We start from the raw sequence: 71,551 nt of genomic DNA, 5'->3' as shown, positions 1-71,551 counted from the left end.
AAGTTCACACTATGTTTTGAAACTTCCTGACTTTTAAGTGTTTTGAATGCTCATTTAACACTGTTTTGAACCCATTTTTATTTAGTTTGCCGTCACAGGTGTTTTGTTTTTTTCAATTTGAAAAGAAAAATTTTAAAGCCAGTTAGCTGTGAAGTCCCTCCCACAGGCAGCTTTAATTACCTGACAAATGTTTCCCATACTTATCATACCCTTCTACTGCTTAGAGAACAAGGTCCCCTTGAGAGCGGGAAGTACACTTCTGTGAGCGTGTGTGTTTGTGTGTGTGTTTAAGTCAAGGGAAAACCACTTCCGTGGTGTAGACAACCAACTTAATGTACACAACAAGAAATCTGTTTAGTTTGGTCAGATACTAAATTATAAATTACTATTATTGGTGTTTTCAGCACTTCGTATTTTAAAGAACCTAATTCAAATGTTCATTTTTTTCAGGATGTTTTCGTATGCTAAAATTCTCTCTGGTAACCAGATGTCATATTCCATTCTTTTAAAAATCTCATTAGGTGGCCTTGTTCTCATCTCCACTGCGCTGTCTTCCTTGGATATTTAGGAGAGGGCCAGGTGCTCAGAGAAGATCCAAAGGATGAGGTAATGAGACTTGTTCCTTACAAAACAGTACTGGACAGTTAGCTTACTAAAAATGTGGTTTAAAAAATTATACAGTGATCACACAAAGCACATTCAGAAGAAAAATAAAGAAATACACACACACACACTAAACTAGAATAGATATCAAAATGCTAAGATTGGGAATATGAAAGATGACTTTTTTTCTATCTTTCATCTTTCCTTTTATTTTCTTTAATGAATATGCATTTTCTTTAAATGGAAAGTGAAATTCTGAAAAGATTGTTTCTTTCCATCATAAAGAAAACTGCTATGTATTTATGGCCAGGTCACTTTTTTGACAAACAATTGCCACAAGTGCCTCCATGGACACCCTTTGGTTTTACTGACAGGTAGTAGTGATTTTTAGTTTCAAGTCTCTTCAAAGATTCAGAGCTTATTTATTCCAAGACTATAATTCCTTGCCCACAGCAATTTGGAGCCTATAAATTCATTCTATCAATAGAGATAAAATTAACCATTTCCGTCATCAACAACACATTTTCATAGGGAGCCTCCAAGGTAGAGATTAGTAATCTGTCCCTCCTTTGCATTTCTATGGAACTTATTGTCTGTAAAGCTTATTTGGCATTTAGCATTATTACTGACATATTTTATTATTTTTTCATGTACACATTTAATCTACCAATTAAGTAATACACTCCTTGAGAGAGCAGTGATTTTTCTTGCCCAAAGCTTCACAACATGGTGCCTTTGAAATGAGATTCACTCAGTGCTGGAGATGATGTATCAGCCTTATGCACGTACCTAGACCAATCGATGGAGCAGGGGATGGAATGAGCATGATAGATTAGAAGCGCTCATGAGTCACCCCCTTGTAGCTGAGAAAGGGGTCGCTTTTCCTGAGCATATGGGAAAGGGAACACAAAACAAAACAGGGGATTCACCAGCGAGGGGCTGAGCTTGTCAGGGATAGCTGTACCTGCAGCAGCAGCTGCTGATGATGATAGAATAACGGTGTTGACGACTTCAACAGTGATAGGATTAATTGATCAAACACTGGGATCTAAAACATGGAGAAAAAATGGGTAGCTTTGACTGGGAAGATAGTATAACTTCTAGTGCTATATGTAGATAACACAGTGTATATAAACACATACTGGTATGTACAATAAACAGCCACAATATAGGAAATATAGAAAGTCAAGTATGTGCCCTGAATGGTTTAATAATGCTGTGCTATTAAAAAATCCCTATGCCAGAAACTTATTTGTTTTGGACAATTCTTTTATTTTTCATGTGTGGAAGACCTAAGCAACAGAATAAGGAAGACTCCTGCTGTAAGTTTGACAATTATGATTTGATAAACCCAAGAATATAAACTGATTCATAATAGATTCCATTGATGTGTTTCGGTACATTCTAGTCTGTTAAAAAAATATGGATTGTTTGTTTTTGGTCTTGTGTATATTTGCATCTTCCTTGGGGCCTTCACAGGCCCTTGCACATGATAAATACTAAATAAATATCTGATGAATGAATAAATTAACAATTTGTAGAAAGCACAGAACATAACTCTCCTGCTATCGTAGCATTAGCATTATGCTCCTGATGACACAATATTATTTTGCCATCGTTTCAACCTATGAAAAATACACCAAGATTCAGGGAAGATGTGAGTGAGACTGCACAATCTAAAGTCAAGTCAGAGTATTTCCTTCCTTTTCCAAAAAAAGGCAGAGTAATTGAAAAGCATGTACTTCAGAAAACTATTTTTGAATGTAGAAAACTTTTTCTAACTGGCTTTAAGTAGTCTAAAAAGAGATCATTTTCACTTATTGTGTTGGATAAACAAAACAGTGGCATAATAACGACATCCAGGTTGACTAATCAGTGAACAGTTCATTCACAGAAAACACACACACACAAAAAGTAAATATATTTCAGATAAACATTTATGTTATGCTTCTGTACATTGCCAGGACAAGGGAGTGGATAGGAAAAGGGATTAAGGGAATTTCAGCAGAGCAGGTGCACACAAAAATAATACTCTCAAGTAATTTTACTGAAAAATACGGTCACTCAGGAGAGAAAGACCTGGCACCTCGAGAACTCTACAGGACCATTCTATAAGAAAGAGAAAAGTAATTGAAAATGTACATGCTATGTGAACTCTCAAAAGAATAAGTGATGAAACGTTTTTCTCTGGGGACAACTAGGGAATAGCATGTTTCCCTGAAATTGACACTAAAGGGAAACAAGATTTCTGATAACAATGTGCAGATGAAAATGCTTTCATTCAGGAAGTAGCATTGTATTGCGGTGTTCTGTGCAATAGGGACCATGACAACAGAAACGACATGACTAGGAGGTAACAAGACTACCTCCCTTAAGCCACGTTTATAGATGCATCTTGAGACTTTATGGTTATAGCCCATCTAGTCAATTCTTAAGGAAATTCAAAATTGGGCTTTTGGACGGCAGCTGCAGAAGGGTGTGTCAGGAATGTTACCAATTAACCATGGAGGCCATTCGTTTAACAAACTGTTGGCAAACTTTCTCTAAGCATGAAATGGGAATGAAGAAATGTCTCAGTGGAAAAGATGGGAATAAATGACATAATATAAATGAAAGGCTTAAGCCTTTAAAAGAAATGAACAGTAGAAACAGAAGGCAGGAGAATGTTGTAATAAAGAAGCAGGATTCCAGAGGCAAATTGCCTGGGTTCAAATCGTATCTCTACCACTTACTACCTGGGCAAGTTCCTTGAACTCTGAGACTCAGTTTATTCGTCTCTAAAATGAGAGATCAAGTAAACACTTACTTCATGGAGTTGTGAGAATTAAATGAAAACACCGAACCCAGTGCGTGCACATAGTAGTACTCAATAAATGTTAGGTTCTTCTTTCTACTACTACATTCATGAATATAAAAATATTGTGGAGGGACTGCTCTCTTATGTGGATTATAAGTATATAGCACTTCTTCCCACATATTAAAATCAACCTCCTTCAGATGTGAATAAACTGATCCAAATTATTCCATATGTTTCAGCAGAATAAAGGAAATGGCTTTTTGTGAAGTAGCATTTCTATTGAATTTGGTAATTGCTCTACAACAAATTAATCTTTATGGCTTAGTGAGTTGTTTCATATGGAATTCCCTTTGAATCAGTGACAAAATATCAATATTCCCATTTAAAAATATTTTATTGGCCCATGTTCTTTAATCAAAAATCATAGACTGTGTGCTATAGCAACAGGAGCTGATTCTGACTATGAAGGTGACTAGAACAGAATTCACATAGACAAAGAGAATGGTATCAGCATCAGTAACATTTGTTCAGGTCCTTCATGTGACCCTAACAATAACATTGTTTAAGATAAGGGACAAAAAACAACAGGAAAACTAGATGTAAGGATATGAGGAAAAGGAGAAACAAGAAAGAGTAAAACTAAATTTCTTGCATGGGAATATTTGTCAAATACTGTTCATCCCCTACCCTGCAACATACAGGCGCAAGCACACACACACATGCACATGCACACACACACGTTTCTGTTTACCACCCATCTCCAAATTTATATAATAGACAAATCTTTTGTGAGATACAGATACCCCCACCCAATAGCCACTCATTTCATTTATGTCAAATCTGTGCCTGCAAGATAAAAAACAATCAATTGCTCCTGGAAATGAGAAAGGTTAGTTGGAAAAAATGTGCCATCTATTAGTTACCTCATTCCCATTGACATTTAGTGATCTTTTTTGTATATGACTTGAGTCAGAAAATCTTCAATAAGATAAAAATAGAACAAATGAAGAGATAATAAAGCACACTGGTTAATGTGGAGATAATAAAGCATGGTGGTTAAATTAGACGGATACAGCCACTGTTGTGCTGGTAAATGGTGGGAGGGGCAGGAGGTCTGATTTATATCATTTGCCAATTTCCATGGTGTAAATACAACTACCATGCAAATTTCAAATTCCCGAAATATATCAACCATCTCCCAAAATTCTTGAAAATTTAACAATTGGCTCTCGCAAGCTAGTACAAGCTGGCCCCAGCACACCACTGATTGTACTTATATGACTATATGGCAAGTCACTTAATCTCCCCAGCTTCACTTTTCTGTAAATCCAAATCACCATAATTATTAGTATAGTATATTTATCATGATCGTGATCATCATCATCACCATCATCACTATTATTTCTATTATTTCAATCCCACCTACCGCCATAGCTTCTAATTCTCATGCCAACAGCATCCTAAATCACATACCAAAGTCTCTAAGAAATGCTATGGCTTTCCACCGCATGATTAGCAAAGATAGCATGGTCCAGTGTCAAAATCCAATATCAAAATCCAATCCACTACAAGTGCCTATTGCAGAGCATCTCCCGAAATGCCCCTCATTAATATAGTTTATCACTAACTAGAGAAAAGGGAGGAATATGGAAGTAAGAAGGAAAATGGACACATAGATCAATGGAACAGAATAGAGAGCCCAGAAATGAACCCACACTTATATGGGCAATTAATCTACAACAAAGGAGGCAAGAACATACAATGGGGAAAAGATAGCCTCTTCAATAAATGGTGTTGGAAAAACTGTACAGTTACATGCAAATGAGTCAGACTGGACTAATTCCTCACACCATATACAAAAATAAACTCAAAATGGACTTAAATGTAAGACTTGAAACCATAAAACTTTTAGAAGAAAACATGGGCGTACGCTTTTTGACATCAGTTTTAGCAATATTTTTTTGGATCTGTCTCCTCAGGCAAGGGAAACAAAAGCAAAAATAAACAAATGGGTCTACATCAAACTAAAAAACTTAGTGAAAGAAACCACCAATAAAATGAAAAGCCGACCTACTGAATGGGGTAAGATATTTGTAAACAATATACGTGATTAAGGGTTAATATCCAAAATACACAAAGAACTGAAACAACTCAACATCAAACAAACAACCCAACTGAAAAATGGGCAGTGGACCTGAGCAGATATTTCTCCAAAGAAGACATACAGATGGACAACAGGCATATAAAAAGATGCTCAATATCACTAATAATCAGGGAAATGCAAATCAAAACCATCATCTCACACCTGTTAGAATGGGCATCATCAGAAAAACTACAAATAACAAATGTTGGCAAGGACGTGGAGCAAAGGGAACTCTCGTGCACTGTTGGCAGGATTGTAAATTGGTGCATCCACTATAGAAAATAATATGGAGGTTCCTCAAGAAATGAAAAATAGAACTGCCATATGATCCAGCAGTATCACTTCTGAGTATTTACCAGAAGAAAATAGAAACATTAATTCAAAAATGTATATAATCCCCAATGTTCATTGTAGCATTATTTGCAATAGCCAAGATATGGAAGCAACCTAAGTGTCTATCCACAAAGGAATGCATAAATAATATGTGGTATATATACAATGGAATATTACTTGGCCATAAAAAAATAAAATCTTGCCATTTCCAACAACATGGATGAATCTAGAGGGTATCATGTTAAGTGAAATAAGTCAGCCAGAGAAAGATAAATACCTCATGCTCTCACTTATATGTGGAATCTAAAAAACAAAACAAACAAAATGAAAACAGACTCATAGAGAGGGGGTAGGTGGGTGGGTAAAATAGGAGAATTGATTAAGAGGCACAAACCTTTCCAGTTATAATTAAATAAGTCCAGTTATAAATTAAATAAGTCATGGGGTTGTAATACACAGCATGAGGAATATGGTCAATAATATTGTATGGGAACAGGTGGTTACTAGACATGGTGGTAATTTCATAATGTATACAAATGTCATATCACTATGTAGTACACCTGAACCTAACATAATATAGTACGTCGACTATATTCGAATAAAAACAAAAAACAAGCCAAGAAAAGGAAGGACTTCAGAGTCAAACTGACATGGGTTCAAATCCTAGATTTGCTCTTTTCCAGTTGTGCTGCCTTCGAAAAATTATTTTAACTCGCTGTGCCTCGATCCTGCTGTCTACAAATGAGATATAGTACCTGTTATACAGTTGCTGTGAAAGTCAAATAAAATAATGCATGTTAAGTACGTAGCACGGTGTCTGGCAAGTAGTAATTGCTCAATAAATGGAAGTTAACTAAAGAAAACTACCACTGCAAGCCCTCTCCTTAACCCCATGCTAGTGAGTGGTCATGAGCCTAACCAAGTTCACCCCATGTCTTGTACTGGCATAACTGAAATCTAGTTGCTCTTTGGGTACCATTTATAAGCCTACCCAGCCACAGAGTACACAAGTGCTTGGTGATTAGGAGTATGGAGTAATTTTGTCACCAAAAGTTTGCTTCTCCCATTCTGCCAGCTTGTCAGGGTAGCAGCTCCAGCCATACACTACTCTGGCCATAACAACACTGCCAGACAGTTCAGACAACTCTAGTGCTGGGGGAGAGGTGGGAAAAGAAGTAATTGAAGACATTCCATTCTAGAACTTTTGGAAACAAATCTTTTACACTGTTACATTCACAATATACACAGTATTTTCAAAAGTACAATAAGAACCCATTTTCTATATATACATTTAGAGGGGAAAAACTGGAAATACTACACTGCAGGAATGTCACATACCAAAGTATTCAATCAAATCAATTTATTTTGTGATAGGACTATTCATCTATATTCTGAATTACAGTTAAGTACTTCAAAGGACAGAACTTGTTTGGAAAGTATGCACATCTTTACAGGATAAAATTAATGGAGCTGGCTTTGACCTATATATGCAGAAATTATAACTGTGCTGATAAAAAGTGCTGTTTTAGCTTCTGACTAAAAATCTAATATACGATTAAGGATAGGCTTTTAAATCACTCCATTAGAAGCATGAAGCTACCCAACAATGATAAACATAAACACAATACTGGGAATGAACTTCTTCTTCGATAGTGGTACCACCATGGTCTCAAATTTAACGCCTTCCCTTCCCCTATATTTTCTTACCTAGGTGCCTTCAAAAATGATTCCTATACAATTCCCTCTCCTTCATTTAATTCTCTCCTCCCTCCCCAGCTTTGTCTATGTCTCTTCACGTCAGCTTGTCTTACTGAAACAGTCTTTTAATAGGTATTTCTTTCTTCTTAGCAGCTCTTTCTTCCCATCTATGATGTTTTTCAGGGCCAGGTTAACCTTCCAAAACACTCTGTTCCTGGTGTTATGCTACTTATTGAGCCATACATGCATTCATTCTTATAATCAACATTTATTGAACTCGTACTATACGCAGGTAGTGTGATAAACTCTAGAGACAGAGGGGTGAAAAGGCCAAATCTCCAATTCAACGCATTCACAAGATGGTTGGGGTAAAGACTGTGGCCAGAATCCCAACATCATGATAAAAGTTCTTGGTCCAAAAAAATCAACACGACTGAAGAATCTTCTAACCACCAACCACTATGTTTCTAAATAAATGAACTATAACTGAACTACAAGGAGTTAAAGAAGAGAAGTTCAAGAAAGATTACAGAGCTAGAGAATTTCCTCTGGTATATATTTAAGAACTATCTATGTCTAGGATCTGGCTTAAGCGTAAACATGTTTTGGATATTTCTCCATGAACGTCTGGGAGTAGGGGACGGGCTATGGGAATATTAAGAAGTCCCTTCCAGAATTTTATGATTCTGAAACTCCTTAAGCAAAGCAAAGACAAATCAAAGGCTGATTTGGAGAGCTATTCGTGATTCATTAAATAACCTTGAGGCTTTCTAGATTGCAGAATGGGGGACCAGGTTATATTTTTGAACCAACTATGAAAATATAAAGTAATCCATTTCTAAATAAAATATTCCCAAGCATAGTCACAAGGCATTAAGTAGTGTTACTCTTAAAGAAGCCAATATGGAAAAAAGTAATAAAACTAAATGACAAATATCCAAAGAATTACAGTGGTCATCTAGGTTCTTCAAGGTCAACATTTCCTTCCAAGGAAGTAATGGCCTGACCTGCTTTGTGTTGTAAGTATTAAATTTCACATTTATTTTATGGTTGCCTGCGTATGTGTTCTAAAAGACACATGATCAAATTCAAATCCTAACAGAAGCAGAGCTTATATCTTCCTGACACATCTCCAGAAAATCATTATATGGCTAGCTCAATTGGATATTCAAGCACTGCATAATTTGGATGGATGAAGGAAATGGGAATGGTTGATCTCTTGCAATGAAACTAGAATTTTGAGAGTGGGATGCGAAAACCCTTCAACACAGAACAGGCCAAGTGTGTGAGCTAGACCAGAATTTTGCTGCATCAAATATTTCTGGAAATAAGTGGATTCATCACTGACTGGGACTTAGATATTTTTTATAATATTATTATATAAAGAATTTTGTTGGAAAAGCATTTTTTGCAATGGGATTTAATGCCAAGACTAAAATTGATACATGCTTAATCAAATACTTAAAACTGACATATTTCTCACTATATTTGTTACCTGAGTCTTTCAATAAGATAATATAAGAACATCCTTGGTTCCATATGCCTGAGCTATGTTAGAATTTTGCAGCTTTAAGAACACCGCAAATATATAGCAGCTGCCCAAACTTAATTACTGTGGTGTTTCTCAAACCCAGTGAGGAATTCTATACAGCCTGTTTTCCACGGTTAAAATTTAGATATATATTCTGAAACTTTTCATGTAAAATCTAAGCTTGGAGAGATTTTTGCATATATGTGAGTATTAAATTTCTTTTAAATTACTACCTACAATTTTAAGACTACAGAGCCCTAAAAGTTAAAATTCTTTTTTTAACTACTCCAATTTATGGCAGGATGGGGAGAGGGAGAATTTACGTTGATATGAAATAGTACGACATATTGATAGTCTTGCATTTAGTAAATTTTTCATCAATATTTGTTGATTTGATTTTTACTCCTTATTACAATATAATATAAACTTAGAAAACTTTGCCAAGCAGAAATTTTTTTTTTTAATTTTATTTATTTATTTATTTATGGCTGTGTTGGGTCTTCGTTTCTGCGCGAGGGCTTTCTCCAGTTGCGGCGAGCGGGGGCCACCCTTCATCGTGGTGCGCGGGCCTCTCACTGTTGCGGCCTCTCTTGTTGCGGAGTACAGGCTCCAGACGCGCAGGCTCAGTAATTGTGGCACACGGGCTTAGTTGCTCCGCAGCATGTGGGATCTTCCCAGACCAGGGCTCGAACCCGTGTCCCCTGCATTGGCAGGCAGATTCTCAACCACTGCGCCACCAGGGAAGCTCAGCAATTTTAATCATTAGAAAAACTTGAAACATGAAATTGGATTTTTTAAAACTTATGTCTTAAAATTACAGATCCGTATATACAATTTTTTTAGGGACGATAAAGAACAATGTGTTGTTATTAGAGTGTGCCTCCTGCTGTAAGCATCAGTCACCCAGAGCACAACCCAAAGTGCTTCCCAAAGAAACACAATAAACAAGTAGGTCACTGGTTCTGACTTTGTAACTTAGGATTTTCTCATAAGTCAATTCTGAGGTTTCTTTTTCTTTTCTAATAACCACTTATAACAATGAGATTAAAGTTGGCTGCCTAGTTCCAGACATAAAGGAGAACTTGCACAGGTTGATGGCTCCTTCTCCTGAGCCCAACCCTGGAAATGATCCAGAAGTGTGTCTGTGTTGAGGGGAAGGAGGTTGTAGATCCCAGAATCCAAAGTGAAAATTGTGACGAATTCCTAGGGACAGAGAAAGTGGTTGGATCCCACTGTCAAGGGTAGAGGGGATGGGGGTTCAGTCTAGAGCCACCTGTCACAGAGAGCTGAACATAACTTTCCAAAATGTTGGTAGGCTTTCCAGGCTCACCAACATTTTGCTGGGAAGATCTTTTCTGATCCTGGCATCACTGCAGAATAGGAAACAATAAGAACAGCACCAGTCAGAGGACGCAGGGTAACATCTGGGTAGCGCTCAAGCACAGCTGTCATCATGAGCAGATAACCATAGCCTTAGGAAGAGGCATTCCATTCCACTTCAACCTCGTGGGCTAATTATTCAAAACCCAGGGGAGAGTACATGGGGAGGGGGAATGTTAAGCTGGGACAAAGTGAGAGAGTGGCATGGACATATATACACTACCAAATGTAAAATAGCTAGTGGGAAGCAGCCGCATAGCACAGGGAGATCAGCTCGGTGCTTTGTGACCACCTAGAGGGATGGGATAGGGAGGGTGGGAGGGAGACGCAAGAGGGAGGGGATATGGGGACATACGTATATGTATAGCTGATTCACTTTGTTATACAGCAGAAACTAACACACCATTGTAAAGCAATTATACTCCAATAAAGATGTTAAAAAAAAAAAAAAACGCGGGAAAGAGCAATTCCCAGGATAGAGATATAGAGAGGTTTCTTGAGGGTCAGGGTCACTTGAGAGGGGGAGGCACAGGAAACAGAGAGAAAGTTCAAATTTTAACCCAGAGGTTATTATTTATAAACTTGGAGGTCTCCCCCGCCCCCCCCGCCGCCAAGCACACAGGCACGCACACTCACACACACACTCACACACACACACACACACTGACACATTAATGGATAGTGGATGGTAGGAGTCAGGTGGTGAGGGAAGTTACAGATAAGCAAGAAAGAGTGGCTAAAATGACGCATGTAGTAATGGATTAGAGTTGGAGAAGTCACTGTAAACTCATGTTTACCTTAATAGAGATACTGATATTTATAGATATGTGGGTTAGTATACACAGATATATTTCCTGGTTCTATCAGCTGAGAGGGTCTAGAAGCAATGGCACTCCAATAGCAACGAGTATACCTAGACTCCAGATCTTGGTTTCTAGTATCATTTTCCAATAAAAGTAACCAGGACTCCTTGGAAAGCTGGTTCATTCTAGGGCTGGGGCAGGGAATATGCAAGATAAGCCTGGAGCATCTTGTAGTAACAAAAAGTAAGGAAGTGGTTAAAAAAAAAAAACAAACGCACAATCATTATGTCAAAGGGACACAGGAGCCAGCCGAAAGAGCTCCGAAAGGCCAAAGCTGGAACAATTTGAACAACAAAATCATGCACGAGTAAAAAATTTATTTAAAATGGTGAGTATTCCGATGGGTTTTAATGTAACAGAGTACATACATTTCATTAATATAATTTCAGACTCCACGATGCAACTTACCTTTAAGAAACTAACCCTTGTCAAGTTTTGGTATATTATCAAAGAAAAATATTCATCACTACCTAAAAAAGCTAAATAACCCTCCCTTTTCTACATCATTTCTGTGTGAGGCTGAATTATCTTCATATACCTTAACCAAACCATTTATTGCAACAGAGTGAATGTAGAGGCAGTTATGAGAATACAACTGTTTTGTATTAAGCCAAACAAAGAAATTTGCAAAAATATAAAACAATGCCACTTGTAGCACTAAATTATTTGCTTTGAGAAATTTGGTTATTTTTAATTTAAAAATGTTATTTTGTTGACATGTAATGGGCTTATAATTATTATATTTATCATGTATATTATAATTAATCAATACTTTAGAATTTTCTGTTTTAATTTCTAATACAATAAATATCAATTGATATAACCCACATGAACCAAAGCTCTCTTTTTCTTTTTCTTTATAAATTTATTTATTTATTTATTTTTGGCGTTGGGTCTTCATTGCTGCACGCGGGCTTTCTCTAGTTGCGGTGAGCAGGGCCTACTCTTCGTTGCGGTGCACGGGCTTCTCATTGCAGTGGCTTCTCTCGTTGCAGAGCATGGGCTCTAGGTGCACAGGCTTCAGTAGTTGTGGCATGCGGGCTCAGTAGTTGTGGCTCACGGGCTCTAGAGCGCAGGCTCAGTAGTTGTGGCACACGGGCTTAGTTGCTCCACAGGCATGTGGGATCTTCCCGGACCAGAGCTTGAACCCGTGTCCCCTGAATTGGCGGGTGGGTTCTTAACCACTGCACCACCAGGGAAACCCCAAAGCTCTCTTGAGTGTTTGATAATTTTTAAGAGTATAAAGTAGTACTACAACCAAAAAGTTTGAGAACTGTTGCATTGCACCAAGCTGCTTCCCATAACGAATGATGGATATTTAAAAAAAGAAGAAGAGGTTGGCTTAACCGTACCACTGCCACAGTTTCAAAGAAAAAAATTACTTTATATATGCCGTGCAGTTGGTGCAAGTCGAACTTATGGACAGAGGCACACCTGTGCTCTTGAGAGCATACCTTACTCTCCCCAGTCCTTTCCTTCCTATGTATCATTCCCCTCTGCCATTAAGAAAGATGTACCGTTCTCAGCATTTTTACTTTACATCACCCCACCCTTCTCTCTCCAAAATTTAAGTAGCTCTGCCTGATAGTTCTATTTCTTTTATACTCTCCCAGCCTGCCCACATTCTAGCTTCCAGCCCCAACATTATATGGAAGCTGCTCTTTCAAAGATTGGGTATCACTTTTTTACTGCCAAATCTTTAATCTTTCATCTATTCTACTTTCTATTGACCTCACCGCAGTGCTAGATTTGCTACTGGTGGCACTGGGGGACCACCTTATCCTTCTTGAAAGTCCCTTACCATATTATTCCAGATGATGCCTATCTCTAAATGATCCTCTTCTGCTTCATTCACTGTCTTCCTCCTCGCTCTTGCCCAATCCTTAGCTATCAGCTCTTCTCTATGTATGCTTATTTCCTAAGACAGATTGCTACTCCCCATTTTCATCTATACTTTAGCACCTTTTAAATATCTTAGGCACTCTTATCTCAAAGGTCCCACCTTGTATCAGATCAGATATATTAAAATACACCCACATTCTATATTACATACCATGTATGTATTATATGAGTTGAGTAATGCTCATTTTGTCAAATGCTTTCTCTGTGTCAATTGATATGATCATATGGGTTAGTCTATTAATATGGTGGAATACATAGATGATTTTCAAATACTGAACCAGCCTTGCATTCCCAAAGTAGACTCTACTTGGTTGTGTTATTTTTATCATACATTGCAGTATTCTATCTGATAATATTTTGTTGAGTATTTTGCCCCTATATTTATGAGAGATATTGGTCTATAATTTTCTTTGCTTGTACTGTCTTTTTTTGGATTTGGCTACAGAGGAATGCTGGCCTCATAAAATGAGTTTGGAAAGGTTTCCTCCTTGAGCCTGCCACTAGGTCCATCAGTACCATTTTTCTAGATTCCATATACATGCGTCAGCATACGGTATTTGTTTTTCTCTTTCTGACTTACTTCATTCTGTATGACAGTCTCTAGAGTGAAGTAAGTCAGAAAGAGAAAAACAAATATCGTATGCTAACGCATATATATGGAATCCAGAAAAATGGTACTGATGGACATAGTGGCAGGGTAGGAATAAAGATGCAGACGTACAGAACGGACTTGAGGACACAGCGGGGGAAGGGGAGGCTGGGACATAGTGAGAGAGTAGCATTGACATATATACACTACCAAATGTAAAATAGATAGCTGGTGGGAAGCAGCAGCATAGCACAGGGAGATCAGCTCGGTGCTTTGTGACCACCTAGAAGGGTGCGATAAGGAGGGTGGTAGGGAGACGCAAGAGGGAGGGGATATGGGGATATACATATGCATATAGCTGATTCACTTTGTTATACAGCAGAAACTAACACAACATTGTAAAGCAATTATACTCCAATAAAGATGTTTAAAAAAAAAGAAAGAAAAAGGCATAAGATTTTTAAGAAGAGAAATCTTAATCTGATGAGATGAATTTAAGCAAATCAACTTAACATCCTTTACTCAAATTACACCCCTCCCTTTAAATTCCCACAAATAATAAATATAGTACCTTTACAGGATATAGGTGATAGGCTGAACATTTGCACATTAAAAAAAAGACTTAGGTATACTAAGAATCTATTTTAGTATAAGTCCACAGTTTAAATATAAATGTAGCACCCACTTGGACTGCCTTAATAGATACTTAGTATTTCGAATGAAGGATCCAGATATGGGGTTATATGTATACGTATAGCTGATTCACTTTGTTATACAACAGAAACTAACACAACAATGTAAAGCAATTATCCTCCATTAAAGATGTTAAATAAATACATAAATAAAATTTTAAAAAAAGAAACGAAATTGAGTTATTTGTAGTGAGGTGGATGGACCTAGAGTCTGTCATACAGAGTGAAGTCAGTCAGAGAGAGAAAAACAAATACCGTATGCTAACACATATATATGGAATCTAAAAAAAAAAAAAAAAAACGTTCTGAAGAACCTAGGGGCAGGACAGGAATAAAGACGCAGATGTAGAGAATGGACTTGAGGACATGGGGAGGGGGAAGGGTAAGCTGGGACAAAGTGAGAGAGTGGCATGGACATATATACACGACCAAATGTCAAATAGATAGCTAGTGGGAAGCAGCCGCATAGCACAGGGAGATCAGCTCGATGCTTTGTGACCACCTAGAGGGGTGGGAGGGAGGCTATTTGGGGTCTTCTGTGTTTCCATACACATTTTATTTAATAATAAGATTATCAAGTTATCTATTTCTTCCTGAGTAAGTTTTGATATTTTGAAAATTTTAAAGAATCGATCCATTACATCTAAGTAATCAAATTTATGTGCATAGTCATTTGTAGTATTCCCTTATTATTCATTTAACGTTGGTGATATCTGTAGTGACATTTCCTCTTTTATTCGTAATATTTATGCCTTCTCATTCTTTTTCTTTGTAAGCCTAGTTAGAGATTTGCCAATGTTATTCATCTTTTCATGAAAAAAAATAGCTTTTGGTTTTACTGTGTTTATTGCTTTTCTGTTTTCAATTTCAGTGATTTCTGCTATTATTCCCTTCCTTCTACTTTGAGTTTCTTTTTCTCTTCCTTCCTTTTCTAGTTTCATAAATTGAAAGTTTAGATTATTGATTTGAGAACTTTTTTCTTTTCCAACATAATCACTTAAAGCAATAATTTTTCCTCTAACCATTGTTTTAGGAACACAGCACAAATTTTGATATGTTGTATTTTTATTTTCATTTAATTCAAATTATTTTCTCATTTCCCCTGACTGCCTCTTTATCACATGGATTATTAAGAAGCATATGATTTAGTTTCTAATCAATTGGTGATTTTCCAGTTATCTTTATGTTATTGATTTCTTGTTTAATTCCATTAAGGTCAGTCAACATACTTTTTATTATTTTAATTATTTTAAACCTGTTACAATTTGTTTTATGACCCAGGATTTGGTCTATTTTGGTAAATGTTGCATTTGCAGCAGAAAAGAATGTGTATTCTGCCGTCATTGGGTAGACTGTTCTATAAACTCCAGTTAGATACTGTTGTCTGATGGTGTTGTTCAGTTCTATAGCCTTGTTGATAATATGTGTACTTATTCTATCAATTACTGAGAAAGGATTGTTTAGGTCTGTAACTATAATTGGGGATTCACCCAATTCTCCTCCCAGTTCTATCATTTTTTGCTTTACGTATTTTGAAGTTCTGTTTTAGTTGCATGCACATTTGGGATTTTATGTCTTCTTGGTGGTTTGATTCTTTTTTCATTATGTAATGTTGTTCTTTATCCTTGGTAATTTTCCTTGCTCTGACGTCCATTTCGTCTGATATTACTATAGTCACTCCAGTTTATTTTGATTAGTGACTGCATGATATATATCTTTTCCCATTCTTTCCTTTTACCTTGCCTATTTCATTACATAAAAAAGGTTTTCTTGTAGAAAGCATACCACTGAATCTTTTTTTAAAAAATCTATGCTGATAATCTGTGTCTTTTAATTAATGTGGTTAGATCATTTACATATATTTATTGACATGTTTGGATTTAAGTCTACTATTTTATTACTTGTTTTCTCTTTGTTCTGTTTGTCTTTCCTCTGTTTCTCTTTCTTACCTTCTTTTAGATTTATTAATCCAAATATATTTCTTATATTATAAATTAATTATATTAACTATAATAATATTATTTAGTATTCCATTTTAATTTATCCATTGAGTTTTTTAGTAAATCTCTTTGCATGTCTGCTTAAGTGGTTACTCTAGGGATTACCATATGCATACTTAACTTAGCACTGTCTACTCAGAATCAATATTTTACTACTTCAAGTGAAATGTAGAAACTTTACCACTATATGACTTCCTTCAACCTCCTCACTTTATGTTGTACTTGTCTTACATATTTTATTTACATACATTGAAAATCGCATTAGGGACTTTCCTGGTGGTCCAGTGGCTAAGACTCCGCACTCCCAGTGCAGGGGGCCCAGGTTCGATCCCTGGTCAGGGAAATAGATCCCACATGCCGCAACTAAGAGTTCACACGCCACAGCTAAAAATCCCGCATTCTGCAACTAAGACCTGTGCAGCCAAATAAATAAATAAATATTAAAAAAAAAAGAAAATCGCATTAGTCAATGTTATAATTTTTACTTTCCACCTTCATAATATTTTAAAGAACATAAATGAGAAGAATCATTTATTATATTTACCCATACAATTACCATTTCTGTTGCTCTTCCTCCATTCCTGATATTCCAAGTTTTCCTTTGGTATCCTTTTCCTTCCATCTGAAGAATTTCCTTTAGCATTTCTTTTGGAGCAGGTATTCTGGTGATAAATTCTTTCAGTTTTCCTTCATCTGAGAATATCTTTGTATTACCCTCATTCCAGAAGAATATTTTCATTGGATACAAAATTATGCGTTAACAATTCATCTTTAGAGTCATTTTTTTAATGTTACGACATGTCTTTCTTGCCTCCATAGTTTATGATGAGAAATCCACTATCATTGTATCACTATATGTAATGTGGTGTTTTTCTGGCTGCTTTCGATATTTTTCTTCATATTTAGTTTTATGTAGTGTGATTATGATGTGTCTACATGTGAATTTCCTTGAGTTTATCCTGGGTAGTGTTCCCTGAGCTTCTTGAACATGCAAATTCATGTCCTTTGCTAAATTTGGAAAGTTCTCATCAGTTATTTCTTCAAGTATTCTTTCTGTACCTCACTCTTTTTCTCTCTTCTGGGACTCTGATGAAACAAATATTTAATTTATATGTTTATGTTTATATCGTTTTACAGATCCCTGAGTCTCTGTTCATTCTTTTTCAATCATTTTTCGCTATTTTGTTCATTTTTAGATAATTTTTATTTTTATTTATTTATTTATTTATTTGGCCACACCACGCAGCATGCAGGATCTTAGTTCTCCGACCAGGGATTGAACCCATGCCCCCTGCAGTGGAAGCGCAGAGTCCTAACCACTGGACTGTCAAGGAATTCCCAGATAGTTTTTACTGATCTATGTTCAAGTACACTGAACTTTTCCTCTTAAAACTCCTTTCTGTTATCGACCACATCCAATGAATTTTTATTTCAATTATCGTATTTTTCAGTTCCATCCTTATATTTTCTATTTCTTTGCGGAAACTTTTTACCTTTCCATTTGTTTCAAGAGTATTTAAGTTTCTCAGGCAAACAGGAATTGAGGGAATTCATCACCAGTAGCACATATGGCAAGAAATTATAAAAGAAGTTTTTCAGAGAAAAGGTAAGTTATATAGGTCAGAACTCAGATCTATATAAAGAAAGGAAGAGTGTTAAAGAAGGAATAAGTGAAGGTTAAAAAAATCTTTTATTTTTCTCATTCTTAATTGCTATAACAGTTTGTTAAAATAAGTGTAGCAACAAGGTATTTGGTGATTATAGCTTATAGATAAGTGAAATGAATGACAATAATGTTATAAGGGATGGGAGGGAGGAATTGGGAATACTCTTTTATAAGGTACCATCACTACCTGTGAAGTTGTATAGTGTTATTTGAAATTGATGTAGTTGTAAATGTACGTTGCAAACTCTAGGGCAACCACTTTAAAAAGTTTTTTAAAAAAGAAGTATAATTGATATGTTAAGAGAGAAGAAAAAAATGGAATCACATAAAATGCTTAATTAAAACCAGAGAAGGCAGAAAAAGAGAGGAAGACAAAGAGTATTTGCCCTTATTTATTGAACCATGGTTATAATAGATGCTTCAAAGTATTGTCATAATTCCAACATCTGTGTCATCTTGGAGCTGGAATCTGATGATCATTTTGTTTTTTCCCTTGCAAGTTGAGGTTCCTGATTTTTCATATGCTGAGTAATTTTGGATTGCATCCTGCACATTTTGAATATGAGACTCTGGGTCTTGTATGATTTCTAAGGAAAATGTTGTGGTTTTGTGTTTGTTTTCTGCTGTTTTATTTTTGCTTTAGAAGTTAATAGACCTGGTGAGGTTCGGGCTACAAGTTTCAACCCAACTTCTCTGGGCTGTGGTTCCAATGTCAGTTTAGTTTTCAGAGCATTTGCAGTGTTATTTGGATCTGTCTTGCATATACACCACTCAATGGCCACTCTGAGACTAGGCAGTGGTCTAATGGTCTCTGGTATACAACTCAGAGGTGTGCCCAGGCGTTCACACACCACTTTACAGGATCTCTCTCCCTGACAAGTTTCTGCCTCTCTGGGGCCCTCTTCACAGTCCTCTGGGCAGAAAGCTGGGGAGTTCTGATGCAACACTTCCCATTGTCTGCATATGGTATGTAAGGGAAGAAAAATCTTTTCCTCTACCCTCCTAAGTAATAGCCGGCGGTCCCTGTAACCAAAAAGAAACTAACAAGAAGAAACCATACAGATTTATTAAATATAAGAAGTTTTACATGACATAGGAATCTTCATAAGGAAAGAAAGACCCAAAGAAGCAGTTAAACCTGAGTGTTTTTATGCTAGGTTTGATGAAGAGGGGAAAGTCCTGGAAAAATGTAAAAGGACAAAAAATAGTGTGAGCTAAATGTGGTATACTGGGGGAAACAGCAAAATCTGTTCATTCAAATTCCTTTCAGCATCCCTCTGTCTTGGGAGATCAAGATGCTCCTTTCCACCAGGTATAGGGAGGTGACCTGTCACAGGAGGGTTTTATGACCTGCTTCAGGGGAAAGTCAGAAAATCCTTCCTGCACCTGCCATTTCTCAAATTCCTTCAGCTTGAAATATTCAAATGCCAAGGTGCCATATTTTGGGGGAGCACATCTGAACCCTTCAGGGGCTAAGAGGTAGGAGGGCAGAGAGAGAAATAATGTTTATTTACTCCACACTCTTGGGACCATAGTCCTTCCACATTGCCTGGTACAGGGCTGAACCTGGGCAATCTTCAAAACAGGCAAAGATGTCTTTGGCATCCTCCTGCCGTTCCACTAACACCTGTCTCTCTCTAGTTTATTTTAGATGACTTCTAAGGTCCCGTCCCACAGGGAGAGGCTCTTTGTTAAGTAATTCAAAGTTGTTAATAGCACAGTACCTGGTGTTCAGAATACCTTTGTTTGGATCCCATTTTTATTTGAATCCTGCTTACTAACTGGGTGACCTTAGAAAAATTACTTAAATTACCTGTACCTTGCTTTCCTCTTACTAGCACTTAACTCCTGAGGTTGCTGTGAGTTTTAAGGGAGATATTGCATATAAAGTACCTAGCATAGTGCCTGACACATAGAAATAGTAAATGCTTAATAAACGGAAGCTGTTACTTCTGTATCTTAAGGAGAAACTTTCCTATTCTGGGACAAATTTCAAATTTGTTTTATTATTATTTTTGTAGTCTTATCAAGCAAGAATATTATTTTTATGTGTTAAGTGCTTTTGAATTTTAGCACAAAAGTTCTAACATGGCTTTAAACAGCCACATGATACTTATACACACCAGCATACATACGTATCCTACTGAAGGTATGAATTTGAATTGTGTCAAATCAAAGGTACAGAGTCTGATTAGAGTAGGACTCTACTTTATTTGCATTCACTACTTTTCAAAGTATGAATTTTGGTGATAACCATTTATTTTTTTTATATTGAACATGATTATTGACATAATTACTCTGAACGTATTTAATTCTTGTTTAGGATTTATTCATATGTGTGTTTATTTTTTATTTTGAGGCAATATTCTTTTTAGCAAGGTACAAAGTCCAAAGAGATTTAAAGAAGATATACAGGCAATATCATGTTGATCTTCATGCTTCTGGAATACGGCTGAGTAATAGTAATAATAACTTGCATTTGAATATTGCTTTCAGGGCTTCCCTGGTGGCGCAGTGGTTGAGCATCTGCCTGCTAATGCAGGGGGCACGGGTTCGAGCCCTGGTCTGGGAAGATCCCACATGCCGCGGAGCAACTAGGCCCGTGAGCCACAACTACTGAGCCTGCGCATCTGGAGCCTGTGCCCCGCAACAAGAGAGAGGCCGCGACGGGCCCGCGCACCGCGATGAAGAGTGGCCCCCACTTGCCGCAACTAGAGAAAGCCCTCGCACAGAAACGAAGACCCAACACAGCCAAAAGTAAGTATAAAAATAAATAAATAAATAAAAATATTACTGAATATTGCTTTTATAATTTCCAAAGCGCTTCCACATAACCTCTTTTGAAATTTAGTTAAATTGCATGTTTCAGTCCCAATAGTGAAAAATCTGATTCCACTTTAAAAACAAACTGAAAAATAAATCTTTCATGTTTATACAATAGCACTTTTATCTTTACTAGTAAAGGCTACACTTGTGTCATGGCCAGAACCTACCCACAATCCCAGTGGTATGACCCTTTTTTCTGCACAAAATTAGATGGAAGACAGAAAACCATTTTCACGGTAGGCATCACACAAATTAATGTAAGAGAGAAGAAACAAATAGCTTATTTAAACTTAGAAGGTAATTTATATACATTTAGTACTTTTACATTTGTAGAAGCATTCAACAAATATTTGCTAAATGAATGACAGGTTGAACTTTTTTTAAATCAAATTAAAAGAAGAGGGACTTCCCTGGTGGCGCACTGGTTAAGAATCTGCCTGCCAATTCAGGGGACACGGGTTTGATCCCTGGTCCAGGAAGATCCCACATACCGTGGAGCAACTAAGCCCATGCACCACAACTACTGAGCCTGCGCTCTAGAACCCGGGAGCCACAACTACGGAGAACGCCCGCCACAAGTAGTGAAGCCCACGTGCCTACAGCCCGTGCTCCGCAACAAGAGAAGCCACCACAATGAGAAGTCCACACATTACAACGAAGAGTAGCCCCAGCTCTCAGCAACTAGAGAAAGCCCGTGTGCAGCAACGAAAGACCCAATGCAGCCAAAAAAAAAAAAGTGAATCGCAAGAATAAGGTAATATGAAATTTAATTTTTGCCAAACATTTATGAATATGTTTCTCTTTCTGGCTCAAAAGAACAGCCTGATGCTCAACTTCTGCTGGCTTGCTCTTGCCTACCAAATAGGGTACACTTGCTTGCCATTTCACATTCTTCGTTCTCAGACCTAGTCTGCCCTCCTACCACTCCCCTGTTCAAATCCTTGACACCAGCCCATCTTGACTGTTTATTGTTCTGTAGACGCAGTCATGCTCCCCCCAGGTCAGGGCCTCTGTCCATGTGGTTTCCTTTGCTGGAAATGATCTCCCTATCTCCAGCTTACCTGTGGAATCCTATCCATTTGTGTGTGTATGTGTGTAACAACCATTTATTAATGCTCATGAATTCTGTGAGTCAGAAATGCAGACAGGGCACAGAAGACATGACTTACCTCCACTCCACCATGTCAGGGACCTCAGTCAGGAAGACTTGAATGGCTGGGGTGATTCAGTGGCTCGGGGCAAGAAATGTCCAGGGGTGTCTTCACTCACTGGAAATTGCCCCGCTGAAAATTTCACTCACATCTGGCACCTGGGCTGGGTTGGTTGAAAAATTCCACTCAGTTGGGCTGTTGACAGAAGCACCTTTACATGTACTCCCCATGTGACCTTGGCTTTCCACAGCATGGTAGCCTTGAGGTTCCAAGAATGAGTGTCTCAGTTAAAAAATCGTACTCATTCTTGGAAGCCCCTCTCAAATGCATTTCCTCCATATGAAGCCTTCCCTTATTTCCCTCTTAACCAGACGTGTTTGCTCTCTTTAGAATTTTCACTGTAGTTTCTTTGTGCCTTTCCTTAAGCACTTTTCTCATTCTGCCTTGGTTTTATAGCCATTTTAATATTTTTCAAAATATTTATTTATTTATTTATTTATTTGGCTGTGTCGGGTCTTAGTTGCGGCATGCAGTATCTTCATTGCGGCTTGCGGGATCTTTTGTTGTGGCGCTCGGGCTTCTCTCTAATTGTGGCACGCAGGCTTAGTTGTCCTGCAGCATGTGGGATCTTAGTTGCCCAACCAGGGCTCGAACCCGCGTCCCCTGCATTGGAAGGTGGATTCTTAACCACTGGACCACCAGGGGAGTCCCCCATTTTAATATTTATTTTTATATTCATCATATGTTCCTGTGTGTTTCCTATAAACACTTTGAGGGCAAGAACCAGGGTTTACTCATCTATGTACTCTCTAAAGCAATTAATAAGGTACCTTCCTAGCATACTGTACATGCTGAACAAATGTCTGTTGAATCAAAAAGGAAAGAAAAGCTGGTTTCCTAATCCTCCATTAAGTATCCAATTTCTTCAGTGTCCACTTAAAAATAAACCCACGCTTTTACTTGACATATATATGTGTTTGGGAGTATGGTGAGTTATGTCAAACCATAATAATCAAACAAACGGGAATACCATTTGGCAGTTGGCAAAGAGGAATCGGGTAACCATTGTGAAGTGGTTATTTCCAATCAACCATGCATCCATGGATGGTTTGTGAACCATGGTTAATTTAATATCCACACATGCTTATTAGAAGTATTCAGCCTCTTGCTATAATCAACTTGTTTATATATTTACAAGTAATGACTTTCTGGTTATTTTAATTAAGAAACCCTTCATTCATTAGAATTCTGTTGACTAATATAATCCTTTCCAATGGGGCAAACTAGTATTTATTGCAGTTGTAGGAAGAGCAGGTTGACAAATTGCCACAGACATCCACGAAGAGGTCTTGGTTAACCTGTTAATGGAAGAATTAAAATCAGATAAACATTCTGGAGAGCAATTTTGCAATATGTATCAACTGATGTAAAATTGTACATATCCTTTGACCCGGTAATTTCTCTTCTAGAAATTTATCCTTGACACTTGCACAAGGATAGGAACATGATATTAATTGAAGCATCGGCTATAAGAGTATATATTTGGAAACAACATAAATGCATATCAATGGAGCATTGGTAAAATAAATAATGGTACAGCCATACAGCGGACTGTTACATAGCTGTTAAAAAGATTGAGGAGAATCTATATGCAACAGCAGTGAAAGATATTCATGATGTATTGTTAATCAAAGGAAGTTGCATGACAATATGTAAGTCATGCTACCATTTCTGTTAAAAACAAAAACACCAACATGTGCTTATAAATTATAGAAATTTAACCAGGACCAGAGTTGTGGTGTTGAGGAGGGGGGCAGTGGAAGAAAAAAGGAAGGTGGAAGAGAAGGCTGGGTTATATTTAGTAGTTCTGAGAATCAAAAACATGTGTCATCAATCCTACTCAAAAATGTAATTCTAATGTCAAGGAGCTCTTCCCTTTTTCTGTCAGCCTGTCTCCTAGTTAGTGGGGCTCAAATCTCCATTTCCTCTGAGTGCCCTCTTTCAGGTTTTTTTTTGGCCGCACTCTGTGGCTTGTGGGATCTTAGTTCCCGGACCAGGGCTTGCACCCGGGCCCTCGGCAGCGAGAGCGCCAAGCCCTAACCACTGGACCGCCAGGGAAGTCCCTGACCGGCCTCTTTCTTGGAAATCAGTCCAGAGCCAGTGCCCAGGCACTGTCAATTCTAACTAGTCCTATCAACTCTGTCTCCCCACCTCTCTCGATTTTCTCTTCCTCTCTTTTCCTTTCCACTTTCTCTACCTGGTAGTCCAGACCTTTATCACCTCACCCCTCAATTATTGAGGTTTCTCCCAGCCTGTAGTTTCTCTTCCCAGGCCACAAACCTTCCCTCCGTCCTATACAGAGTTTCCTAATCCTCCACAGTGTGCCGGCCCAAAGCCTTCAGTGCTTTCCACGTTACATGTCCCAACTCCAGAGGACAGCTGGGCAGTCGACACCCTCCCACAGCCTGGCCCAGACTACAGTGCCAGGCCTACCTCCCAGGACCCCCCGTGATGACGGACTGACCTTCTGTGACCATGTGGATCCCTACCTGGAAGGCCCTTCCTGCCTTTCCAGCTCTCTGAATACTACGGATTCTTCAGTACCCACCTGTACCACTATGAGAACCTACTTATTTTTATGGGCCCCGGCAATGTCTTCCTCATCATTTTTTAGAATCTTTCTTTTATTGCCATGTGTGTAAGTCCCTAAGCTGTGTGCAGAAGCTCCCTAAGAGTGGAAACCATGTCTCTTACACTGATGAATAGATCACGTAACCTGAATTGCCTTAGGGTTTGCCAGCCTGTGGGCACAATAGGGTCACAGGAATCTATATTTCCCTGACTTTTGTCCCTATCTGCTCATGTGGGACCCTGTCCTCCTGTAAAGTGCCCTTCAGGTATTTCTGGGGGTCTCCAAGCAGCATCTCACCTTGGCTCATGATTAAGCCCCCATCAGCTGTCCAGGTCTGCTTCCATGTGGCATATACCTTTCCTTTCCTTATTTCCTGCTCTCAACCCCTGCCAGGCACCAATGCTCCCCACTGGCACCAATGCTGCTTCTGCTAGATACCACCGTGTTCACTAGGCACCAGCCTCCTGCAGACACTACTACAATTATATATTTTTTTGCGATTGCCACACTGCTGTGAACCTAACAGTCTCTCACAAATATTAGCTGTGGAATGAAGGCTGATATTCACTAGGACATGCTTCGACTTGCTTTTCCGGTGGTGGAGATAGGCTGAACTGATTTATCCTCACGCTCTCTCCAGTCACCATCAGGACCGGTCAGTAGACATTTGTGAGGTGGCTTTTCAGGGCTCAGGATACACTGTTCTGAGCTGTTGAGCAAAGTAATCCTACCTGCCAAGGTTGCCAGCCCAAATCAAGGGGTCCTGCTCTGACGTGTTTTGATCCTTATATGGAAACTTCCTATCTCTGGGTCTTCAAAGTTCAAATCCAAGTAGGAGTTGATCTCAAATTTCAAGAAAGGTCAGCTCACACCTCAAACAGAGTTTCTTTGTGCCCATCTGCTAGGCCAAAGCGAGAGTTCCCTACTGCAGTTCTCACAAGGGGAGAATTGGGGAAGTAAAACAATCAAAGAAATGCTTTCTCCATAAAGAGTGGCACATGGCAGTGCAGCTAGGAATGAATGGACAAATGCGCTACATGCAAGTGTGGTGGAAGGATGGTCAGAAGACAGTTTATGAGTGTTTGTTTCTTAGTGCTTAACAGTATTACCATGCAAATGGTTCTCAGAGGCTTTGAAGTTAAAGCTCCTAGGAAAGAGAAGTGTTCACACTTGGGGTTTCAGTGCACTAGAGCCAAGGTCAAGTAAACCTGGTGGTGTGAAAGGCCCACAATAGAGGCTCAAATGGTAGGAAATCTATCTGGGGCTTCTTTTAAAATACCTGAAAGAATATGGAAATACTCTATCCTTATAGAAGGCAAAAGGTAACTCTGCATATTCTTCAGTAGTAAAAGAAACACTTTCAAATCATATAAATTAGGTTAATAATTTCCCGTGACATCTAGTCATTGGTAAGGTATAACACGTGTCAAGAAAAAAGAAGCTGATGGTCTGAAATATGTGGCACTTTAGTGGCAGATATAACATTAGTAAGTTTCCAAACGTTCTGCAGTAGGCATCAAATTTTCTCAAATGACTTTCATATAACTAGTTTTGGAATTTCTAGGACATTCTCTGTTATATGGGCCTCACTCAAGGCAAATATCATAAATAATTCTACATCTATACAAAGGAGAAACGGAGAGTGATTATTTGCCCAACCAAATGATCTTCATCCCCTATAGAGTAGTATGAGATTTAAGTTACACAAATATATTCTCTCATAACTTTTTGCTGGTTTTATTTTTTAAAAATCCCACTTTCATAGATTCTTTTTGGATTAAAAAAGTAATGCTCATCACTTAAGAGCACTTGAGATTTGTATGACAGTTTGTGCTGTTCAAGCCTTGCCCCTCTCCCATCCACTCTTAATTTGGTTCTGGCAGCCCTGTGAGGGAGGTGGTCAGAGCAGAATTTCCCACCTCTATTTTGTTTCATCTTTATTGTGGTGGTGGTGGGGTTACTATACCATGAACATGTTCTTGTTGTAAAATATCAAAATGATTCCAAGTCTAACATATACAACTCTTTTTATCTTGCACGTCACTCTCACAACTTCTCTCCATCAAGTTAAAGGTATTCTAACACTTCATAGAAAAACCCACTAAGAAGTGGTAGTAATATTTTCAGCCTACAGAAGTGGATCCCAAACCTGATTGTGCATCAGAATCACCTGAATTTGCTAAAAATACAGATTCCAGAACCCTACCGCAAACTACTGAATCGGAATGTCTGACAGTAAGAAACTTTGGGAGAGCCTATTTCAGATGGCACCCCTACTCCTACCTCAAGGAGAGGACTCTGCTGTCCCTAACTCCTTCAGTGCAAGCTGTAATTTTTAACAGAACTTTACTGAATGCTTGGAGGGTGGCATAGAGATGACTGAGGTAGTAGCTTATAACTACTAGCTTGTAATTTATAATCCACGTTCAATTTTTAGCCCACCTCCTGGCAGTATCCTTATAGCAGGTACCGGCTCAAAATCCACACCAAAAGGAATCTTGGGCTTCCCTGGTGGTGCAGTGGATAGGAATCTGCCTGCCAATGCAGGGGATACAGGTTCAATCCCTGGTCCGGGAAGATCCCACATGCCGCGGAGCAACTAAGCCCGTGAGCCATAACTACTGAGCCTGCGCTCTAGAGCCCGTGAGCCACAACTACTGAGGCCACGTGCCACAACTACTGAAGCCCACGCGCCTAGAGCCCGTGCTCTGCAACAGGAGAGGCCACCGCAATGAGAAGCCCGCGCACCGCAACGAAGAGTAGCCCCCGTTTGCCGCAACTAGAGGAAGTCCGCACGCAGCAACGAAGACCCAACACAGCCAAAAATAAATAAATAAATAAATAAATAAATAAATAAATAAATAAATAAATATTAAAAAAAAAAAAAAGGAATCTTTAGGAGATCCTATGGCTAAGATTCCAGACCCAGCTCCCCTTGGCTCCAGCCAAAGGAGAAACTCCTCCTTTCCTGCCACTTAAGATCATTGGCCCACTTTCCCACCCCAGGGTGAAGGACACTGAGATTCTCCATTTCCTGCTAAGGAAATCCTAGTCCCTGGTATCTCCAGACACCATGACCCAGATGGATAATCAGGAGTCCACAGTCCGTTTCCCAAAGGCTGGCATAAACATGTCTCAAGCGATTCCAAGTGAGGCCATCTTTCTTCTATTTTAGCCAGCACTAAGCCAGGCCCAGGCTCACAGCCTTGTCACAGCCTTTCCTCCAATTTAAGGCTAAAGAAAAATCAAACGTACACACCTCCCCTGCTTCAAACTAATCTCAATTCCAAGTCTATTGTGAGAAAATCTCAGGGCAAAAAACCACACCCATCTCCGGGGCTGGGGGTGGTGGGGACGGGAGGGGGGGCCCGGGGGTGGGGAGAGGTGGAAAAATCCAAGCTTAATCCATCTTTAGAAAGAGGGAAATTCTCTAACTCTATTGGAGAGTAGTTTGTTTAAAACCAATTTACATCACCAAACAGATTGATTAGCATCTCACTCTGAAGTAAGTTTCCTCCTAAACAAAGACTGAAGGCTTTTATGACAAAAGGAGCTCATCGAAGCGGAGCTCCCCCAAACAAAGCCAGGACCTGCTACCCTTGGAGTGCGAATTGTCCTCCTATCTAAAACCTACCCAGCTCAAATCCCTCTTCTTCCTGGAAGCCCTCCTCGACCATCCTGGACCATCATGATGTCTCCTTCCAATAAATCGCAACAGTTACTATCAATCTTGTTCACCTGGCAATTGCTCACACGTGGTCTCGAGACTATTCTGGTATTATGGCCATGAACTTTTGAATTCTTTTATCATTTAACTTTGGGTATAAATATCTGTCCCCACCACCACCACCCCCATTTGATCCTGAGCTACTTAAAGAGCGCCAGTGAGAGCATCTCTCAGGCTGCTTTAGACACTTCAGAGCCGGTTCTGTATTTCCCTCCAGGACCAGCTCTAGCTATACTTATCACACAACAAGTAACCATTGGGTGGTTGATAGAAATAATCGAAAATATCCTGTTACTCCCCAAAATGTCTGAAGTTTACATCATTTGTTCAGTCCTCACAACAACCCTATGCAGCAGGTGTTTGTATTATCCCCATCAATGAGGACACTGAAATTCAGAAAAGTAAGCAGAGGCACTGAACTCACACAGCTGGATCACACAGAAGCAATTGTGATCTGACTCCCAAAGAATATTCTCTTATCTATTATCTCAAACTACTTCCCGAGGAGTCTATTTCGACTGGACCATTGGATGTATGGAAAGGTATACAGCAAAATAAGGTCGGCCTAAGTGAGAAGGGCCCTATGTATCAAGCTATGAAATTTGTACTTAATTTGATGAGCAATGGGGTGCCATTGAAGGCTCTGGAGCACAGAAATGACAGGATCAGTGTTAGGTGTTAGGAAGATTAATCCAACAGTAGGGTGGAAAACGAGAGTGGTGAGAGCCTGAAGGGGGTAGGTAAGTGGGGGAAGATCAGTTAGTGAGGACAGACAACAGTCCGGGCGAAACATTCCTTAGAACCTGAAGGGGAGAGGCAGATTTGCAAGAACGAAGAGGGTACTGATTATCTAAAAATTGAGAAGGAATGTCAACACAACCCTCCTAAGTCAACTTCTGGAGCCCAAGAAGTGAAGAAAAGGATAATCTCTCAATATTATACAAAATGAACGTAGTTTTAATTTGCACCCTTTTCCTCTTATTCTAACCCTTGTCTCCTTTCTCCCCTTGTGACTGAGCTACAGTCACCTTACACGAGACTCTTCTGTTAGGTGTTTCAGTTTTCCCTAAGGAATGCAAACATTTAAAAGTGAGAGCTATGATTATTCCAACTTGGAGCAGAGCCACAGTATTATATCTTCACGGCCGAAATACAGCAAAACATGCCCAACGTTTCTGCCTGGTTCAGACACTTCAGCTTGCATAATGCCTAAGACAAAGATATTGAAAGCAAAGGTGACAAAGTGTGAACCAGGAACCTCTTTTAAAAACAGTATGTTCCAGAAAATAAGAGATATTTAACTTGTATTCAAGTCAGGAATTTGAACCTAACCTAGAAGTTTAAACAAAAAGAAAGAAAAGAATTGCACATGTGTTTTTGTTTCTTAATGAGGACCTAATCACTAATCTTAAAGACATCTAAACACCTAAATTAAATGTTTTTTGAAACCTGATGCAAACATGAGTATTTTCGCTCCTACTTACTCTCTGGTCTTTCCTATCAGGCCTCCTGCAACTGGATTTTTCTAGATCTCTTTTGATTATTTTTATATCTCTAGAAAAGTGCATGGTTAGATGCTACGCAGACAAATGTTATCCTCTGATCCCCAGTGAGGAAGACCCACTGTGTACCATGTTTTTACACATCAAATACATTTCCATAGCTTCAAATATTTGGAATTACTAATGTTCCAATAATGCGTCAGGCACATTGTGGTGGTATTGAAACCACAAGAAAGGAATATTACTTTATTAAGACAGGGTTGAAGATGTGCTCTTTCACTGAGGGAAGGAAACGCCACAGTAAAAAGCACATATGCTCTGCTTCTCTGATACCAAGGAATCCAGAGGAAAGCTCCTCACACAAAATTAGCATAGATCCCGGCTCCACAGAGCGGTCCTCCAACTCCACCTCCGTTCTTTCCCATTTCAGGAGTAGAATGGTTAGTACCAAAAAGGCTTGTGCCGAAATGCGAAGTTCTCCTATTTACTGCGTTCTGAAAGCCTTACTGTACTGTGCCTCTATTTGGTGTGCATAGTATAATAAAATCCATGTGTGAATGTTTATATTTTAAAGATGTTGTGCTCCAATATGTTCTGAGTTAGGGCTTTTGAAAATACGGTACAGATTCAACACAATGCTGACTGAAAGGCTAATCTTCCCATTGTTACACTTTAATTAGTGAGACCTGTCATTACAACTTTTTATGATGAAAAGTATCAGGTCTTTTATCTTACTTTTAAGCCCTATTCTGAAAACAGCAGAAAAGGGACTGAAGAGACAAAGGAAATTGCATTTTATGGAACAATAAGGAGAGTGTTTAAAAATCCAGGGAAGTTCACTAACTGCCAAGGAAAACTACTCGGAGGCAGCAGCACTAAGAAGGGGGCCGTCTACCGAGTATACAATATTAGCAGTCAGCTACCTCCCTAATCCTCTCCAGAATCCAAGGGACAAGAAAGAATAAGGACATTTCATAACAGCAGCCTGTAAGGGTGGCCTTTCAATTGCATCTCTGAATATGTAGGAATTTAGAGATGAGTTCCAAAGCTATTAGAAAGGTCTCGGTTTGCCATACCTGTGTTCTCTTTAACAGCAGGTTGGAGTCAAATGGCAAAACATTTATTGCGTCTTACTGCAAATTTATTACATCTATTCCATTATTTGCTTCACTAAAAATTGTTCTGACAGCCTTAGTAGAAAATTTCACATTGAAAAACACAAAAATCAGTACTAAAAAAAGTATAAGAAGTTGGAAGATTTACAGAATTAGCCTAAAATTAGGAAGCACAAAGAGTTCTCAGGAAATGGTAACTTAAAAAAGCCAGAAGCCACAGACAAAAATAGAGCTTCCTTTCTGATTTTGTACAATTCCTTTCTGCAAACACTGTTTAGGTAAACATTATTGTAGTTTGTCCTCAAGATAGTAGAGGCTTGATATGAATTAAGGTGCTGTTTTAAGGAAATGTGCCTGTTTTGAAAGCACGTGGGACACAAAGACAAACACAAAGTTGAGAATGCAGTTTCTGTTTTTTGGAGTGAAAAATAATTGGTTACCGCTAAAACAAAAAATACAAAAATTAACTCAAGGATACAGTTCCTTTTGTGAAGTGAAAAATAACTGGCTACTGCTGAAATACTCTTCCTTCACTCTTTCATTATTACCTAGTTTGGGGTAGATTCAGTTGGTTTACTTTGACTTGGAAACCAAAGCTTTAAACTGAGATAGGGAGAGGTTTTCAAAACAGAATAGGAAAAAGAGCAGTGGGGTGGTTCTGAAAAGAGGAAAGATGCTGCCTTACAAATTCCAACACTCATGGCAATTTATTCCCTTTATCTACTCCCTACCTGCTGTTAAAAGCTGCATCCTACTTCAGAAACCCAGTTCAGCGCACACTCCAATTCCAGAGCTCTCCTCAGCCCCACCCCAGACCCAAGGGGGTGAGAAAAGAGGGTGATACAAAAGAAGAGGAGGTGGTCTCCTCTTTTCCTCCTTCCACCATTACTGCCCTGATTTTGTCTGGGCAGCTGGGGAAGGAGAGCCAAGGTATGCCTTTGGCATCTGTACTTGGGTCACCAAACGCTATTATGGTGCCATCATCCGACTACATTGTGAGTTAAAGTTCAAATAGAAGAATTTTAAAAGAACTTTTGGTGAGGTAATCCAAGGATCCTATCACTGATTCTAGAGAAAAATAAAATTGTGAATTGAAAATAACCTAAAACTTCAAAAGTAAATTCTGGAACATAACTCATTTCCAACTCATTTGTTGGAACAGCCTGTATTGAAAAGACTCTGCAGAGAGCTCTCGATGGCTTAGAAAACTCAGATGAATGAAATATCTCGACTTGCCGCATTCAAGCAGGTATTTTCTTTAATACAATGGAAAAAACAATCCTTTAGCACCCGTAATGCTAAAAGTTAACTTTAGAGTTGCTTTTTCCTTCCAACTAAAACTGTTGTAACGTCTGTCTAACAGAAGTGTAGGGAAGGTGAAAGAATTATTGTTCTTACTCATTACAGAAAAAAAGCAAGGGCAGAGTATTTATAACGTTACCATTTTTTTTTAACGTTACCATTTTTAATATGTCATGATCATTGACACAGAAAGCTGCAGAAATCTGGAGGAGGACTTTTGGCATAATGAATGGGAAATGATCAGAAATACAAAAAGGCTTGGGTTTTGCATTTAAGCTAAATGTTAAATCAAACAAACACACGCTGAGGAATCTACCCCCTGCTTGTAGATACCAATTTGTCCTCAGATCTACGTCTATGTGTCTTTGAATGGTTGGCAGTTCTACGTTGGCAAAATGAAGTAGAGAGAATTGAGACAATTGTCCGCACTGGAAAAAAAATTTTGCCTCAGGCAAAAGTCATTTTGGAGTTTATTAATTGAGGAGGCCATACTGATATACTGAATCTTAAAAGACCACTGGTGAACAAGTAGATAAATTGGTAGGAAAGAGTTTCAGGAGTTTTGCTTTTTGCCATTCTCTGTAAAACAGTGGTTCTCAAACTTTCATATATATCAAATTCAGCTGGAGTGACCACTTGTTCTGTTTTGTTTTGTTTTTTTTCTTTTTGGCTGCACAGTGCAGCTTGTGGGATCTTAGTTCCCAGACCAGGGATCAAACCCAGGCCCTGGCAGTGAAGGCACAGAGTCCTAACCACTGGACCACCAGGGAATTCCCTGGAACCACTTGTTTTGAAGGCATATCCCCAGGCCCTGACACTGAGAACTTTGGTTTTGTTTATCTGAGCGGGGTCCAAGAAATTTTGATACAGGTGACCCTCACAATTCTGTGGACATACCTAAATAAGCAAAACTAAAATGTCAATTAAGTTACATAGTATATTCCATGCAAACACTCTTTGAGTTACATTCATCCATTTATTCAACACTCATTTATTGGTTGGACATTGTGCAAGCCAGGCACATAGTAGGTGCAAAACTCAATTTCTTTAACACCCAGCTCTCTGTATAATTTCCTGACTCCCACTTCATCTTGTCCATATAAATACAGTTGTCCCTGTACAATGCCAGAACATCCAGTTGATTTAATGTATCGACCAGTTTAAATATACACAATAACTTCCTGACTAATACTGGATGTTTTCTGAGATGACTAAAGTTTTGGCTTCGATTAGATGTAGCCACTCTCTGAGTTTTAGAATGCCTAACGAAATCAAGGAGGAAGGTAGTGAAAGTCTTGCCTGAGAACATTCTTCAAAGCTTGAAGTAGAACATAAGAAACAATGACCGTCTCTTGAGACGGAAACAGGGAGACTGGGAGTTGTCGGTGGGCAAAGAACATTCTTTTCACTGTGTACACTTCTGAATTTCTCATCATGTACATGTATTACCTATTCAAAAATAAACATCATTTTTACATTTAAAAAAAATGCTTAAAGTAGAGAAGTTCCTAGAATGGTCCTTGGATTGTGCCCTGAATTGAACCATTTAAGTAAGAGGGGGAAAAGCCCGTGATCCACCACACATGCTGGAGGCTAATTAATGCTCAATTTGAGGACAAATGAGGTTCCCCATTTCTTTCATTCGAGACAATACATTTAAAAATCAAACATAAATATTTGAGCCATTCAACCTACACTTAGCACAGCAATTGCAATATTTTTCTAGCACTGAAGAAATGGTCTTTATCACCTATTTTAGCTAAAGATGCTCTCTCCGGATTCTACGAGGAACTTCAGCTTTGAACACCCGACGACGATAAACACACGCTTTTAGTCTAAATGAATGTTATATGTGTGCACACACAAGCCGCGATTCCTTTATTGAACAACACATATGCACCAAATAAGTTTCAATTAGCACAGGCTACAGAATCCATCCTCCCCCATGCCAACACAAAATGCCCCAGGCCATACATTTAAAGAAATGAATGCAAATTGAAAACAAATGCACAATTACCTTTTCAAAATGATTTAATTTTAATTAACATATTTATATTGCATGTGGATGTTCAATTTAAAACACTTAAAAGAAGCAAATGTAGAAGATTTGATAAAATATTACATATGAAGATTCTGCATTTATCAATTACTGATTCATTTTCTGATTTTAACATTTGCCCAAGAGAAAGCATTACTGGTTAATTTATAAATTCAAAGTTGCTTTTAGATTTTTCTTCTTTTCAGATAGGAAAGTGGGTATTGTCCTGCGTTGTGATTTTCAAGCACTGTATTCCAACTATTCACTTATCCAAAGCGATTACAGTGCTAATAGAAGCATTTGGGTTTAAATTCAGTGTTCAAATAGCTGTATTATGCAATTAGTCAATATGCAATTACAGGGAATCTAATGGAGCCAGATGCATGCAGTCCAGATACATGCAAACTAGAGATTAAGACTTCCTCGGTTTTATGCATATAAGCAAATTATGCAGTTAAACAGGGCTCACTAAAGAATGAATTGCATCCATTTTTAACCAGTTGGACTATGCGAATTTTCATTTCACCAGTTCAGAGAGATGCCTTAAAGCTCTGAAGCTTTTCAATACTGTAATAGTGGTGTGAAGTTTCAAGTACCCATAGCAAAGACAACAAAAAAAGATGTCCTTAATGTTTTTCCTAAAGTAGGGCTTCTTTCCCCTCCCCCACTCGATTTCTTTCACAACAATGTCTTATCAGAAAGTCTTGTGAGAACGCTTCCCTGCCGTCTCATTCACAAGATTAAATCTAGTGCCTTGAACATAAACATTGTGTTTCGCTGGAACATTCAATGGAAGAAGCTTCATTTCACATCCTTGAAACACCCGCAAATCAGGCTCAAAAATCATGGAAGGCTGAGAAATGATCAAGGAATAGACGCCTGATGGAACAGATGCACAGATGCTGTGCCGGAAGAAAAGACAAATGCTGAAGTGCATAATGATTTTGAAAAGATTTCTTTATCAAACATGTCATTTGTTTGAAAGACCAGACTTGTTGGCATCAGATGTGGGATATCAGCTTGTTAGCAAAATGAAACATGATGGCTGCTAGATACTGGCGACTGATGAATCAATTGAAATCACTCATGTTGCTCAACCGAACATCTTCATTTAATATGTCAATGGTCAGAAGTTAACGGAACACCTTCTGTATTGGGTTATCACCACAACCAATAAGATGTCACATCTCAGTGGATACCCTGGCTGAATATTTTTGTAAAGAAGAGTGAAGTCGCCAAAAACATGTTATCAGCTGGCCCAACCAATTACATACTCTGTGGATGATTAGCTGCAAAAATAGAATATGAGTGTAGCTTTTCCGTGTAAGTTCTGGCTGGGTAACATTAGTGAATCATTTGTAAGCAATTTCCATGCACTGGATTTATATCAAGATGTTAAAATACATTTATTTAGCTGTACTACAAATAGCCTCCTATTATCGACTCTGGGACATTTACAGAGGGAATCGTTGGCAATAACATTTTTCTCATTTCTTCAATGAAGTTTCTGATGACCCAATTTTTTTAAAAAGGACTTTTTTTCCCCCAGAGTACAAAAAAAAAAAACAAACCACACACACACACACACACACACACACACAATAGGAGCAGGAACTTAAATTCTTTTCTAAGAACATAAGAGGGTGTTCTCCTGCCCGCCCCCACCCCCCTTCCCGGTTCTATAGGAAAAGGCTGTACTGAGCGACTTGATTTTCGGACTCCAGAGTGATATCACCTATAGGAGGATCCGGCCACGGGAGGCACTACAGCACTGCACTAGACATCAGTTTTCAAACTGGTCATTTAATATAACCTTGCTCCTACTCGCTGACAACCAACCAATACTCAAAATAACGTTAACACCACGGCGGACCCCCGCTTCTAATAGGGCAGCCTCAGGAAGAAAGAAATAGACAAAGGTGATAAACCGGTGAAAAAAGGAATAATGAAAAGTCCCCCAGGCCTCCGTACAAAAGCCATTAACATTTAGCAGTACAGCCTCTCAGGGAAGCTCCAAGCCCCCAAAATCAGTGGGAAGGAAATACTTCCCACTCAGACCAGTTCATCTGGGAAGAGCTTAGTGTGTTGGTGTTTTTGTTTTGTTTCACCGCATAAATAGACCTATGCTGAGAAAAAATACATTTCATCATGCTATAATAGAGGATTTCTACACTTTCATTTAAGCCTCAATTTTATTAACATAAAATAATCAGGGTATTCTTTAAAAACATAGTAAAACCAAAAGCATGGCTGTAAAGTAATGACTGGTGGCTGATGTTTGTTTTGTAACAAACTGAAGTGAGGCCATCACCTAGGGAGTCCATAAACTTATTCTAAGGATGCTGACATTGGTCAAAACATTTCAGGGACTCCTCTTTGGGAACTGCCTTCAGAGCTAGCTTCCAAGCCCCACAAGAAAATCAGTCTCATTCCTCTATAGTCACACCCGCACAATACTAGCATAAATTTAGTAGGGGGAAACTGAATAATTTAAGACATCACAAGATTTAATCTTATCCTTAAATGTGAATGCCAATTTTCACATTGTAAAATTGTCATTTAATTTAAATATAGTAAGAAGCTGTTGCCTCGAGTAAAAATTGTGTCAAATTAAAAGTAAACCATTAAATTGCTGCTTACAGATTTTTAAGTACACAACTTATTTTTAATCTAAGAATAAGTGTATTCATCGGAAGATAATGAACAACAGGCATTTAATAACATTTTAATTTTATGTGTTTAAATATTCATAGCTATGTTCATAAACCCATATGCCTGATCTAGTGATTATGCTTATGAAATGCAGTATTTCTTATATGCCCTAACTCTCCATCTATTGTCTGAAAACTGCATTAATTTGCATCCCAGTACAAATCACTATATGTTTTTAGTAAAATATTCCATAATATTAAAAATAGGAAGCTACCCCAAAGCAATGAAACAATAGCTACCTGCAAGAGGAAAAGAAGCGAATTAACATTTGTCCAGGGCCTACTCTGTGCCAGGCTCTTTATGGACATGTTCTTGTTTAATCCTTAGAATAACCCTAGGAGGTATTATTATCATAGTGCAGCTGGCTCATGCACAACTTGGTAGTTTACCTTTCCAAGGGCTTTTTTAATAATCCCATTATAACACTCCACTGCCTGTCTGAAAGAACGCAGTTCTTGTTCTTAAAAACAAAACAAAAAATTCTACCAACATGTTTCTGGGGGGATATAAGAATGTCAAGTTCTAGGGAGCTAAGAATCAAAGAATCATAGTCTTTCTTGACCGGCCTGTGTGCCTACTCTTGATGTAAATGAACAACAAAAATCAGAGGGAGATGAGCAGTTTTCCCCTCTACTTAAAAAAATATAGTATCATCAGTCTACTTAGCAGAAATTTTAATAAAACTGGATCTAAAGAACCAATAGCAATATACTCTATCAGTCTGCAGTTTTACAATACCTCATCATGGCATAATCACGTCAAATAAATAGGATGGCCACTCACAGATTACATTAGATTACAGATGTTAAATGTAAAATGAGAAATCAAGTATCTGGAGTTCGAAGAATTTCTCTGAAGTGTCTTCATCTTCTCTAGCACTACAGTTAATTAACGACAACTTGTGTTTTAATAACACCTATATTCCATGATTCTATAAGTGTTCTAATCAATGGTTGCCAAGTTGTCTGCCCCAAGAACCACTCTGGAGCTTCTGAATAATGTACATGTAATGTGCTATGCTGCAATGTCCCCTTTCCAGAGGCCCTCCTTTCTCCTTTAAGGTTATTTTTGGCTTTGTCTTTCCCTCTCTTTCTCACCCAAATAGCGGTGTTCAAATGCTCTTTTTTCTCCAAAGTCCTACCTCCAGTACTTCCTTCTAATCATCCCATTCAATCCTTGACTCTGAATTCTTCCCCTGACCTCCCCAGCACCTGGCCCTGAGTCCCTCTGGGAAAACACTGTGAGCTCAAAACAGTTGGTTGGAGTTTGTTCAGTGGGGTTTTTTCCCCAAGTTTATTGCTCAGTGAAAGCCAAGGTATATCATGAAAAATGTGAATAGAATATTAATTGTCCCAATTCAACAGGTTAATCAAGGTTATTTAGGGGCTATAGTTGTCACTGTAATAAAATAATCACAAAAAATAATTTAAATGGTTTTATTTAAGTCAAACAACAATTGTAGAGATCCTAGATATTGCTTTTTGAACACAAACATAGGAAATTAACAAAACAAGCATTCATACTTCTAGTTTTAAACACTTAAGTTCTACATGTGGAATGCAGATATTTGAAAGAGATTTTCAACAAGGTCAACACAATGTATGAGATAATACACACTGGGTTATGGATTAGGCTAGTCTTCACCTCCATCTTCCCGTTTATGATCCTAAATTGGCTGGGGGAGTGTGTGTGTGTGGGGGGGTGCTTTTTTGCTTTTTCATTTCACAAATGATTGCTCAACACAGAATGAAATACACCAAAAGAAGAAAATAGTCTTTTTATACCTAGGGAAGAAGCTACTACTCTTAAAATGATCACTTCAAGGTAACAGACATCCAAATTGATGTGGTTTTCTTTGAAACCTCATCAGTAAATCATTTCTTGCACAGTAGGTTCGGCATTAACCCTGCATTTAGGATAGGTAGTGTTATGGAGGGCTGGCTGCTGCACACCAACGTCAGTATCAAGTTCTTCATCAGGAATTAGAGACTGTCCCGGATACCAAGCAGGACAACACTGGCAAAAAAACAAAAAGTGAACTGCAGATAGGTCAAAACAAGCTACATTTACTCTTAGAAAAATTTCATAAAACATTACTGGATATGTCATTTTAAATGCTAGCTTATAATAAAACACGATGGAATCTTTTATTTTTAATACCTCATGTTCAAAGGTATTAAAGGTATGGTCTTTACATAGGTTGTGTTTTAATAAAACACATTAGACAACATACACATCTTATTAGAGAACAAACATTAAAAACTTGCCATCTGGTGAAGGCTATTTTTATAGTTACTATAGAGCTCACGTTTCTCTATTCAATCAGATCAGTAAATGGGTTGAACTGTCATCACATTGAAAATATACAAAATTGTTTGCTCTATTAGATGATTTTTAAAGAAATATATTTTCTTTAGTTTTAACAGATTCTTGGCAACAGGAATCTTATTCAAAGAAGTTTTGCTCCTGTGTTAAGTTACTATCAGTCCAAGTGCTCTGAACACTCCCCCCTTTAAATGCTTCCTGCAAACTTAGTATTTCAAGCTGTAAATTTCAATAGTTATGGTAGAAACCAAACCTCAGTGGGAAAAGCAGTGCCCTTTGGAGTTGTCATTCAAACAAATATAAGAGTTCTACCAATTTATCACTTGTCTAGTTTTGCAGAAATTCCATTCACATAACTCCTATGAAAATCAACCACAGTTTTACCATATCAAATGACCCAAAGCACACCACAGGTATCCAGGGGAGATCGTTCACCAGTGCATCTTTAGCTTGATTTTAAAGTCAACCTTAGAGACAATCTGGGCGCTGCAGTTCTCAGAGACAAACTGCCTACCCACGGGCTAAAGATTTTTCAAGTTAATGAACTTTTCATGTGCCACACTTCTGGTACCAAGAGATTTAACCAGGAAAAAGCTCAAACCTCAGGGTTCAAACTACAGCATGAAAAAATAAAGTATACAGCAAGCACCATCTACTTCCTTTGATCTCTCAAAGATGTCAACACTCTATTCCAGTCCGGGGGTGGGGTGAAGTGGCTGAGCCCTGGAAGGAAACTTCACCCAAAGGGGGAAAGATCTGTTTGGTGGCAATTTCAAAACAAGTTTCCAAACTGCAGAAGGGACTCCAGCCCCTTTGACTTGCAGGAACCACACATAAGAAAAGGACAGAAAACACTACAAGGCAGGCTTATTTTAATTGCCCACGGGTTTCCAATGCAAAGCGCGACAACTTAAATGCATATTCCAAATTCTTGCTCCAAAGCCGTCTTCTTTGTGCACTGAAAAGGAGGAAAGACAACCCCATCAATTGTTCTCTGCAGATAAAGGCACTGTTTTGTAGATTTCCCCCAAATCTGAGCCAGCTTTGCTAATGACCTGCCCACCCACCTGGGGCCCTTCCTAAGGTGGCCCACGGGAGCTGCCCCACACCTTCAGGAGCCCAAATTCTCGACAGCGGGCAGCCCCAGAAGGCTGTCTTTTCGTTTAGCTGCTGGCCTCCACGAAGACGCAACCTGAAAGAATTCGTGCCGCTTATTTTTCTAGAGGAGACGGGGGTCAATGACTACATTTTTAAAGCCCCACATTGTTTTTTCCTCACGAAAGACATATGAAGGCGAATCTGCAACATTTTTCTGCAGAGAAAACACGGACTCGAGATCCCAGAGCTACCAGGGGTTCTTTCACACGCCAGTATTAAGGCAGTTAAGCAAAAGCTGAATGAAAGTTTTCGGAATCGCGGCCTTTTTTTCTCTTTTTTTCGTTAGACCACCAGCTGTTACAGCACACACAAAAGCGTACACAGTGCTGTTTCTCATAGGCCCGCGTTTAAATGAGATATGCAGAAAACGGGGCCTGACGAACGTGTAGGGTTCGAAATCGCAACGGCACCTCCGTGTCGCTAATCCAGGGCATTTGGTTTGGAAACGGTGCCTCCGTGCTCCGCTCACGGGCCCCGCCATTGTCCTGGAAGAGAACGGTGTCCACTCCTTGGCATTTCGAGACTCGAAGGTGCTGGGGGATCCCGACACGGTCACGAAGCTCAAAATGGCATCCCCCACCCCAGAGGGCCCGGGAGAAACGATTTCAGTCGGGACTGGAGGGCGTGGCGGCCTCGAGTGGGTTTCAGGTCCAAGCCCCCCCCACCCCGGGAACCCCAGCCCCCAGAAGACTCGCCAACTTCCCACGCCCAGGATGCCCTGGAAGAACTTCTTCGCTTCCGTTTTTTTTTTTTTTTTTTTAAAAACAATTTTGCGCTCGGCCGCCACGACCTACATTCTCCCGCAAGGCGCTCCGAGCCGAGGAATAACAAGGGAGTTGAAACCACACAACAGTTCGGCAGCCCGCAGTCAGCGCTTTGCTGCGCTCCGCGGGGGTTCGCATCCGGCCGCCATGTTCCTGACCCGAGAGCCGCCCCCAAAACCAGCCCCCCTTCTCCCCAGCCCTCCCCTCCGCCCCCCTCCCGGCCCGGCCGAGGCCGCGGCGCTGCAAAGCCGCTTTCAACTCTTCCCCCGCCGCCCCCTCGCAGCGAAACCCGACTCGACGGCTGCGGGCTGTGCGCCTGCGCGCGGCGCGGGCTCGGGAGCGGGCGCGGGGGCGGGCGGGGGAGGCCGGCGGGCTCCCGGCCGCGGCTTGAAAAGGCCGGAGCGACGGGGAGCGGGGGAGGGGTTGGGGCCCAGGCCGGAGCCTACTCTTTCCTCCCAGCGGGTCACCGCTCCAGCCCCGGCGCGGCTCTCACACGTGCGCGCTAAAAACCCACTTCAAAGTCTGTTCTTGGCGCGGGGGCGGCCCCCGGGCCCTCGCGCGGGCCGCCAACCAGGCCCCGAGCCTTGCCACCCCCTCCAAAACCCTGGCGCGGCGACGAGACCGGGAGGGCCGAGCGCGAGAACGCTCGCTTAAGAGCCCCGGGCGCCGGGATCGGCCTTCGGGCGTGCGGGTACCTCCCTCCCTCCCCCACCCCACCGCCGCCTTAAGAAAATGAATGGAACACAAAGTTTGCGGCCAGCGCTGCGCTGTGGCCATCGGAGCTCACCATTGTTTGGGCTCGTATTGACCCCAGGTCCGGATTAGGTAGCGGCTGATTTCTGCTTTACAGCCCCGCCGGCCTAATGAGGCCGGGAAGGCGATGGGGCGCGAAGCGTCCTCGGAGCCCGGGCGACCGCCGGCTTACGGCCGCCAAGGGCCCTGTAGGTGGAGGTCAAAGGGTCAGCTGGCCGAGACCGCGAGAGAATTGACCCTAGGAAATGAGGTCCCCTCCTCCCGGCCCCAGCTTCGAACGGGCCTTGCAAGAACTTGGTGTGTGGACAGGGACCCCGGGCGCCCCGACGAGGGGCCTGAGGACCCCGAGCGGGAGCCCTGACTTCCGCAACGCCTGGCCTCATCCCGGGGCAAAGCCTGACTAGGCTTGAGCCCCGAGGGGGCAGACAGCCCGAGAGAAAACCAGCCTAGCTGCCGGGCGGAGATGCCGCGCTTCAGGGGATGAGCACGCCGGTAGCGATTCTCTCAGAAACTTAAGTGGAAAGAAGCCCTTAGACTTTTTTCGTTTGTTTGGGGGGTTTTATAAGGGGAGGAGAAGGAGCCAGGGGCGAAGAGGCGAGGAGACAGCAGGCGGCGAGGAGGGGGGGAGGGGCGAGGAAGTCCTGAACACAACTTTCCTGGGAGGCTTTGTGAACGGAGGAGGTCCCTGCTAACTCTCCAACCTCCGCAGTAGCTAGGACCGACTGCCCTGCTTAGCCTGGACCCTGATCTTTAACCTTCCAAGCTGGATGAAGTCCAGACTTCTGTCTGCGTGGAAATAGACACCTTCCCCTTTCCCACCCAACGTGGAAATCTTAAACTAAACCACCCATTTTGGAAAAGATGATGGACTTTTAACAAAGGTCTTACCAGGTGCAAGAAGTAAAATAACAGGTCGATTACTGAGAACCCAGCTGACATTCATGGTTTCCAGCTGATCTATCTTTAGGGCTGCAAGGGTTTTTTGTTGGGGGGTGGGGGGTGCGTATTCTTTAAGGTATTTACTGAAAATTCAAGAATGTCAATGTGCACTCCCAGAGTCAGATTATAGGAAGAAAATCTGTGAAAAGTTTTCTACTAACGTAAACTTTTCTTTGCAACAAATGACAAGGGCAGAGGGATAGACTATTTGAGAAATACGATGCTACACCCAGATTAGAGGAAATCATGTAGAGGGGCAAAACTTTTACATTATCTTAATATAGGTTATCGTCATTGTTCATTGGCATCTTCCCCTCTTAGGACACAATGCTCTACTGTAAATTTTTATGGTAGAGTAATTTCAAGCCTAGTAAAGAAAGAGCAAACTCTTCTTTATGTGTCCTAAGGAGATGTTTAATTGTTTAATATATTTAATGCGGAGGGGTGGGGGAAGCAAGTTTCTGAAATAATCTTTCAACCAACCCGTCATTCTACTGCCATTTAAGGTTAGGTTACATTGGGGGTGGAGAGGGAATTCATAGAGAAAACAGTAAACTGTGGAAGTTAAATGCATATTTCGGAAGAAAAACATTATTTAGACTTCAGTTGGAACACATTTAGAGCCAATCTTATGAGTATGCACTTTCTGAAAACTTGCTGAGCATTTAAAATGGTCTCTGGTTTGAAGTGAAGGAAAAATCCTGAAATAGGAATTTGGTCCAGCACCCTCAATGTCAAGGTCAAGATTGGAATGTCTGGGCTAGGAGTGGTAGACTGACCAGGTTACCTGCTCATCACTTGTGAAGTCATCCCAATCCGTTCATGGCATTCAGACCCTTGCCTTGTCTATTGGTGGAGGAAAGTGCAAAAAAACGCATTCTCCACAAACAAAAAATCGCATCCAAAGCATTTTGCAATTCGAAACTGTCAGTAATTAACTGTTGACAAAGATCAGTAGCTAACTTAAAATACACTTGCTTCAACTGTGTCCAGGGAATCAAAGTTTCTTTTAATCATCAGAACTTCTCTGGGCATTTCAATTTAAGGTCGATTTATTTGAACATGGAAAAAAATCAGGCACCAAATACAAAAATGTTATAAATAGATGTGCCAAGACTTTATTTCTTCAAAAAGAACAATAAACAAAATTCTAGAATTCAAAATGATTATGTATAATACCAAACTGACTGCCACCAAAAATCCTAGAGCACTGCCCCTTCAAGAGAAGGAGGTACTTGGCCTATTCATTACATTTCTAAATTCTTTACAATTCCTTATCTCCACCATTCTATTTGCTGATTTGCAAGTTGGTTATTCATGAAGAGATTGGGCTCTCAATATTAAACAGCACCCTAAATTAGTAAAAAAACAAAAAACAAAAAAACTCTCTCAGTACTCTACCCACTCCACCCCCCCAAAATAGCAATCACTTTCTTTTTCATATAAGTGTAAGAGAACTGTTTGTCCAAATGAGTTGCTTCGCTGAAGATTAAATGGATTGTTAATATTTTATCACAAAGCAAACAACCATTTTTCATTGTTATTGATTTTAATGGAAACAATGCTCTTAACATCTTTGCCTACAAACCATGAACTTTAAAAATACATATTTTGCAAATTTTTTTCTTTCCATAATATTTCAGAACCGCTGCAGTTATTACACCGCTATAAAAATGTTATGAATAATTGTGATAATTACGAATTGTACTATATACAGCAAAACAAACCAGCCTTTGCCTTCCAAAATTGTAAATGGACTATGGTTCTTTTAAGAAGCACTTTAATCATAAGTAAGCACGGCTCGACTGGCCTTACTCATCACCACTGTTTCAGACACATGCTTACTTTTGAAAATATATAGATAGCTAGATAGATTTGATAGGCAGATTAGATAAGTCATAGATACAAACATATATAGGTATATGGGTGATCTCTCAATAGAATAGACAGACATGCATCTTGCCGCAATGTTCATTTTTATGTAAGATAATAAAAAAAAACTAAGGGACATAAAACTCATTAGGTTACCTTATGTTTATATATGTAGGGCAGGGATGATTAAATCCAGCTTCTCAGTCTTTGAAGTACAAGATTGAGATGTCATGGCCACTAACTGAATTGATCAGTAATATTTGATTTGCATGCCGAAAATCCAGGACAAACACATTTAAACTCGCAGTTAAACAACCATCTGAGCTAAAGAAAGGAGGGTCTTCCCAGATGGAAACTGACACTGTAAAGAATCTATACTGCAATAGAAAAATAATTTAACAATTAAAAAAGGGATCTGAGTGAGTTATAAATACCAACAAACAAGGTTTCATTTGCTCTCGTCTCCTCTTTGTAGAAGGAGGCTGTTACAAAACAAGAGAAAGGAGTCAGTGGTTCAAAAATTGTAAATTGTGTTCTTTCAAAACAATAAAATTTAATGCTAAAGCGGTTATAATCAAAAGCTGTACAGAATTTGTTAGAAAACATTTTCCATAAATATTGTTCAGTTCCCGGCACTTGTAGCAATAATTAAATTACAAACGATAAATATGGCATCAATGGATATGTATTTACAAAAAAAAAAGTTATTACAAAAGGCAACTGTATACTAAACGTCACAATCTGTGTAGAGTAACATCACATCCTCAGCCTGAAAAAATACTGAACAACAGTTTCGACCCCATTAGACAAAAATACATTCACAAGTGTAATGCTTTGAGGAAAAGTTCAAGACATAACAGGACTTTGGCACGGTTTAAGACTGTGAGAGTTTAAACAATCACCACTAAGGCGAAGATTTTTCCATCAGTTTTAACATCACCACCACCACCAATAAGCCTTCTATAACTTCCTCTCAGGAAACAGGACAAGAGTTAAAATGAACTGAAGGCGTTTAGGGATGGGGTGAGCAGAGAGCAAGAGAAAAGGGAGGAAAAAGCAGTGAGAAGATTTTTTTTTTAATCCTTCAAATGCCAAAACATATTTTCTAATCCTGAGAAAAAAGGGCATGGCTACTTTTGGATCTTGCCCCAAAACCTTCCTGGACAATTGCAATTAACAAGATGTAGCCCTATGTATGGCCTCTTGCCTTAAAACTCCATTTCCATCTGATTGGTCTCAGTTTTCTTTTTAAAATGCATTTGGTCCATTCTATGGTTAACAGGGTTTGTGTTTGTGTTTGTCCTCAGACGTACCATTCGTTAAAATTGGGAGGAAGTCCAGGGTTGTGGCTGGTGCTAGTTTGAACTGCAGAAGGGGTTTTAGTGGTATCTTTACTGTTTGCAGAAGCTATAGCGGGTGGAGTGGAAGATTCATAGCCTGAACTGGCAGCAGGGGAGGAATCTGACCCTTGAGATTCATGAACCTAAAATTAACATGTATATATTATAATGAATATAATTCCAACTGGCATTGTGCAAGCAAAAACAAGAGCAGAATTAGAGCACTGTAAGAGCAAGACCGCCCAGTGACCCACTTAAAAGAGAAATGCTGCTGATTTGGGGGTTTTGTTTTTAATTTCCACATTATCGATGTCTAGAAAACCCCAAGATGTTCGCCAACAAAACAGTCTGAGTCCTAAGACTGGCATTATGGAAAAGGAATAAAGCACTCTGATTTACTCATGCCCCTTCAGAAATGCTTTCTCCGCGGATGGAGCGGGGTAAGCACGTAGTCTTTGGGGCCCTACAAAATACTCCGGGCCCAGGTTTCGCCAAGCCCGCTTTGGCTTGGGAAAACAGGTACAGAGAAAGGTGGCACGGGCGCCCTGGGCGCTGCGAGGTCTCAGACAAATGCGTGGGAATCCCACCGCGCTCCTCGGCCCTATTGTTTTACCGGAAGCCGAAGAGGGAATGAACCACCCGCCCCCGGGTTCGGCGCGGGCACTCTCGGTTCCCGCCGCGGGCTGAGCCGGGTAGAGGCGGCCACTGCGACCTCCAGCCCTGGCGAGCTCGGTTAGAGCTTCCCAGTAAACAACTGATTGTTCCCTCCGCTCCCTCCTCCTCCCCACTGTGCTCTCCCCCGCCCCCCTCCGGGTCCCCAAAATGGGTTCAAGGTGTCAACGCTGGAGCAAATCGGATTTAACGTGGAAGATACAGGGTTGGCAGCGCAGGCGCTTCCGTTCCGCGACCCGGTGTCGGGCCGAGTGTTTATAAACCGCCGACCGCTAATAAAGAGGTAATTACCTTCATGTGCTTGCGCAGGGAGCTCGGGTGCGTGTAGGACTTGTCGCACACTTTGCAGATATAGGGCTTGTCCGAGGTGTGCACATGCATGTGCTTCTTGCGGTCGCTGCTGTTGGCAAAGCGTCTGTCACAGCCTTCAAATTCACATTTGAACGGTTTCTCACCTGCAAAAGGCAGAAACGCAAAGGGGGGTAAATATGGTCAGGGGCCGCGAGCTTCCTTGGGCCGAGCAGCGGGAGACAGAGCGCCCGGCGGTCTTCCCCGAGAGGGAGCGCCGACTGGGGGCGGCTGTGGCATCTCTTTTCCCTGGAGAAAAATGGAGAGCGCGGGTTGAGCCTGCTGGGGTGGGGAGTGGTGGTCGGGGGCGGGGGTGGGGCAGGGCCGGCCCAGAACCTGCCCGGCCCTTTGTTCTCGCGCGGGATGGAAAGCCCCTGGCTCCTCCAAAGTTGCCCCTGAGTTGCGGTACCCCCCTACCCGGCCCGGGGCCTCCAAGCGCAGCCCCGTTGTGCCGATATCTCGGCGTTGCAGCCAAGGCCGGGCGGGACAATGGACCGGGGACAGGACAATCCCTTTTAGTTCCTCCTTTGTACCTTTTAATTTGCCTCTTTCAAATGCAGCGATTTTGCTAAGCCCAGTATTAAAAAGCTTGGGTCGTCGTACTTAACGTTCGAAAAGAGAAAACTATATAAATCCAGGGGCTCCGGACAGTTTTACAAGATGCTCTGAACAAACCACGAAACTGTCGTGCCTTTTCTACTTTAGCTTTCCTCCCGGAGGACTGAAATGAACCTGGAACTCCAAATAAAAATAGTTTGACAAAAGTATCATTTAATTAGGAGATGTGCCAATCAATGGTAAAAAAGAGCGGAAGTAACCGAAAGTTAGTTTTCATTAGCATTTCTATGGTTGCCTCCCCCGACTGTGTGCCGAGACTAAGTCGCTTGTAAGCAATTCCTCTCCACACGTTCGGAGTCCCTTCATAGTAACCCAGAAAGAGACAAAAAGAGGCGGCGCCAGTTTGTTCCTGGGCGCGAGAAGGTTCCAATTAGTTCCTGAGACCGCAGAGCCGTCTGCCCGGGAAGCTAGAACTGGGCAAAAGCGCCGCGGGGCGGGGAAGGCGAGAGGTAGAGGGACAGTGACAGCGCTACTTTTTCGAGCGGCCCCGGAGGGGCGCCGCCCCTCTCTCTCGCCTCCACCCCTCGCTCCCTCGCGCTGAAAGTCGGCTTCGTGGCGCGGTGCCGCGGCGGACCCCGCGCCCGCCCTCCCCCTTACCTGTGTGGGTCCTCTTGTGGATCTTGAGGTTCTCGGAGCGAGCAAAGATCTTCCCGCATCCCGGGAAGGGGCAAGGGAAAGGCTTCTCGCCCGTGTGCACCCGAATGTGATTGACCAGTTTGTACTTCGCCTTGAAGGACTTGCCCTCGCGGGGGCACTCCTCCCAGTAGCAGACGTGGTTGTTCTGCTCCGGGCCCCCCACATGCTCCATGGTGACATGTGTCACCAACTCGTGCATGGTGCTGAAGGTCCGGTCGCAGCTCTTCTTGGGCCGGCTCAGCTGAGCCTCGTCGATCCACTTGCACGACAGCTCCTGCTTGATGGGCTGCCGCATGTAACGGAAGAAGGCGCCGGGCCCGTGGTGGGCCGCCACGTTCACGCCCATGTTCATGTTCATGGGGCTGTAGTTAGGGAACTGCGCGCCGGCCGTGTAGGGGTCCGTGCGCGGGCTGGCCACCGGGCGGTACGGGTCGGCGCGGCCGAACAGCTCTCCGCGCAGCCCCAGGTGGACCTGGTTGTTGTCCACGTGCCCGGTGGGCGACGGGTGCCCGGCGCCCTGCTCGTGCAGCCCGGGGAAGAGCAGGTAGCCGGGGGGCTCAGGAATGCCAGCCGGAGCGTGCAGGCTGCTCGCCGAGCCGGCGAAGAGCCCGTGCTGCCCGCCACCCGAGGCCGCCTCGCCGAGCCCGGAGCCGCGCTGGCGGAACAGAAAGTCGCGAGTGGAGTTGAAGGCGGCGGAGGCGGCACCGCCGTAGCTGGGCACCTGGCCGGCGTGGTGATGGTGGTGATGGTGGTGGTGATGATGGCCCAGGGCGTTGGCGTAACCCGAACCCTGCGGCGTGAACGCCGAGCTCTGGCCGGAAGACAGATCGTGAGCCGCGGCGGGGCTCAGCTTGAAGGCGGCGGCGGCGGCGGCGGCGGCGTGGGGCGAGTCCCCGAAGGGATTCAGCCCAATGCCCGCCGGCTCGCGGTTGGGCATCTCGTGGTGGCGCGGCGCGCCGAAGCTGCCCACTCCCAGCCCGGGGAACTGCGGGCCTCCGTCCAGGAGCATCGTCATGGGTGGGGCGTTCTGGTCACCAGCGATCCGGCTGAAATGAGCGAGGGTGCGGGCGAAGGAGATCTCCGAAGTGTCGCAGTCGGAGAGGGGTGGCGGCGGTTGGACACAGTCGGGAGACCCCCAAGGCAGTACCAGGGGCTGCAACTTTCCGTCGCTGCGAGAGTCTCCTGCAGAGGGATAGGAGGGAGGAGGGGAAGTAGAAGGACCTGGGGGGGGGGGAGGAGGGGGGAGAAGGGAGGAGAAAAGACTCTGGGACTAGATCTGATTTAACAAACTAACAAGCGCGCACAAAGAAAAATAAGCAAAATAATAAGTGGAGGGCGGAGTTTGCCAATCCTGTCCAGGGCACCCCTCCTCTCCCCGAGAGCGCACAACCGCGGGGCCAGAAGGCTCCCTCGGCACGGGCCTCACGGCTAGACTGCGCTTAGAAGCAGAGCCAGCTCGCGGCCGGCGGGCAGGAGGCAGGCTCGGTCCTCGCGGCTCGCCGCGCCAGTCCCAGCCTCTTCGCCTCCAGAGTAATGTCCTTGGACTGATAAAGTCACTCACTCACTCCTCTCACATAAACCGAGCGGGAGGCCGCGCGGCGAGGGCCAATGGGGAGCCAGCTGGCCCGCGGTCACCTGACCCCCGGCCCCGCAGCCTATTGGCCGTCGCCACACTGATTGGCAGCGCGGAGCGGGGAACATGGCAGCCGCGGCCGAGCGGCCGCCGCTGATTGGGCCGTGGCCGGGAGCCTGGCAGGTGAGGCGGCGGTGGCCGGGCGCCCGCGAGTGGGGTCCGCGGGGCTGGCGCTGCCGTGGGGAACTGGAGCCAGGCTCAAGCTGGCGACCGGCGGGGCGGAGCCAGGGCCTCTCCCTGGCTTCCCTCCCGCCAGAAGCGGGCGAGCACCCCTCGGGCGCGCTTTACCCGCTTTGACCAAATGAACTCTTTGCCGCGCGAGGATCGTTCCCACCGTCGGCGCGGCGCTGGACGTCCAGCCCCGCTTGGGCCCCCTCCGCCTCAACACCTCGAGAATGTGCCCCCTCCGCGGCCTCAGGGCGCGGATCCCAGGGCGAGAACAACAGTTACACTCTCGCGGCCCATTAGCCGCGTCCTCCCCACGCGCCACTGTGGGCCCTGATGTCCCCGAGAGCCCGGACCCAGGCCGGCCGGCTCGCCGTCTGTGACCCAAGCTGCTGCCGGCCGGCCGAGGCCCGAAGGAGGAGAAATGGTTACAGTTAGAGCCATCTCCCTTACTTCCGTCTGAGCCGCGCATTGACTCTTTGGTTTGTGAGTCGTGGCTGTAGTATACTGTCCCCACCACTGTCCCCGCCATCCCCCCCACGACACACCAGGCACAAGACGGCAAACACATATAACACGGTAAACTCGCACACACCACAGTAAACACGCACACAACTAGCCACAGTAAGTACACACAACCCAGTAACGCAACAAACTACACATAAAACAGTAAACAGGCACACAACAAATTAAACACACAACAGGATAAACACACGCACGTAACAGCAAACACACAGAAGCACAAATACTAGACATGCACAGTGTACACTTAGCCTGTGCACACCAAACATGCACACAGCACACTACACAGCAAACTCACTAGACACACACAGAATCAGTGCCGTTTTCAAACCACAGGGCTAATCAGCTTCGAATTCTCAACATTTTCAAATGCAAAAGTGGGGGGCGGGAATGGGGATTGTGAGGTGGAATTTTCTTCCCTCTGAAGTGCCAAGGCTTTGCCCTCTTCTACTCCTACCCGGAGAAGCATACAGTGACCTCGGGAACTTCTTACCCTTAAGGATTGACTTTCCAGGGTTGTGTGTGGGATCACTGTCCCCTCTCCTGTCTGGTGCGAGGTCTTTCTGGACATAATGACCAGGTTCAGACAGGGCTATAAATCCACTCATTTTTTGTCCAGCGGGGCATTTGCGAAGACTGTAGGAGAGTGAGAGTGAAAAGAAAAGGCGGCGAGAAAGATGGCTGTGATTGTCACACCCCGAAGAGAGCCGAGCCCCAAAGTCTGCGCCTTGAGGCAGCCTCACAGCCTGGCCGCCATCTCTCTGTAGGAAACCGAACATCTGATCAAGTTCAGAGGCGCTTGGCGAGACCGCCTCAAGCAGCGCTTTATAACTGCAGCCTTTCACTTCCTGCCCCCCCAATCCTCCTGGCCTGGTCAAGACTTCACCTTCTTTCTTTGCCAGTTTGCTGGGGGGAAACCCTGCCGGTAGCGCACTTACGTAGTCACCCCCTCCCTTCAAACTCGCCCCAATTCTCCCTCTACATCAGAGCTCTCTCCCCAGGTTGGAAGGTGAGTTCACTGCTGACTTAAATTATTACATCTACTGAAAACAGGCTCTCCAAGACTGGCTTCCGTGCTGCTCAGCAGAGGGTTTCTTTGCGGGGGGGCGGGGCGGGGGGAGGAAATGTTCACTGAAGAACAAATAAGCCTAAATCATGCAAATGAATTCCCTGGAGTCAGGTTTACAAAAAGGGATGATTGCTTTTCTTTCTTTTTCCCATTTCTTCCCCCTTCCCCCTTTTATAGTCTCCCTTCCTTCTACCTCTCTTCACCTCCCACCAAGCCGCACGGACCCTGGGCGCACAGCTGGTCTGAAAAAGTTTGGATTTCCTACCGGCGCCATCCCCGAGGAGAGCGGGGCCCGGGCGCGGAGAGGAGGTGGCTCTCGAGCCCTAACCCGGCCAGCGCTGATGCGAGGGTTTCCGGAGAGCCCCGCCAGGTACCCCGAGAACCAGGGGCCCGGCGCGTTTGGGAGTCCGGGCCGGCAGCGGGGCGAGGAGCCGAGGAAGGAGGGCGCCGAGGGAGCCTCGCCTGCCCCTTTGCGGGGAGGGGTCCCGAGCGCAGGGCAGGGGATGTGGCCGCCGCTGACCTACCCGGTGCCCAGTGTCCGTTTTGATATGGCCACATTCCGATAATTAATTGCCTCCAGCACGTGCTCTGTAGTCCCAGGAACAAAAAGGCATAATTCAATTAGGTCATCAACCGAGAAGTGGGGAGGGGGGATGCTTGTTAAGGGGCCGACCTGAGGCGGTTCAGCCAGGCCAAAACCCCGGGCGGTGGAGCCCTTCCTGGGGCAGCCCGGCCCAGCCCGAGTGTGCGACTCTGAGGGGGTGTCGTTGCTCGTTGGGGCGCAGGGACCCCCGATGCCCCCAAGAGGACGAGGCTGGGGACTTTGTGAGCAGCAGGGCAGAGGCAGGCCATTTCGAATTCTATTTCGGTTGGTCTGAGTGGAGGTTTCTTTCTGGGGAGGGGGAACCCTGACCCTTGGAACGCGATAGAAAGCGAAATACCTCCAGATACAGCAAGTTGCTGCAAAAGAAAACAATCCCCCCCCCCGCAAAGCAAACCACTTCTGTTGGGCAATAATAATAATAATAAGCGAAGTTCTCCTGATTACCTGCAGCCCCCGCCCCTCAACTTACTTTTCGGAGGAGACTCTGAGAACAACTTCGGGGGACAGGGGGCTTTAGGGAGCTGAGTCTGAGAGCAGAGTGGTGGCGGAAAGAGGCAAGTGAAGAAAAGTTTTTTTCTGCACACAGGCTGGGTCGAGGCAGAAGAGAGCTCTGGTTTCTTCGTTTCTCAGGTAGAGGAAGGAATCACTGGGCAGGGCAGGGCAGGGCAGGGCGACTGGAATCCAGGGGTCGTGGTTCTTATTTTATGCTAGAACCGAGGCTCCCTCGGCAGCTTTGGCTTACTGGGGTTTACATGTGTATTAGGCGGCGTAAATTAACCAATAAATCTCTTTTATGCGTCCCCCAGTTGTATGTGGTCTGGTCTAAATATCCACATGTCTGTACGGATAGGAAATATAATGGGATCCTTTCCCTCACACTGAGTTCAAACAGTAAATAGGAAAAAGATTTATTTTCATGCCCAAATCTGAAGCAATAAATAAAATCAGAGAAACTGATCATTGCCAAACGAGCAAAGCATTTGAGCCAGAATTTTAGGATCCATCTTGGAGAAGCAGGAGGGAAACAGAACGTCCAGAGGGGCAGTAGGGACGAACTGGTTTCTCCATACAACCCAGAGCCCCACTCTGCAGCACTTTTCTCTTCAATCCAGCCTACTAAAAAACAAAACATGTACAGCAGTTGTGCTATCGGGCAGAATTTCTTCCTAAACACATTTTCCGTGGCGGACATGAAATTATCCTAAGTCGGAGACCTAGCAATTTTAAGTCCAAGGGAAACACTGCGGTCTTTTCTTCTGTTTTGTATTTAGAAAAGACTTGCAATCTAACACTCGCAACATTTTAAAGACCCTTTAAACCCAGCAAGGGGATTTCCGTTCTGCCAATGCTTCCTGATTTATTTCAATAAATGAATCTTTGAATCCAGGAAAGGAATTATTCCAAGAAGCTGAATTTGGTCCCCCTGCCTCTTCCTAGCGAAGCACAAAGTGTTTCTCGTTGAAACATGTCCTTGAAACTCACCATTATTCGCAATTTTTTTTCCTGGTAAACGACAATTTCTTTACATCAATCCCCACCCTCTCTTCAGAGTCCCAGATCTTTTTAAAAGAAAAACTGCAAATCGCAATAAAAAATGAAGGGGGAAGAAAGCTGGGAAAGGAATGCGTTTTTAACTCCTCTTTATTTTTATGCTAAGGTAAAGCTCTTAATTGGCTTCAGGGGCCGAGCTAAACTATCGATCTCGGGAGCTCCGGGACTAGGGGACACTCATCAACCGCTCATTTGGGGTCCAGATTTTATTGGCTACATCAGAGTTTTCACTACCCTCTCATCATTTGACAAAAATTTTATAAGTCCTGGATACCTTTAAATTCAATATAGAATGAACAAATAGATATTGTTAACCAACCCTTTTTAAAAATCCGTTTTGTCTTTGTCCTCTGCAGTCCACCACATATCGCTGCCCAATGTAATGAAATGCAAACCAGACAGGAATGAGACATTTTCATTCATTGTACTTGTCAATCAAGGCTGTGCAGATAGATAGACAGATAAACGATAGATAGATATTTGAACTTCAGAGACACAGGCTGAAGTAAATAGGGTTGAACTTGGAGAAAGGCAGGAAGTTGAACTAGAGCTATCAGAATCTAGTTTGAGATTATGAAGAGAGCCCTGGAAATGCAGGAAATGGAGTGAAACCCTAGGCAGTGGGCAGTGTTCTGTCACTAGCCAAGTCTGGTGCCAGGCTCATGGTGAGCCATGGTCCTGGCCCACCAGGACCTGCAGCCAATGAGTACCTTTATTGCCCTGGGGGTGCCTAAATGTTAGCCTCCAGACTCTAAGGTACACTGGGAGGGGCTCTGGATGCCAGAAGGACAAGTCACATTGAAAGAAGACTTCCCCTTCCCTTGGGATCAGAACCCTTTGCAGGTAGGAAAGCACTTAGGCAAGCGGAGAGGGAGATCCAGGCAGGGGCAGAAATACGCAATGATGCATTTGATATGTGATTCCAAGTCCTCCCCCAGTCACCTGAAGAGATGGAGGAAGGAGAATGGATTTGGGGTGCAAAGCTTGCCTAACATTCTGGAGCTCTCATTTACCCAGGGTCCCAAGTTCCTTCTAACTGCTAAATGCTCCATTAGTCATAGTAAATGATTTCGGCTCCAAAACAAGTGGAGAGAAGCCTTGACTCTCCTGAGGTACTTACTCATTCATTTCCCTGCTTTGAGACAGGATCCTGCAGCCAAGGTGACAGGAAGGGTACCTCTGGAGCACATCATGGCTTCTGGCAGTGACTCTCATCCTTGATGCCCCCGGCATCCCAGCCAGCTCCACTTCCCTATTCCAGGCCTCTTCCACCATTCGCTCTTCCTCCTTCCCTTCTCCCTGGGGGGCAGATGCTGCATTACCTGAGTTATCTTCCCTTTTGCCCAAATTGGAGTGAGAATCCCTGCCACCTAAAGAAATGCTGTCCCTGGCTCATTCAACTCCCAAGGAACTTTATATAGTTCAGGAGCGGCATTTTTAAAATCGAATTGCCTGTGGTTTTTGCATTTGGTTTGGATTCACTCCTCTAGTCCTTTCCTAGTGAAGGGACAGGAGGAAAGGGCTTTGATATTAAAACAAAGCAGGGGGGCCTCCCTTCTCACCTCTTCCCCCACCCCCAAACAGAGTGGAGGTGAATTAGACTAACTTGTAGCATGAATGTGATTTGGCAACTGGCAAACCAAATCTGGCCTGTTGTATTTGTATGGCCCCAGGAGCCAAGAATTTTTTTTTAATCTTTAAAGAGTTAGAAGTAGAAAAAGAAGCAGGAGGAGAAGGAAGGGGGTGGGGAGATTATGCTACAGAGACTGAATGTGACTTGCAAAGCTAAAATATTTTCTATATGACGCTTTACAGAAAAGGTTTGCTGACCCCTGGACTTAGAGGTTGAACGGCAGCCTTCACGGAAGCTAGGTATTCCTAACCGGTGGGTTTTATCCACCATCACTCTCCTACTTTTCAAGCTTCATTTTGCATGAGATGATTTTTTTTCAGCCTCACATGTCAATTATTTCCGGGGATAACTTTGGCTTTGGAGAAAGGCGAATAGTAGAGTCAAGGGAGGATGAGCCCGAGGGAGAGTGAGAGGACAAGAAGAGAGGAGAAAGGAGAAAGAGTTGTGAATATCTCAATCCGTGACTGGGTGACCTCTGACCCTGAGGGTGGTTTTATTGTCTTTCTTCTTTGGCTAGAGATACATAGTTTATTGACCCTTTCTGCATGATTGAGCCCTGAGGGGCAACTGCAGCCGCCAAACCCAGCGACACTTGTGAGCCCAGGCTAAGGCCGTTGAGCAGCCTGCCTTCAGGAAGCCCAAGGGAAGCGACCCCAGTTCCCCCGGCCTGAGGGTCTCTGAGGAAGAGAGGTCAACTCTTCCCCAATTCAACTGCTCCTCCTCAGCGAGGGCCTGGACTTCATCCCTCGCCTCTCTCTCTCCCAGAAACACTCCCTCCCTTTCTCCCATGGACAAATGCTGTCAGCCAGTACACTTGGGCAAGGATTTTAGGCCCCCTCCCTTTGAATGCCCCTCCTTTCTTTAAAACTATAAAGGTAGGTTAATATAAAGATCCCAGGGTGCTCCCAACAACCTTAGCTTGTCCTCTTACGTTTGTCTCTCCCCTCCTCTTCTTTCCTCCCAGACTCCAGCCCTATCAGGAATTTCTCTACAAGGTTGAAATTTCTCCCTGCCCTCAACCTTTGTCCCCTCAGACTCAGTTTTTGTAGATCACACTTCACCTTTTGAACCTGGCCCAGGCTGGCAAACAGAGTCAACAGTTCCTCCAGACACAAGGAGTCACTCCACTCTGGGATGCTCAGTTAAATTTGAATGTCAAATAAACAATGATTTTCTTAAGTATGTCCCAAATATTGCATGGGAGATACTTACACTGAAAGATTATTCCTCCTTTGTCTGAAATTTGAATTTAACTGAAAGACCTGTATCTTATCTGGTAACACCAAGATTCAGGCGCCTGGCCTAGAAGGCCTAAATGAGCTGAGGAGCTAGGCTAAATTGCCTCAACAGGGAGAGGCGGCGGACCAGGTATCACGTGCCTAGGGGAGTGGAGAAAGAGGGACTTCCCTGAACCTAGGGTTTTCCACAGGCGCCATTTGCGAAAAATCAGTCTGGGGACCCGTGACCCCAGCAAGCCCAAGGGTGCCATTTCTCTCCAAGCGGACCAGGAGCCATCTTGGTGGGGCTATGCAGAAGACCGACTTTTTTTTTTTGGCTGCGCTGAGCCGCTGAGGGATCTTAGTTCCCCGATCCCTCAACAGGGATCGCATTTGTGCCCCCTGTGGTGGAAGCGTGGAGTCTTAACCACTGAACCACCAGGGAAGTCCCGAGGGCACGATATTGACAGCAAGCCCCCTCCTGGCCCTGCTTAGAGAAACCCTCAGCTCTCGGAAGGCGGGAGGGGGCCGCAGACCTCTGGGACTAGCCCCCTCCCCTGCTGCCGCTCCCAAACTGCGCCCCCTAGGGCTCCCGCCTCCCCTCTCAGAGCAGGTCCTTAACCCCTTGATGGAAACCCCGTGTGCTACTGACTGCAGGGCCCCCGATAAACAGCAGATGTTGCGGAAGGACTCGTGCACTGGGGACCTTGAGACCCCGTGCCCTGCAGGCCTCGAGGTCCCGTGCGGTGACCTCTTGCCACCCCAGCGGGACCGGAGGCTGGGATTGGTCGGCTTGTCCTTTCCTAATTTGCTCTGCCTGTGTGCACCCGAGGCCCCCTCCCCAGGATCCAAATTCCACACCGACCTGGCCCCCAAAGACCACTGTGCCTTGCCCTCTCCCCCCCCCCCCTTTCGATTTGAGCAAGAACGCCCAATGGGCCCTTGAGGAGTTCCCAGAGCCTGGGGTCCCTCTGCCCAGCCCTGTCCTTCTCCCAACCTCCACACACACACACACACACACATGCTTCAGTCAACACCAGTTGTGCAGAAACCCCTTTACAGCCTTCCAGGGCAAAAGGTCAAGTTTTCCTCAGGACCAAGGCCTTTGTGAAATGCATTTTATCAGCAGACATCCATTTTCCTCCCCTCCTGTTTCCCCACCCCATCCCACATTTCTTGATAGAGGTTCTTATCTATCTACCTATAAAATGTAGAGGAAAAAAGCACGGCCTAGAACATTCTTTTCCGCACTCCCTCAGTACTAGTTCCACAGGCTGAATCTGTCCTCAGCTCAGTGGCCTCAAGAACATTCCAGAAGACCCCTCTACCCCCCATCACCTAAGTACCCCTTTCCCACTTAGAAAAAGTTCACTAATTCTTATTTCTCACCTCTCCAGTCTTCCTGAAGTGGTTTTGGCCTCTAAGTATTTCTGAAGCCAAGGGCGCCTCCACTGCCTTCTGATGCAAACTAGCCTTCTTGGTGGTTTATGTATAGCCCTTTACCACTGTGAACATCAGTATACACATGCCTGACCTCCCCAGTTTCTAATATGCCCCCTAGGAGTGGAGAGGGACCCATTTCCTTTATGCACACACTTAAAAGCTCCAACTCTGGCCTGATCTGTTATTTTTGTGGTTCTCAGAGAGTTATATTGCAATATCTAGTTTCCTTTGCAGACATCACACCTCCTCAAATTTGGAAGAGGGAGGAGTTGCCTGCCTTCTGCCCCAGAAATAGTAGAATGGAGCCAGGGTTCCCAGGATTGGAAACCCCGGCTCCACACTGGAATCTCCCGGGGATCTTTGAAAGATTCAGATGCCCAGACCACCCCGGAACTTCTGACTCGCTTAGTCTAGGGAGGGGTACCATATTACTATATTTTAAAGCTCCCCAGGTGATTCTAATGAGGGAATCACTGAGCTAGGGTAGGTCAATGGCTGGAGCCTCTTTACTCCAACCCTGCAACCTCCCCCGGCACATTTTGGCCCTGGCGTCACTACGCAGGTCTAAGCTACACAAACTTGTTGTGCTCTGAGAGTAAACATGGCGTCCCCGCCGCAGACTGCTATCCCTGTCTGTTCCCTTTGCCCACCAGATGTTCCCATGAAGGAGAACCTCACCTTCAACTCCTGCCTCACTCTCTGCTTTCTAGAAATGCACCCTTGCCGTGCCCTGGTCTGAGGTGGAAGAAATCACGAGCATCTGATCAAGAAATGGTTTGCTCTTGGCTCTGGTCCCATTTGTTTGATTTCAACTAAAGAGCTACAGTTTTGCTGTCACAGAACAAAATGTCCACAGGAAGACAGTGAGGGACGGAGCTACTCGAACAAAAGAGCTGTTCTGATCCCACTTCTCTCCATCTTACCCAGTCCAGTCCTGACTTCCTGCCAGAAGAAAGGAAAAGTGGATGTGGATGGGGAGGCATTTCCTCTCACTTGGAACTGTTCCTCAGGAATACTTTCTCTGCTTCCCCCTCCCTCCCCTAGGTGGACTCCCCACGACTGGTGAGGGGGCCTCAGGCCTCTCAGGTTTAGACAGTTACGAGGAACAGAGCTGTCTGGGGATCGTGCAGCTTGGTTCAGGCTCCAGGGACATCTCCGCGAAGTTGTGGAAGGCAGAGAGATGGGGGCAAGTGGTTGCAGCTCAAGTTGCAGAGTGATTTGAAACTTAACTTTTTTTCCTTAGAAAACTTTTTTAAAAAATTCACACAAGCAATACATTAGCTAGTTTCACTCTATTCAAAAAATATTTATAACTTCCTGCTATATGCAAGACACTGTCTTGGGCGCTGTGGGGGAGATAAGAGTAAAGGATGTCACATTGTGACACAGTCTTGCACATGGACCAACAAAACATTTTAATACCTTAAAAACAAATGCTAGGATTTGAAGTTTTAGAATAGGTATTTCATCAATACTATACTGATTGCTTCGAAGTTTGGAGTAACTAATAGAGCTTATTTATTTTTTTAAACATGCCTCTCTGAGTTATGTCTTTTCCAACTCAGATATGTTACTGGAGTTTGCTGGGATGAATACCCAAATTGAACTTTTACAGAAGAGTTTATCTTTTTGTGAGAAAAAAGAAATCAGCTTGAGTTTATTACTTTCTTAATTTGGGGAGTGGCTTCTTCCATTGTATTCTTCTTTTGTCCTGTTCTGCAATATAAAGTCTTCAAGGTCAGAGGCTTCATTTAATATTGCTTACACTCAGGCCCCTCTAAAACAATTTTAAAGATCACTTGGTAACAACTGGAGGCTTATTTTTTATTATTATTAATTTTCCAATTCCGTAACTCCCTGAAATACACACACACAGAGAGAGAAAGAGAGAGAGAGAGAAGACTAGCATGGGAGAGTCCTTTATAGCTCAGTTCCATAGATGAGCTTCATTTCTTGAGCTATGTTGTTATTCTACAGCTGTGGTAGGTTCAAATCATTACTTTGAGTATAATGCTCAAAAAGGTTGGGAGGCAGACTGCTCTGGAAGTGGGCTTGGCACTACTTTGTCATCACACATGTCAGTTAGTTTTTGTTAATTGTTTTTATAAGGTAGACCCATCACAAATACTTTAATGAAAGAAAGCTTTAGAGGATAATACAATGGAGAGAGCATATTATGCATATGCTCTGTAACATCACATTTTCTGATTCATAGAAACCACATATGAAGTGAATTATTTTGATTATTATCAAATGGTCTTTGCAGTTGTCTTTTTTACGTTTCCATCCAAACATATCATATGTTGCTTATGTATGCTATTACACAGAGAGTGTATATGATTTTAAAAAGAGTCCTTGATATTGAAGATCATGACTTTCAGACATTTTCACAAATCCCAATATTCAAACTCCAATACTTGAAAAAAATATTGGGAGTTCCCTGGTGGTCTAGTGGTTAATATTCGGCGCTTTCAGCCCGGGTTCAATCCCTGATCGGGGAACTGAGATCCCAAAAGCTGCGCGGCTCGGGCCAAAAAAAAAAAAGAAAAAAATTTGGTGGGAGAAGTAACAGATCTTCCCCTTTTCCAAAGAGAGGCAACACTGCAGACCTCCTTGCATAGTCAAACATGCTACAGAGGTATTCAGCAGCCCATCCTGCCTTCTGTCTCATTTCCTTGAGTGGAATTAGGTCAGAAGGAAATTTTCCTCTGAGCAAAAGGTGGAAAGGAGGCATCCCAGCCCTGTGGTGGGTCTCCTCACCCCCATCCCTGCTCCCAGGCCGAAAACCTTGACTTTCATTACTAGTTTCAGTAGAAAGAACAAATTTGGTCAGGAGAGGAGGTCTTATGACCAGTCCATCAATTTATGGGGTTGTGTTTTGGCTTTGTCTAGAGGGCCAAATCTACATCTCTTATTCCGCCCCCCAAAGGTTTATATTTTGAATTTTCTGGTCTCACCGCAGAATGAACGAACAATGCTCTCTGAGTGTAAGGCTACAACATGCCTACCATCATTACCTCCCAGCTGGAGCAGCAAATATTGCTGAGAGAGTGCTGCACGGGCCTGCTCTGTGTTAGGCTCAAGGGTTGGGCTGAGACTGAAGCCAGGCCACGGCGTGTCTGGGAGGGAGAAGGTAGTTATTGGTGGAGCTCAAGTCTGCAGAGCTTCTCAAGAATTAAGCGCGTTGTGTGAGTGTGTGTGTGTGTGTGTGTAAGAACATGCCTTGCTTAGGCTCACAACACATCCTACCTTAGCTTCTCCCTCGCCTTTCTTGAGGCGTCACTTATAACAGCGCTTGCCGCGCCCGCGCTTTCAGTGAGCGGACGCTGGCGAAGTCTCCTCTTCCCGTTGGTCCGGACAGAGGAGCCGCTGTTTCGGGACCCAAGGAGGGCGAAGTAGCCGGAAGTCGGAGCCCGAAAGCCGGGGAGTGGGCAGAGCCCCCAGTGCTTATCCTGGTGCCTATCGTTCGCCCCTACCCGCCCAATCTGGAGACCCGAGAGGGCCCGGGGGAGGAGGGACGTCGGCCGCTAGCAGGGGCGGGGGTAGTGGTGGTGCTGGGGGGACGCCGGGGGAGGGGTAAGATGTTGGCTCAGAGCCCGAGCTACTCGGACGGCCTTCGTTCCATTCTGTTCCCTGAAGAGGGACACCTCCTCCCCTTCCTCTCCTCTCCTTCCCCTCCCTCCTCTCTGCCTCCGTGGGGCGCTCAGGTCCTGCCGCTTCGCGAAGCCCCAAAGCCTCAGCCGCCTGATCCTGGCCCAGAGGGCACAAGGGCCTGCGAGCCTGGCTCTGGGGCCGGCCAGCCCTTCCGTTTTCCCTAAAGGGAACCAAGGGGCGCAGCGCCTCGCCTGCCTTCCTTGCCTGCCGCCGCTTGAGAGGGGCTGTTTAATTAAAGGGGAACCCGCAATGTATACGTCAGATAAAAGCAACGCGCAGAATAAACTAATTAAAACATTGTGTTTGCAACACATTTTATTTCTCTCTCTCCCTTTTTTGATCTTCGCTGTGTTTTAAAGAAATGTCATCGCACCATAAAGCGAGCCGTGAAACGCTATTTCCTTATAGTGTGCGGCGCTTTTCAAAGGCTAGTGTGATATATTTTAGAAAAGGGATCCCGCTGTGAAAGCTTGCGTGTCTTCCCTTTACCAAACTAAGCTCTTGTCAATCACACGGAGCCCGGTCCAATCACCGAGATCCTTTTTGGAAAGCAGCTCATCCCGCTGTGCTTTTATACCGCGCTCCGCAGCCTGTTTTGATGCATTTTTACCAGCACGTCCAGGGAAATGAATGATGAGGCCGCGGACAGTGCAGGCCTGGCTCCCTGAGCGCCCGCCCGGCCCTAACGAGGCGCCGGCGCATTGTGCGCGGCCTGGGCTTTCTCACGTGGCGGTCACTTGGCGGGGGTATCCCGACGCTAACTCGGGTCAATGCTGGGGACCCGGCTTGTCATGGCCGCGCGACAGCTTCCACCCAGCAGCCCCTGGCGTGGATCGGCGAGGCTCAGTAGCCGCCCTCCTGGCCGGTCTGCCCCGGGAAAGCAAGTCCCAGCGCAGCCTGACGCTGCATCTCGACTACAGGGAGTCTTGGGGCCCTCGGGATGCGCCTCCCCTCCAGAGCTGTGGGACCCGCGAGTTTGGGGAGGGGGAGGCACGGCCGGCCACACCCACGAAAGAGGTCTCCTGCTTTGCCCGGTTTAGCCTAGGGCATTGGTTCCCAGCAAGCCTCAGGTTTCTCCTCTCTGTCCCCCTCTCCCTCCCCCATCCTAGCCAGAGGTCCGGGGGGCTTCCCCAGCCTCCTGGGAAAGGCCATTCCCGCCCCCGGAGCGGCCACGAAACCACTCAGGCCCCAGCAGCTCTCGCAGAACCCCAGCCCTGGAAGAGGGCCTCGGCTAGGGACGCCCACCGGTAGTACCGAATTGGTGGCCTCGGGCCGGACAGAGCTTACAGTTCCCCAATTGGGACGCTTACTGGCCTAATGGACCACGGAGCCGCGGGGACGGCGCGGGCGGCTCTGAAAGGCCAAATATAAACTCGTAAACCACCGCCGAGAACCCACGAGGGTGAGGGCCTACGCCCGCGCCTTCCCTGGATGCAAGGAAGGGTTGGAAGGAGCCGCCCAGCTCCGGAGTCCCACAGATTTCCCCCCTCCCCCCGATCCCCCACCCTTTAGTCAGTCTCTGTCAGGGCTGGGGGCGCGCGCCCCGCCGGGGTGATGTGGAAGCTTTTGATCTTCACATTGGCTTCCCGGCTCCGGGAGGGGAGACGGGGGAGGAGGCTTTGCGGTCCTCCTTTCCGGCAGCGCCGGAATTGTCGCCTGCTTTTGTTTCCAGTTCCACTTCGAACTTGAACCAGGAGAGTGCGGTTTGGCTAAGGTCTCAGGGGATGAACAAGTGAAAACTGTGTGAGATTTATGCGTTTGTAGAATAGACAAAAGTCTGCATTTCGGAATAGTCCAGAGTGAGTCCATTCTGCCTCTCTGCCTCTCATTTCTCTCTCTCTCGCTCCCTCTCTCTCACACACTGGTGCAGACCCGCCCCAGCCTCCAGTTACACGCGCCCCCCGCGCACATGTTCCGTGTCCACCGGACTGCGACACTTCCCCTCCAGCGCCCAAGAGCACCTCTTTCCCCCACCTGCCACTTTCTTTCTTTAGCATTCCCCAAAGGGTTCACTTGTGGGGAGGGGCCTGGGTCCATCCGGGAGCCTAGGGCGAGGAGAGGAGGGGGCCCAGGTTCCCTGGATTTTTGCTGAACCCCCCTCACCCCACCCCCCGGCTCTCTCCCGTGGGAAGGGGAATCGCCGTTCCCCCTGCCCCTTCCCAGGGGTCTCTTCAGTGACGACCAGGTCCTCAGGCTGACTCTAAAACGAGGGAAGAAGAAGCCCTCAGCCCTCCCCGCCCCCCTTCAGCTGGGCCTCGGGTTCCACGCGGTGCCTGGGGTGCAGAGCAGCAGGAACCCTCGCCCAACCCTGCCCGGCGCTCCGCGACTCCCAGGGGCTGCCCTCCTCTTCTCCCCAGGGCCCCGCCCCGTGGAGCGCAGGCCCTGCGGGCCGGTAGCTTCTCCAGAGTTCCCTTCCCGGACTCCCGCAGGTAGGGCCGCCGGGCGGAAGAGGGACGCCCCCCCCCCACCCCGGGGAGGAGGAAAGTTGCTGCTGCCTGGTGCCCTGGGGGAGGCCTGAGGAGCCCGCCGGCAAGCCTGTGTCGGGGCAATGCTCCCCTTCCGTGCTTTGCAAGACAAAGTGTGTGGTTTTGCCACAGCCTTTGGCGAAGTTTGCAAGTGCGAAGGTGGCCCCAGTGCAGGCGCCGGGGGCCGCAGAAGCCTGTGGACCGGGAGGGATGCAGGCGCGAGGGGTTTCACCTGCCTCGGTTTAGCAAGGTGACAGGGGCTGGGGTTTTGCTGTGACTCCCGGACCACTCCAGTCTGTCTCTGAGCGGCAAACCACACAGAAATTTCTGAAATGCTTGATGCAATGGGGAGCGCGGTGAAATCTTGGTATAGATGTATGTACCAAAAAAAAAAAATCCTGAACATAATGGGTCCTTGTGATGCGGGGAGTTGCTTGTCTCCAGTGAACACGTTATTACCCTTCTTTTATATTGCATCGTGGCTCTGGGAAGCCGGGGTGAACATTTAGGTTTCTACTTCCAGGCGTAAAGCAGTTCAAGTGTGAACTCGACGGCTGTGATAGGCAGCTTGCCAACAGCCGCGACAGGGAGACGAGGACTTCCGCGTACGCAGGGGACAAGCCGCGGTCCGCTGGGAAGCCTGTGGTTCCCCGAACCCTGGCGGAAGAGCCTGAAGCAAAGGCAGCGCCCAGTCTGGCCCAAGCTGTCGTCGCCCGCCACCCCGGGCCCCGACTGAGCCCCCCGCACGCGTCCCTCCCAGGCTCTCTCCACGGCTTGGGTACCAGTCCTTGCTGAGGGTCCCAGGGCCAAGCCAGGAAGCCCAGACCGAACCCAGGACCTTGCGGATAGCGTTTACCTCCAGCAGCCGCGCTCTCCCCGGCTGGCAAAGCCCGCCCGCGCCACCGCCACCCAGGAGCCCGCTGTTGTCTTAGGCCGTACCCGGAGAAGCGGTTGGCAATAAAGGCCGGAGGCCAAGGAGCTCCGATGATTTACTGCGTCTACCTTTGAGAGAAGGGACAGTGTCACACATCATTCAAGTTGGAATTAGGACCTGGCTTCCAGTCTCAGCTAGGCTCCTACAAGTTGACTGACGTCGGGACAATCCTGGCTCCTGTCCAGGCCTCGATTTCTTCCCTGTAAAAGGAAGGGTCCTTCTAGGGCATTCCGCACAGCGCCTGGTCTTTTGCGGTAGACGCGGGCTCACCATATGTTTGTTCGGCAAACGGATGGACTCCTGCCTCGCCTCTTTGCCCTCCTCTCACAAAGACGCCTAAAAACGTCCTTTGAGCCCTTCTGTCCCCTGAACGGACTTGATCTTCTACCACCTCCTCTGTCCCCAGAGCCCTGCCAACGCGGGAAGTTTTTCACTTGCAGCAGCCAGAGGTTGCTGGGGTCTTGGCGGTGCAGCGCCCCTCACCTCAGTCCCTGAGCCCGGCGATCCCGAAGGACAGGGATGGCCGCTCAGCAGCTGCAGGGCGGAGTGAGGGCTCATCGGGCCATCTACCCTGCCCTGCCTGGACTTCCACCTAAAGGGGCTGACCGCGCCCCTTCTCTGGGGGCCAGAGGGCCACTTTGATCCCGGGCTGCCTCTTCAAAAAACGGGGGGCTTTAAATGTTTAGGGATCGCAAAAATAAGGCTATCCAAGCTCCTGCTAAGAAGCCAAGGCCAATCCCAGGCTGTGCCCAAGCAGTTCCGAGCGGTCCAAGAGCGTGCAGACTCAGCCCTCCTGCTCACTCTCCACTGCCGGGCTGAGATCGCTGTCTGGTTGTAAAACCTCACGGGTCGAGAACACCAGACACAAATAGCTCCTTCCCCGCACCTTGTGACCGTTTTCTCGGTGGAACTTCTTCTCCCCACAGGCCAGAGAGAGACGATAGGCGAAGATCCCGGCGGTCGGCTGAGCCCCTGCCCGGCGGGATGCTCGTCCACGGTGCGGGGCTCCCCACTACCCAGCTGTTCCGCCGCTGCCCCGGCCGCCGCTTTCCAGCCCGCGTCTTCTCATCTGGCTTCCCCCTGCCTCGGCGCTGCGCACTACCTCCCCAGCCAAGAGGCAGGTGGGAGGAACGTGTCCCCTGCTCTCCCGGGGTTGAGAATTAGGAACGAGCACGCCTGGGGCAAACACTTGGTGCTCTGCACAGGAGGCCAGAGGACCCTCAAGGGTCCCCGGCACGACCGCTCCTCCCACAGCCCCCAAACTGGCTCCTTTCTGCCAAAGTCTGGCCACACACACACACACACACACAAAAGCCATCCGCTGGCTTAATCCAGTTTGCCCAGTGCACCGACTGGCCCTTCTGCCCTTTGCGCTTATAATTTTTTTAGACTTCCATCCATGTCAACTGGTTGTCCCCCATTAACATCTGCTTCCAGCCAGTTCAAAGTTGCCTCCTCTCTCAGCTTCCCCACCTCACCTTGGACTTTCCAGTCGTTTAGAAAATGATTTCACAACTTTGTGAGACTTGGGGTGTTCAGAGCGCTCCGGGAGAGCAACGGAACAGCGATTTATTTAACACCTACTAAATATAAGGCGCTGAACGTACATCGTGCCAGGAAATCCCCTCCACAACCCTCCGAGGTTGGTACTATTATCCCTCATTTTACATATCAGGAAACTGAGGCACAGGGCTGAAGTGACTTGCTTGCAAGTGTTTAGAATCTAGTAGGCCCCTCCACCACCTAACTTGACCCAACTGTGAAGCCTCCTTTCTTAACCGGTTTTAGTGGTCCCTAACCTCTTCTTTTCCTCCTGAGGCTGGAAGGGAAGGGTCAAAATTAAAGAGGCTTTGGGTGGGAGACACAACTGCCCACCGAGTCTGCCCTCAGCAACTGCCTGGCATGAGGTACGAGATCTAGAGCCCTGTCTAGACCGCTGTTGACCAGCCCTGGGCCTTGGGGGGGTCACATCGCCTCTCTGCTTCTCCCCCATCTTTATATTGGGAATAATGATAATCACCTATCCCTTCATTGGGTGGACGTCAGAATCCGGGGAGAAAATGTCTGCGATACTGTCAAGTACAATGCACTGTTGAAATTAGCTGATCCAGGGAGCAGAGGCAGGATTAGAGGGTCCTTGTCTGCCCAGGACGCTGGGCAGGATGCCAGTAGCCCACTTCACGGGGATCGGACTTGCGGGGACTGCAGCTGGGAAGTCCCCCGACACTCCGCCCGCCCCGGGGCCGCCTCTGGAGCAGGACTTGGTCCCACTGTCCGGGCCGGGCCCGCACAGAGTCTGCGGGAAAGTTTCGGGCGCACCTGGCAGCCTGAGAATCGCCGCCCCTGGTGACCGAGGCTGCTCTGAAAATGCTTTGCGTTCCGGCTGGCCCAGCGACTCTGCTTGCTATTTCGAACTTACTTGGGGCCACACCCAGCTTGGGGCTGCAAAGTGCGGGGTCAAGTGTAAACAGAAGTACCGACGCTCGGTTCCGGTAGACATTCCAGAAAGCTTGTGCACAGGGCGGGAATCAGGGTGTGCAGGCTAGCGCCACCTGCACCCAACCTGGCCTTGAGGGCCCCCGACTCCGGGCGGGGGGAGGGGCACAGCATTTTTGCTTTGGAAAGTTCAAGTGGGAAAAGCGGTGGCGCTTTTTTGCTCACTCTGAAGTGTCTCAGGCCGGGGACGGGGCGGGGGGGGGGGGCGGGGATCTAGTGAGGGAGGGCATAAATACTGCCCTGGCGTTGACAAGCTTGCTGGGTGCAGGTCCTGAGGGGCTTTGGGACAAGACCTCAATGGCGCCCTGGGGGAAGCAGTGGCTTTTGCTGTTAGTCTTCCTGGTTTGGCGGACAGTGGCCCACACTGCCACACCTAAAAATGTCCCATTCCTTGCAAAGTTTTAACTGATTCCCACCCTCTGGTCAAGCTGAGATTATGGGGAATCCAGTCTAACCTCTCCACCCCACAGAAGACCCAACACAACTCTCTCTCTCCCCCCAGCCCCCGTCTCTCTCCCTCTCTGTCTCTGTCTCTGTCTCTTTCGCTCTCCCTCTCACACACTTCATTCATTCATTCACTCATTCTCTCTCTTTCTCAAAAGTCCTGCGATCAGTGCACAGACTTTAGTCAAACAGTTTTAGGAAGGTTTGATTCTCTGCATCTTGCCATTAACTAGCTTCTTGACCTGGCACAAGTGACTTAAGAACTCTGAACCTTAGTTTCCTCATCTGTGAAAGAAGGTTAATAATGGTGCCTATCTTTATGGTCTTCGGGTAAATTAGATGAAATAGAGCCACATCATAGTGGCCACTCAGTGACGGTTACTAACATGAATAAAGTAATCTCTGGTAAAGTGGCTTCCTCTGTAATGTGTCAGAGCAGGCAAAGTGGCTAGAAGGGGTTAATGTGCTTCACCATCTTTGTGGGGTCTTGGAGAAAAGTGTGTTGTATGAAGTTACTTTTAAAATCTCTTCCAAACATGAATCTATGACTATAGCCCCTTATCCTACCTGCCATCATACCAACTTAGGACAGATGCTTTTGTGCCTCAGATCCCCAAAGAGCAACTCCATTGCCAGCTGGAGATACCCTAACTGAGCCCCTTATCCGTTCAGACCTAGCCAGGGCCAAGCTGGAAACCCCTCTCTCTATAATAGGGCAAGTCTTCCCTGATCCAGTGGCCCATCTCTACCCAGGGCGGCCAAAGACCCAGCCCCAAGGGGATGTGGACCAGCAAAAAGACTCTGCCCTTCCCTTCATTTCCATTCCAATGTGTTCCCAGGTAAGTGAAGATAAGAGGATTATCAGTAGCAGTCCAGAATGTGTAGGAGGAGTCACAAAATGCAACCTAAGGACCTGGAAGTACCAGGTGAGGAAGGAGAGCCCATTGGGCAAGTCTTGAGCTACATGCATGGTGGGGTTGGGAAAATGGAACTCCTGCAGCCCCATCAGTTTTCCCTTCCTTAATCACTGCCCAGTTCTCAATAGCTCAACTCAACTCTCACCCTAACAAGGTACCCAGAAGAATGACAATATTCCAGAATGCCTAGAGTCAGTCCTGGGCCTGAGCTCTGCCAGTAGCAGAGTTCTGGAAATATGATCTCAAGACAAAGAGGGCGGTGAAGTGGAGACACAATGGGCAACTGAATGGAGTGCCCTAAACTAGCCAAGTGACCTTGGACAAGTTACTTAAGCTATCTGGGTTTCTATTGAACTCATGTGCAAATCTGAGGCAGCTGGACTGGATGATCCCTACGAGCCCTTCCATTCCTAAGGATCTATGACCATAGTCCTGCGTAAAAAGTCAAGATCAAGTTTGACAGCATTGAGAGAATAACTGGTGGAGCCAGAACGGGGCTGAGGGAGAGTGGCTATGGCATTTCTAAGCCCTTTGGATTATTTCTGAGCAGAAGATTTTTCCTAAGAATGAGATGAGAAATCTCCATGATCCATTACTTCAAGAATCCGGATCAAGAGGAAGTGCAGCCTAACAGAGAAAGTAGAAGCAGGTTACCTGAGAAGGATGTCCTGACCTCCTTCCTGGGATCATGGTGATCCCAGGTTCCAGCTGAATCTGTCAGCCATAGTCGAAGAGTCTATACACCTTAACTGCACCTATATTGGACAGCATTATATGCCTCTGGGAAATTATTCTAAACTCTTGTGGTTTTGCTTGGCCTTGGTTAACCTAATTGCAAGGAGTGGTGTTGGTTCCCCGGGGAGTTCACTGGTGAAAAATCAGGTGGGATCTTTTCTCTCCATCCTTCCAAGGGAGGGCGCATCTGTCTCCCAGACCTTCCAGAACCATCCGACAGTGCCCAGGTTAGCAATCCTAGCCAACTGATATCTGTCAGGATCACATCCATTTTCACTTATGAGCCACGGACTAAGTAACTCTGGAGTCCCCAGATGCCTATCCACATAACTGAAAATATCAAACACAAGGAGTATTGTGACAATTAAAAATAATCTCCCAACATACATACAAGTAATGAGACATGTAAAAGACTTCTCAATTAAGAAAAAGATTTCAGTGTAGTCCCTGCATTTGGATTTGGTTTGTACCATTTAGGTTCTTATTAAATCTCTGTAGCACTCACTTTATTTTTTTATTTATTTATTTTTAATTTATTTTATTTATTTTATTTATCTTTGGCTGTGTTGGGTCTTCGTTGCTGTGCGTGGGCTTTCTCCAGTTGCGGCGAGCTGGGGCCACTCCTCGTTGCGGTGCGCTGGCCTCTCATTGCAGTGACCTCTCTCATTGCGGAGCACGGGCTCCAGGCATATGGGCTTCAGTAGTTGCGGCACACGGGCCCAGTAGTTGTGGCTCACGAGCCCAGTTGCTCCGCGGCATATGGGATCCTCCCAGACCAGGGATTGAACCCGTGTCCCCTGCATTGGCAGGCGGATTCTCAACCACTGCGCCACCGGGGAAGCCCAACACTCACTTTAAATAGCTCATTCTGGAATCAATGACTCCCTAACTTTAAATGACCGTCACTTGAGTCACAGCATATTTTCAGTTGCATTTTAATAGCTGTTACATTTCTTTGTGTCAAAAAGTCTGAACACGTGTGTGAAGAAAGGAAAGAGAATTCTAAACTCTTTTGGCATTAGGTGATTGTAGTTTGGCTCTTATCTCTGTTAGACTGAACAGTAGGGTATTTAGACAGGCAGCCTCACTGGATTCAGGAAGAATACATCCACACTTGGGTTCTCCTCTGCTTTGGACTTTCTGAGGAGAAGAAGAAACAGTGTGGTTAGAATAAAAGGCTCTAAAAATATCATGGCTTTGCCCTGGCTACTAAGTAGAATTATGTGGCTTTGGCCTTGTGAGTTTAGTGTTCATGGTTTTGCATACCTTATGCTCAGATATTTGCTTTGAATATAATTTTATTTCTTTATTTTTATTTTTTTAGACTTATTTATTTATTTTTGGCTGCGTTGGGTCTCCGTTGCTGCATGCAGGCTTTCTCTAGTTGCGGCGATCAGGGGCTACTCTTCGTTGTGGTGCATGGGCTTCTCATTGCAGTGGCT

The 71,551-nt window shown here is 44.4% G+C and overlaps 2 protein-coding genes across 5 annotated transcripts; one reads left to right on the top strand and one right to left on the bottom strand.

The window, feature by feature from the left end:
- Positions 1 to 33,328: 33,328 nt before the first annotated feature.
- On the bottom strand, positions 33,329 to 49,763 carry ZIC3 (Zic family member 3). 3 transcript variants are annotated; one of them, XR_014239736.1, is made up of 4 exons: positions 48,589 to 49,763; positions 47,317 to 47,480; positions 42,237 to 46,496; positions 39,136 to 39,218 (listed from the first exon to the last, which is right to left on the bottom strand). XR_014239736.1 is itself a non-coding variant. In XM_082377925.1 (3 exons), the coding sequence occupies exons 1-3, from the start codon at positions 49,640 to 49,642 to the stop codon at positions 39,069 to 39,071; spliced, it is 1,368 nt and encodes a 455-aa protein (XP_082234051.1). In that variant the 5' UTR covers positions 49,643 to 49,763; the 3' UTR covers positions 33,329 to 39,068. The 3 variants fall into 3 exon arrangements, 2 of the variants coding, with proteins under 2 accessions (XP_082234051.1, XP_082234050.1); XM_082377925.1 differs by lacking the exon at positions 42,237 to 46,496 and having other exon boundaries at positions 33,329 to 39,218; XM_082377924.1 differs by lacking the exon at positions 39,136 to 39,218 and having other exon boundaries at positions 42,815 to 46,496; positions 48,589 to 49,754.
- Positions 46,492 to 57,759, top strand: LOC309621036 (uncharacterized protein). Of its 2 annotated transcripts, XM_082377986.1 has the most exons (3): positions 49,910 to 50,383; positions 51,567 to 51,956; positions 52,231 to 57,759. In XM_082377986.1, the coding sequence occupies exons 1-3, from the start codon at positions 50,327 to 50,329 to the stop codon at positions 52,561 to 52,563; spliced, it is 780 nt and encodes a 259-aa protein (XP_082234112.1). In that variant the 5' UTR covers positions 49,910 to 50,326; the 3' UTR covers positions 52,564 to 57,759. The 2 variants fall into 2 exon arrangements, 1 of the variants encoding a protein (XP_082234112.1); XR_014239739.1 differs by lacking the exon at positions 49,910 to 50,383 and adding an exon at positions 46,492 to 47,308 and having other exon boundaries at positions 51,567 to 57,759.
- The last annotated feature ends 13,792 nt before the right edge of the window (positions 57,760 to 71,551 follow it).

This window comes from Balaenoptera borealis (assembly GCF_965194805.1).
Source record: "Balaenoptera borealis genome assembly, chromosome: X".
Lineage (NCBI taxonomy): Eukaryota > Metazoa > Chordata > Mammalia > Artiodactyla > Balaenopteridae > Balaenoptera > Balaenoptera borealis.
This window is presented reverse-complemented; position numbering and strand designations above follow the sequence as displayed.

Bases quoted from the DNA above. Each gene is read 5' to 3' on its own strand.
- LOC309621036 (XM_082377986.1), top strand. From the start codon at position 50,327: ATGGCAGCCGCGGCCGAGCGGCCGCCGCTGATTGGGCCGTGGCCGGGA. The intron at 50,384-51,566 runs GTGAGGCGGCGG...TTTTTTGTCCAG, and splicing joins CGTGGCCGGGAGCCTGGCAG to CGGGGCATTTGCGAAGACTG. The intron at 51,957-52,230 runs GTGAGTTCACTG...CCTCCCACCAAG, and splicing joins CTCTCTCCCCAGGTTGGAAG to CCGCACGGACCCTGGGCGCA.
- ZIC3 (XM_082377924.1), bottom strand. From the start codon at position 49,642: ATGACGATGCTCCTGGACGGAGGCCCGCAGTTCCCCGGGCTGGGAGTG. The intron at 47,481-48,588 runs GTAAGGGGGAGG...TGCCTTTTGCAG, and splicing joins CCACAAGAGGACCCACACAG to GTGAGAAACCGTTCAAATGT. The intron at 46,497-47,316 runs GTAATTACCTCT...TGTTAATTTTAG, and splicing joins CCCTGCGCAAGCACATGAAG to GTTCATGAATCTCAAGGGTC.